This window comes from Danio aesculapii, chromosome 9 (assembly GCF_903798145.1).
Source record: "Danio aesculapii chromosome 9, fDanAes4.1, whole genome shotgun sequence".
NCBI lineage: Eukaryota > Metazoa > Chordata > Actinopteri > Cypriniformes > Danionidae > Danio > Danio aesculapii.
Genome location: NC_079443.1, coordinates 46,888,275 through 46,941,138, shown reverse-complemented (window position 1 = coordinate 46,941,138; position 52,864 = coordinate 46,888,275). Strand labels below are relative to the sequence as shown.

General features: G+C 35.2%; 1 protein-coding gene across 1 annotated transcript; it reads right to left on the bottom strand.

The window, feature by feature from the left end:
- Nucleotides 1-28,713: 28,713 nt before the first annotated feature.
- Nucleotides 28,714-32,482, bottom strand: twist2. The gene is made up of 2 exons (XM_056465928.1): nt 31,760-32,482; nt 28,714-29,222 (listed from the first exon to the last, which is right to left on the bottom strand). The coding sequence occupies exon 1, from the start codon at nt 32,280-32,282 to the stop codon at nt 31,791-31,793; it is 492 nt and encodes a 163-aa protein (XP_056321903.1). The 5' UTR covers nt 32,283-32,482; the 3' UTR covers nt 28,714-29,222; nt 31,760-31,790.
- Between the last annotated feature and the right edge of the window lie 20,382 nt (nt 32,483-52,864).

Below are 52,864 nucleotides of genomic sequence, written 5' to 3'. Positions count from 1 at the left end.
GCTTCACCCGCGGGGTGTGGACATCAGCCTGATGAATCCCCCATTTAGACTAGAAATCACAGATTGTCAAACATACTCCATTTTGATTGGAGGAGTGCAGTCAGAGCCACTGTATAGTAGTTGATAAACCATTTCATTGAATAATCTGTGTTAAACAATATTTGGGGGAAACATTGGATAAGGTACACTACATTATCTTAATACAGTACGCAAAAACCAACCCAGGCTCATTCTGAAAGCGTACCAATACATACATTTCTGGAGAGCGCCAAATACGTCCCAGAAGGTAAGTTTTTGTTTTCGCGAATCCACCAGAGGCAGCTGTGTACACTTTTTGAGATCTCAAATTTCTCTCGTGAGTGCCATTCCTGCCTGCTCATCTCATGTATATCCACAAGAGGCCGCTGTCGACTGACTGACTTACTGACCTACTGACTGACCTATCGACTGACCCACAACTCCTCTATCCCTAAACCCAACCAATAGTGTTTTCAAAAGCACAGATTGACCCGCCCAACCAGTACCCTAAACCCAACCGACAGTTTTAAAAAGCAATCCAGAAAAAGAAAAGCCCTTGCCCGATTTTTACCACTTTTTTAGATTTTACCCTGACCCTGATTTACTTGTTCATTTTATTTTTGGCTTCTGTTTTTGTCTTAAACAGCTTTTTGGAACCACTCTTTGCCGGACTCGAACCCTGTCGGCGTGGTTAACTCCCCTCTGCGTCTCAAGTCTGGTGACGTACATGGTGAGCTAACTGGAAAAACTGGTAACAGCGGGAAAGCCATACATACGGAGGTAAGCGGTCAGCTGGTAAGTGCAAAAAGGAACGGTGTTATACTGTCTCGTAGTGTTCTTTTTAAATTTGAAATGCAGTCATACGTAGCTCTGGCTACATAATTCGCGATCTCAAGAAACGTGTATATAGGGCTATGTTTTCAGAGTGAAACTGTGTTGACTACATTACAGTAAGAATCTACAGTAACTTGCTATAAATCAATTACAGCAAAAATACTGTATTTAAAATAGAATCAGTTAAATAAACTTAAGCATTCATTTAGTTGTTCAAGAGTCGAACGAGGTGAAAAACCGTTTAAAATCAAGCACCATTAAATAAATATCTATATTTTAAAGACATGGCGCTAAACAATGAACACTATGGTCTGAGACCCACTTTATATCGTATATCAATCAAGTAGGGAAGACCATTGATTTTTAAAGAAACCAGATCTTAACTGTGGCGATTTTGTACTTTTGTAATGACACATTGTAACAATTTCCTGGAGAATCTACAGTAACTTACTGGCAGCAGTTCGCTACTAACTTACTGTAAATCAATTACAGCAAAAATACTGCATTAACATTTACAGCACCATTTATCTTGCTCTATGTATTTACAGTATTGTATATCTTTACTGATTACAGATTACAGCTAAATACTGTGTAATATACAAAACCGTTTATAGTGCACTGTTAACAATGTCCTGTAGAATCTACAGTAACTTCGTCAATTACAGCAAGAATACTGTATTTACATATACAGCACCAATTTACATTCCTCTATTTGCATTTAGAGTATTGTAGATTTTTACTGTAAAATGTACAGTAATTTTAACAACCAAATACAGTTCACATTACAGTTAAATAATGTATAACTTACAATAAAAGGTTAACAGTGTATACCATTTATTCATTTTTAATTACTGTACATTACCAATGGATTAAGTTTGAGTTTTATGCGTTGAGAAAAGATATTTGTGATTATTTTGTCAGCTGAATAGTACAGATGCACTATAAAATACACAGTATTTAACTGCAATCTGAACCGTATTTTACTGTAGGACAGTTATGCAGTATGTTACTTTATTTTAATAATGCAATGTTAAAATCACTGTATATTTTACAGTAAATATATAGAATATGGTAAATACATAGAGGAAGATGCTGTAAATGCAAATACAGTATTTTTGTATTTTCGCCCGGTTGCATAGCCCTCACCATAGCTGACGTCGATGTGCACCTCTCAAAAAATTTAACTACACGTCACAACGACATGTAGCACAAGCTCTGTGATTGGTCAGCTTGGTAGCACTGATGAGTGTGGCGGTGCTGAGAGCCACATACCTGATGGAGCGAGTGTTTACAAGTGTTGAGTCGCGTGAAGGAGCTCTAGATGGAAACTTCTGTTTTGTGTTTACCTTATGATTAAAGTTCTTGCATGTCCGCCAGTTTCCACCTCTGAATAAGCAAGTTTTAGCTACGTACTTGTACATTTAAGGTAGCGTTCAGAAAAAACAAAACACCCACGAAGAAACTCAACACAGAGGAACATAAAAACCTGCTGCCAGCTAGTGTTACGGAAGTGTTATTCCCTTCACTTTCGTCAACTGGTGAAGTTTGTTCCTCGCCACTTGCTTGCTTGGTTTGGAGTTGCACATCGATGGATTTGCTCTTCAGTGTTTGGACTTTCAGCCGTGAAAATTAAAGCACACGGAACTGAACTAAACTAAACTTCGACTCTGAAAACTGGACTGACACGGTTTCAATTTACTAGGACTTCTATGTTAAGCTGCATTGACACAATCTACATTGTAAAAGCGATATAGAAATAAAGATGAATTGAATTGCAGAGCAAACAGCACACAGAAGTATAAATGCAAGACTACACGCAAGGCATGGGACGTAGGTCACGGTGATCGCTCGATGCAGAAGTATAAATCAGCCCTTATTTTTTTGTTTTTTTCTCCATACAACGAGTAACCAAATCTATTTAATGCAAATCTAGTTACCATCTTTCTTAAAGATATAATCTTGATGAAGTCATATACAAGTATGGTAAACAAAAAAGCCATGGATGAACTATTAAAACAACAATTAAAAATACATTTTTCATAGAATTTTGTGTTTTTTGAACCCTATTGCCACCCGTTTCTAAACAGGCCATCTGAGGGCATGGCGCTGCAGTGATTTCACCAAGTTTTGAGAAGACTTGTCTGCTTTGTGCCCTGTTCTGTAGCACTCTGCTTATTGTTTTATTTGCTCATCTGGTCAGCCATTCTGATAATATTTTGTCTGAAGACAGGATGTTGATGGCACTTGCAATGTGCCGAGTTTGTCTTCTGCTCAAATATTTTCAGAAACGGCACGCTTGTCCTCCAGCTTAACCGTCCGGTGTTTTGAGAGCTGTGTGCTGTTTGCTTGTCTTTACCGTGTTTAGTCTAAAATCCGCTGCCCACCCGAGAGAGAGACTGCAGGCCGGTCCCGAATCAGTGTACTGACCCATCACTGCAGGTGCTGGCGTCCTGGAGCAAACAAACACATTGAGGTAAATTTGGTTTTACATTTATTCTGACTTAAACACACAAAACTGGATGCAAAGCACTACACCCCCACCCCACCTCCAGCTAAACAACAAATGATTGACATCAGTTCACGTTCTCCAAGTAAAACAATTAATTTGACTAAACTCAAAAAAAGTGGTTATTGATTTTATTGTTATTGTTCATTGTACGATTTTTTCTCTTTTGGCAAACGGTTTACACATTTGTTAAGGCCATGTGAAGCAATTAATTCAATGTATAAAGCTCAAAGATTTATTTTGATTTGGGAATTTTTTTGTCTATCGTCTTACTGTTCATTTTGTTATTAAACATTTTAAAGGTTTAAAATCTGTTTTTGCTTTAATAAATTATTTAATGTTAGTACTCTAAGGCTTTATTGCAATCTTTATCTCAATGGACAGTGAGTTTGCTTAACTACTGTCACAAAATGTACAAAAGTAGCAAACACATTACTTTACATGCTTTCATTAATCTGTATATACAGCATGTATAGCTCTGGTTCAGAAATTTCTCAAAATATTATTTTATCCTACATTTTTTAAAGGAAAATGAGGGTGTAGGTTATTTAAATGGCTATTAAATGCAGAGCTTCTATATAAAAAAGGCGTAAAAAAACACCTGCAAGCAGGGCTGGATTACTGAAGGGCTAGGTGGAGCTGAAGCCACAGGGTCCATGGAAGAAGGGGGCCTAGGAGGTTGGCTAACCAAGCTCGTCATAAAACAAAAAATATAATTCAAACAGTCTTCATCGTAGGGCTGGACAATAATTCAAAATCAATAAATATAGCAATATATATATATTTTTTCAATTACGGTGATATGATTTTTAAACCCATTTCCGGTATTTTGATATAAATTTGCATATATATGTATATATTTTATTATATATATATAAAATCTTATACATTATCACTTGTCACTGAATGACGGTCAGTGCTCAGCCATCAGAAAGAGTGTGACTTGAGCGTCACTTGCTTGCACAGTCTTCATCATTGATACGCTTGTACATGTAGCAACAGAAGCTGGGATAGGTAGAATCATACTGAATGGACTCATAACTGAAGCGCTGTCTGGGCTGTGCGACAGTTACAGCTGGACTCAAACTGGCGCGCACCCGCACAATCCTCCCATCACATAATATAACAGAGACAGTGTGCGAACAAATTAAATAGTCTGCACAAGCAGTTGTTAAAATATCCATCGTTGCGGAGTATCTACTGTATCTCAAGTAAATACACTTGGTTATGCTTTACATTAAGTCTAACTGAACCAGTTAGAAAGCAAACTTTTTATGAATGTTTACTTTGCCCCTTTTATGAAAACAGCATAATAATATGGAGCAATTAAATATTGGCGCTGGCTTTCATTAGACAATATATCTGATGCAAAAAAATAAATAAACAAATAAATAAAATAGAAATGCTAGCCTTCTGTAACTCAGAAGAACACAATAAGCTATTTTGGATGTATGAAGCATGGATATTAAAGCTATTATATCATTATGGTCAGCTAAAGTTTTAAAAAACCTTTTTAAAAGGTAAACCACAATTTAAAGTATTAAATATAAAGCACTAATTTAGGAAGTATTGCTAATTTTTTTTTTTTTTTTTTTTTTTTTGCTGATTTTTGTAGCCTGTTTGAACTTTAAAGTTCATATTGTATCATTACTTAATTTTGTATACTTGCAGGCCTATTTTATTAAAACAGAAAAAATATATAATAATCAAATATAAATCAAATGGTAGAAAATTAGATAATATTATTAACAACAACAATATATATATATATATATATATATATATATATATATATATATATATATATATATATATATATATATATATATATATATATATATATATATATATATATATTGATTGTGAGATAAAAAAAAATAAAAGGGGGGCCCTTGGATTTGCTATAGCCCCAGGGCCCATTGCATTCTTAATCCGGCCCTGCCTGCATAATCTGAAAGAGATCAAACCTAAGCTTGATAAGGAATTTACTCAAAAGTGAGTAACTCAAAAGTAATATAACGAATTATTTTCCATACAAAGTAACTAAGTAACGCTATAAGTTGCTTTTTGGGGGGAGTAACTCGATATTTTAATGCACTACTTTCAGAAGTAACTTCCCCCAACACTGCTTGCATGAATATTCAGACCAAGGTAAGCAATATAGGGAGCATGTCACAAGTTGTCACTGAACGAATATGTGCGAATATAAAACCAACTTTACCTCAATAACAAACACAGATATTTCCCACTCCATCATCTTCAGCACCTTGCTGTTTGATTCCGCGTTTTGCCTGTACAAGACTGTCATAAATGTTTACCGTCACAGAATGGCGGCCATGTTTTTCTCATTACGTGCTCTTTTTAAGAGCGCGCGCAAACACAACCCACATCAATTTATGCCTGTTGTGTTAGTCCAAATTACACAGGTGACCTATCGCCTTCCGGGCTCTAAGAGATCAAAACTGGAGCGGGACGGGAGGGAATTCACCCCCTCGGAGCAAGTTTAATTTCTGCCCCCTTCAGCTGGTTCACACCGCAATTCCCCGCGGCTGCGCTAACTGTGTGAAGGGACTGTATGTTTTATCCCGCTGCCTTCACACGAGGAAGTCATTAACATCTCCGTGCATCTCTGCTCTGTAATCTCCCACAACCGGCGGTTTATTCAGCAACGAGAACACAACAACAAAATGCTGAGAATTATCCATTTACCTCAGGTAGATAATAAGCGCTGTTTGGGGATGCAAGTATTATTGCTATTGCTCATCATGGCCTAAAGTAAAAATACTATCATCATTTGTTTCATTAAATGTTCAAAAGGTTTTCTTTTTCTGTTGAACACAAGAGAAGATATTTCGAAGAATGTTGGAAGGCAACATCCTTTTATGTTTCTAAGCAGCAGCCACCTATTTTTATGCACATTTTGGAATATCACATAAAAAATGCTTAATGGAAATGGCAAGATGTGCATACATTTTAAATATGCACGTAAAATAATTTTTGCAGACAACTGAGTAGGATACATTTTTTGTGATAAGAAAAAATGTGCCTAAACTGCAATGGAAACGAAGCAATTATTTTGTTTTAACAAATCATGTGATGATAAAATAGGTGCGATGGGATAGCATTAATGGACAAACCAGCAGACTGACCATTCTAAAATATCTGACATGTTGATTTTGGTCATTCTAAAATGTCTTTGTCAAAGTTGTTTAGTATTATTACCACCTTTCTTGCTCCCAAAGATAGGTCTCGGGCCTCCAAAAGCCAGTTGTGACTGTTTTCATTCATTGTATTTCATCTTCTGAAATGCAAAGTAATTAAAAATTTAAAAAGGCTCATATGGCTTTTCCTACCACAGCAAATTCCATTTTTCTGTTTAATATTTGCCACCAGCTTATCAGGAAGTGACCATTTTATTGTCTTTGACTCATTTGATGGAAACTTTGCTTCATTCACAAAAGTTTTATGTAATATTCCAGTTTTGCGTATAAGTCTAATTTGCATCTTCGGATGGAAACATGATGTGCAAATCTGGAATATTATGTAACACTTTTGTGAATGAAGCAAAGTTTCCATCAAATGAGTCAAATGGCCCGTTTCCACTGAGTGGTACTGGTCGGTAAGGTACAGTTCATTTCAGTACGATTTTATGGCCATTTCCACTGTCAAAAGGTCCCGTACCAATTTTTAGGCACCCTGTGCAAAGGGTACCTAGCACCGCCAAAGAGTACTAAAAGGCGGAGCTAGACATGCAGCTGAACACTATTGGTTCTCACATTGGCTTTTGAGTATAAATAATCCATTAACTCTATAATATATGTTTCTTATATCTTCAGAAATGTGGCTTGAAGACATATGCTAGAGTAATTGACAGTCCATCCCTCTGTGGTGACCCCTGATAAATTGGACTAAGCCGAAGGATGGTGAGATATCTTCAGAATGGTGAGATGTTTGTATTGATGCATGACTGACAAAACTGCAACTCGAATCCTTACATGTTAGCCATTATAATGCAGAGTATGAACAGAAACCTCTCTTGTCATTTTGTGTATTTTTGTGCATTGCCAGCAGAGGGCTTTAATTCATCAGATGAGTGGGCTGCTTACACTTGTTACAGAGTTCAGTACTATAAACATATGGTCATAATAAAGGTACAGGTACTATATATAGCAGTGTTTCTCAACCACGTTCCTGGAGGACCACCAACACTGCATGTTTTGGATATCTACTATGTCTGTCACACCTATTACAGGTCTTTCTGTCTCTACTAATGAGCTGATGAACTGAATTAGGTGTGTTTGGTTAAGGACACATGGTAAATGTTCAGAGCTGGTGATCCTCCAGGAACGTGGTTGAGAAACTATGATATATACGCTTGTTAAGTGATGACGTATGAAATACTGTTTCCGGGTCCAAGCTAGGCCTGGGACGGTAACCGTTTTAAAGGTATACTGCGGTTTAGAAAAGTCAAGGTTTTAAAACCGCTAAAATTTTTTGTAATACTGTTCCCAAGGTATGTATAAGATTTTTTTATTTACATTTTGTTACATTTTTTTAGGACAGCAGCATCTCCAGCAGAAAAGATCTCCAAAGATGCCATTTTAAAATGTAAAGAAATTTGTGTTTTTGAAACAAAATGAAGACAGCAGAATTTAGTGATTCATTCATTCATGTTCACTGCTCCAAAATATATTAAATGTTTCTCAAAATAAAATATATTGTGTTAAATGGGGGGAAAAGATTATAGTTTTTTACCTGGACATTTAAAAAGAATATATTTTAGAGCAGTGATCACAATACCATGATTCCGGGAAACCGTGATAATTTTATCCAAGGTTATCATTCCGTCAGAATGTCCAAGCCGCTACTTGTTTGAATTGAGAAAATATTAGTTTATGACCTTTTTATAACACATAAAAGTGAATTCTATATAAAATTATGGTGTAAAAACAGTCTCTGGACTTGCTGAATAGCAAATATCATTATTTTAATAATTTATAAAAAGTGAATCATTTTCTGGCCCGCTGATATTAGGCATGGATATATATATTGGGATTGTGATTTTGAAAGGATTACATTGCTTTGTAAACGTTTATTATTACCATTTGATGAGTGTCCCGATACAGTTTGATAGAGCGCTTGGGCCCAGAAGGCATTTTGTGACGTCACATGTAACGAGCAGATAGAATTGTTATTTTTTATATCTTGCAGAGTGTTTTACTATAGTATGGTGTCCTAACTAGTTTTTGTTTTATCCAGCCATGGCAGGGACAAGCAAAAACATATTGTGAGTTGATTGCTTTCTAGGAAATGTGTTTTTTCACATTGAAAGTGAAAATGCTGCATCTGACAGCATTATAATTATGTGCATTCAGTCAAGGTACTCACTGATCCAAATGCTCCACTTAGATGTATAATAAACATTGCATATGTTCTGATCGGTGTAGTTATTGTATCAAGTTCTATATAAGTTCAATATCAGTTCAGCAAGTTCTATATACAGCTGAAGCCCGTGAATTTTTTTTTCAAATATTTACCAAATAATACTTAACAGAGCATGGAATTTTTCACTGTATTTCCTATAATATTTTTTCTTCTGGAGCAAGTCTTATTTGTTTTATTTTGGCTAGTTCAACTTCATTTATTTATTAAGCACATTTAAAAACAGCCGCAGGACTGACCAAAGTACTGTTCATAAGACAGAGTAGAATAAAGAGACAGATTATAAAAACATAAAAATAAACAAAGAGAAATGCCTGAATAAATAAAAAAAAAAACTATTAAACTATTAATAGTATAACTATTTTATACTAAATAAATACTAAATAAATAGTTTATAACTATATAAACTATTAAACTATTAAAATATTATTAAAAGGCCAAGCTGAACAGGTAAGTTTTTAGGAGTGATTTAAAAATAGACAGTGATGGAGCCATTCTAATCTCACAGGGCAAAGTGTTCCAAAACCGTGGACCCACCACAGAGAAAGCTCTGTCCCCTCTATGTTTCAGTCTGAACTGAGGAACTAATAAAAGGATGAAGATAGAATAAAGGCTTCACTCTCAGAAATAAAGGTACAGGAGCTGTCACTGGGGCAGTATCTTTTCAAAAGGTACATATTTGTATCTGAAGGTTCCATAATGGTACCTCAAAGTAATTTTTAGTTACATTTGGGTATGAATATGCACCTTTAAGGAACCACTGTGGACTATTTGGGTACAAATATGTATCTTTTAAAAAGGTACAGCCCCAGTGACAGCTCTCGTACCTTTATTTCTAAGAGTGTAGAATAAAAGCAGTTTTTAATTTTTTTTAGGGTCAATATTATAGACCCATTTAGCAATTTTTTTTCAGTTGTTTACAAAGCAAACCATCATTATACAATGGCCTAATAACCCTAACTTATACCTAATTAACCTAAATTGTACTTTAAGCTGAATACTAGTATCTTGAAAAATATCTAATAAAATATTATTTACTGTCATCATGGTAAAGATGTAATAAATCAGTGATTAGAAGTTCGTTATTAAAACTATTATGTTTAGAAATGTGTTGAAAACATCTCTCCGTTAAACAGAAATTGAGGGAAAATATACTAGGGGCTAATAATTCAGAAGGGCTAATAATTCGGACTTCAATGCTGCAAGTTCAGCATATTCACTTTCACTGTTGATAACCGAAATACATTAAGCTTGGTTAGAACACACAGTGTAATATAAGGCTAAACGCTGGTTTGTGTCATAATGAGTTGGAGAGAATAACAGCTCTTCACCTCAGTAGCCTTGTGTGACCTTTCTTCTAATGAAGAGGAAAGTGGTCTGGTGTGCTAGTATGTCGCGGAGTGAACCCACAGACGAGACGGGATCAGGTTTCTGCAGCCGGTGTTTGAGCGATCACACCTTATATTTTAACCACTGGGCGTTATTGCAAGTAGCCTGATCCTCTGAAGGTGATAAACTTCTGCTTGTTAAATTGTACAGGAACATTATTTCTGTGGTTTCACAGCAGCCCATGTTGTTGTTTTTAATATACAGTTGAAGTCTGAATTATTAGCCCTCCTGTATATTTTGTTCCCCAATTTCTGTTTAACGGAGAGAAGATTTTTTTCAGCACATTTCAAAACATAATAGTTTTAATAACTCATTTTTAATGACTGATTTCTTTTATCTTTGCCATGATGATAGTACATAATATTTTACTTGATAGTTTTCATGATACTAGTATTCAGATTTTTTTAAATGCCATTTAAACTTTCTCCATAAGAAAAAATATTATAGGAAATACTGTGAAAAATCCCTTGCTCCGTTAAACCATTTTTATTTATAACAATTTTCTGTTAGCACAAAACAAAAATGAGATGGTATACAAAAATATATTATTATATTACTATATTATAAGAAAAAAACAACAAAATAAATAAAAAAATAAAACTATTTACTCAAACGTGCACCAGATACAATATAAAAAATAGACCCTTAAGTCAAATTGTCCTTGCTTATGTTTTACACTCTAAGAAATGATGGGTTATTCAAAGTATAATATAAATATGGACAAACCCCAGAATCCTTTATTTGGTCGTATTAATTTAATTTAAAACATTAACCCAAAAGTTGGAGTAGTCCCTATTACACCAAGAATTGGCTTGAAATAACCCGGCATTTTTTTACAAGTGTATGAAAACTAGGTGTTAAAGTGTACTTTCTGTCCATCAAGATCACCCTTTTAACCACCAACATACCAAACATAGTAGACATTTGCTGATGCTCAATGCTAACACAGAGTCAGAGCATCCAAACATGAATGATTCAATATCTGGACTACACTACCTGACAAAAGCTTTGTCGTCTGTCTCAGTTGTAAGAGCAACAAATAATAACTTGACTTCTAGTTGATCACTTGGATAAGTGGCAGAAGGTAGATTTTTCTGATAAATCATCCCTTGAACTGCATCCCAATCATCACAAATACTGCAGAAGACCTATAGGAACATGCATGGACCCAAGATTCTCACAGAAATCAGTCAAGTTTGGTGAAGGAAAAATCATGGTTTGGGGTTACATTCATTATGGGGGTGTGTGAGAGATCTGCAGAGTGGATGGCAACATCAACAGCCTGAGGTATCAAGACATTTGTGCTGCCCATTACATTATAAACCACAGGAGAGGGCAAATTCTTCAGCAGGATAACACTCCTCATACTTCAGGCTCCACATCAAAGTTCCTGAAAGCAAAAAAGGTCAAGGTGCTCCAGGATTGGCCAGCCCAGTCACCAGAGATGAACATTATTCAGCATATCTGTGGTAAGATGAAGGAGGAGGTATTAAAGATGAATCTAAAGGATCTTGATGAACTCTGGGAGTCCTGCAAGAACGATTCCCTTGCTATTCCAGATGACTTTATTAATAAGTTATTTGAGTCATTGCAGTGATGCATCGATGCAGTCCTCCAAGCTTATGGGAGTCATTCACAATATTAAATCTTTTTCCACTGCACCATGAGGTTATATTCTATACTGTACATTATTTCTGTTAAGTGTCAAGCCTTGTCTAAGCAAAATCAGAGCTTACTGTCCTAATTAAATAATTAAAAATCAAGGCATGAACAGATTTTATTTTGGTAAATAAGCGTAATCTAGAGGCCTTTGCCTTTCATATTAGCCACTTCTGATACCAAATGATCAACCATAAGTCAAATTATTATTTGTTGCTCCTAAAACTTGAATAGGCAAGGTCAGGTAGTGTAAATGTTTCTCAAAAAAAATTTAATACCACTGAAAAATAACTCTCAGAAGAAGTCTCTCTGGGCAAACCCAAAAAGTGTGAGAATGCATTTCTTCTGAGCTCCTGCATCTATCGCATAATGGAAAAACTGAAGGGAAAATTTTATTGAGTTTAGTTTTGGTATAATGTAATCTGTTTAACACTTAAATCACAGCAGCCCATGTTATACATTGCTCAATCTGAGGCTGAATAGTGATGGCCGTGAATCATAATGCAGAATTATGCAAAGGAACGCTGAGTAAGAGAGGTAATTTCCATGGCCTGGTCTGCATTTGTACTCTACACCAGCTTTTACAGCCACTTTAGTGTTTTAAGCCATTTTCTTGTCCAGTTTGATTCTGCCTCCAAAGAGCAGCGGAAATCTCCCCAGCAGTGGAGAGACTGGAGGAATTTTCGGGAAGGGGGGCGATGGTGTTTTTGGAATGATTGTGGCTGAGAAGTGTTTTTTGGTGCTTCCCGGGATAAAAGGAGAGGTGGTGCTGCTGGCAGTGGAAAACCGAAAGTCTGTTCCCTCTCATGCTTAATGGATGATAATAATAATAATAAGGATAATTTGTATGCCGCTTTTTTCGAAGCTCGAGGTTATTTCGCTGTGAAATTACAGGCAGTTTCATTCAGAAATTCAGAAGTGACATTCGGAAATAGAAATTAATGAAAGTACAATACTTTTTTTGTAAACTTTGAGTAATTACTGAGAAAAATGGCTTGTCTTACTGGTTAAAATAGTAAAGAGTCCTTATATTATAAAGATTATTTAGGTTTAATGTATGTTACTTGTTTGTTAAGCTGTTGCTACACAAGGGTTTTTAAAATATCAGTCGTTAGTTAGTTAGTTAGTTAGTTAGTTAGTTAGTTAGTTAGTTAGTTATCATGATTTATTGTCTTTTGAAAAATTAAATAATTATGTTACAAGGTTTTTGAAAATATCATTCATTTTTTGCTTAGTTAGTTAGTTAGTTTAGCTAGTTAGTTAGTTAGTTAGTTAGTTAGTTAGTTAGTTATCATAATTTGTTGTCTTTTGAAAAAATAAATAATTATGTTAAAAGGTTTTTGAAAATATCATTCATTTTTTGCTTAGTTAGTTAGTTAGTTTAGCTAGTTAGTTAGTTAGTTAGTTAGTTAGTTAGTTAGTGAGTTAGTTAGTTATCATAATTTGTTGTCTTTTGAAAAAATAAATAATTATGTTAAAAGGTTTTTGAAAATATCAGTCATTTTTTGGTTAGTTAGTTAGTTAGTTAGTTAGTTAGTTAGTTTAGTTTAGTTAGTTAGTTAGTTAGTTATCATAATTTGTTGTCTTTTGAAAAAATAAATAATTATGTTAAAAGGTTTTTGAAAATATCAGTCATTTTTTTGGTTAGTTAGTTATTTAGTTAGTTTAGTTAGTTAGTTATCATAATTTGTTGTCCTGTTGAAAAAAAAAATAATTATGTTATAAGGGTTGTGAAAATATTGGTCATTAGTTAATTGTTTTTTAATTAGTTAGTTGCATCGTTTAGTGAGTCATTAGTTTGTTTGTTAGTTACTTATCATGATTTGTTGTTAGTTTAGTATTTTTGGTTGGTTAGTTAGTTAGTTATTTAGTTATTTTAGTTAGTCATTAGTTGACATGTTTGCTTGTTAGTTAGTTAGTTATCATAATTTGTTGTCTTTTGAAAAAATAAATAATTATGTTATAAGGTTTTTTTTAAATATCAGTTGTTAGTTAGTTAGTTAGTTAGTTAGTTAGCTATCATAATTTGAGGTCTTTGAAAAATTAGGTTTTTGAAAATATCAGTCATTTTTAGTTAGTTAGTTAGTTAGTTAGTTAGTTAGTTAGTTAGTTAGTTAGTTAGTTAGTTAGTTAGTTAGTTAGTTAGTTAGTTAGTTAGTTAGTTAGCAATCATAATTTGAGGTCTTTGAAAAATTTGGTTTTTGAAAATATCAGTCATTTTTGGTTAGTTAGATAGTTAGTTTAGTTAGTCATTAGTTTGTTTGTTTGTTATCATGATCTGTTGTCTTTTGAAAAGTAAATAATTATGTTATAAGGTCTTTGAAAATATCAGTCATTAGTTAATTGTTTAGTTAGTTAGTTAATTAGTTAGTTAGATAGTTAGTAATCATGATTTGATGTTTTAAAAAATTAAATATGTTATCATTTAGGTTTTTAAAAATATTAGTCAGTTAGAAAAATCTATTAGGGTTAGTTAATCTCAAAACATCAATCAATCATCTTAAATAGGAATCATCTATTACGGCTCTTGAAAATTTCAACAGGCCCTAAGATGCCCTGATCTTTCCTCGCAGTACTTTTTTTCATCTTCTTTCTTTTTTTTTTTTTTGTAGCTGAAGATCCAGAGTGCTGCTATTTTTGTCCACCATATCCCCTACTGGCATTCTGGATAGTTTATGCTGAATGTAAGCATCTCCACCTGTTGTTTCCAGATGAAACTCTCTCAGTGTCCAGCGCTCCACCTGTGCAGGAAAACACCTGCTCTGTATTTGTTCTGTCCCAGAACGCATGTCCTCAACACTGTCTGAATCCACTGTCCTTCAGCCTTGTCCTGATTTGATCTGCTGGTCGGTGATTCAGCACAGACGTTCATATGCGATCTAAGGCCAAATATGTGTTGCATAGCCACGTCATCTACACTTGAGCACGGATGCTGTCCTGCCGATTCTTATATTGTACACGTGGAGCTGTTTAAGAGCAAGAAGGCCAGTATACGTTTCTTATGCATGTTCAAATACTGTAGTTACCCATTTCGATCGAACATTTCTTTCATTCGGAAAGCTATGTGATTGACATTTTTATGATACATTTCAAGATATTATTTTAATATATTACTTTTAATTTATTTTATTGTGTTTTTTATTTTTAATGTATTTTAATATATTTAACTAGCTCGATAGAATTTTAATACATTTAATCATTTTTTTTTGTTCAGTCCACATAAATTTGTTAAAAGTTTTAAGTTAACTTAATCGATTTGTGTTTGGTCAACATGAATGAATTATGTAGAACCCTGTATTTTTTACAGTGTAGGCATATAGACATGGTCAGGATGATCTGCTGCAGTTTAAACCGAGCATCAGAATGGGGAAGAAAGGTGATTTAAGTGACTTTGAACGTGGCATGGTTGTTGATGTCAGGCAGGCTAGTCTGAGTATTTCAGAAACTGCTGATCTACTGAGATTTTCACGCACAACCATCTCTAGGGTTTACAGAAAATGGTCTGAAAAAGAGAAAATATCCACTAAGCAGCAGATCTGTGGGCACAAATGATTTGTTGAAGCCAGAGGTCAGATGGTCAGACATTCGGATGGTAGGGTCAGAATTTGGCATCAAAAACATGAAAGCGTGGATCCATTCTTTTGGCCCATTACTACCAATTAAGCACTGTGTCAACTCCACAGCCTAACTGAGTATTGTTGCTGACCATGTCCCTCTCTTTATGACCACAGTGTACCCATCTTCTGATGGCTACTTCCAGAAAGATAACAGACTGGTTTCTTGAAAATGACAATGAGTTCACTGTACTCAAGTGGCCTCCTCAGTCACCAGAACTCAATCCAATAGAGATTTGCATCATGGATGTGCTGCCAACTGCGTGATGCTATCATGTCAATATGGATCAAAATCTCTGAGGAATATTTCCAGTACCTTGTTGAATCTATGCCACGAAGGATTAAGGCAGTTCTGAAGGCAAAAGGGGGTCCAACCCGGTACTAGGTGTACCTAATAAAGTGGCCGGAGAGTGTATATTTGCACTCTGGTTTAGATATTAACTGCTTTTCCTTACCTATGTAATTTAATGTGTAATGACAATAAAGTTGAATCCAACTTAATCTAGTCTAATCTAATCTAGTGCAACAAGCTACTCAAAGACAGTGATTATTAGAATTTTAGGCCATTAAAAAAACATTGGACTTTAGGAAAAACTAAATTTATACAGCAAAACAAGAACATTGAAATATTTATATAAATGTTTTGGAATTATATAACCATAATGTAAAATGAAGATAATGTAAATTGACAATTTTCCTTTTTGAGTGAACTAAACCTGTACGTTTACACTAACTCTATTTGAAAAGAATCTAAAAATAAAGACTTCTTCCACCAAGAATGCTCATAAAATTAATTAGGCTCGCCATAGGCTGTTTATGGTGTAGCTTAGCACATTAATATCAATTAGAGGTCACAGGTGTGTTGCGTTTATCAGCCTCTTACAAGTGTTTTGAAGAGGCTCATCGAGTCAGACTCTTTTAATCGGGCGTTTAGTTGCTCGTGTTTCCTCTAAAACCTATAGTTTACTATGAGCGCGGAAGGTAAATGTAAGCCACTAGGGTGGTATAGCCTACAAACGTGATTCTAGGTTAAGCAGAAGGAAATGTGCGTCCTGCCAGGGCCCACCCCCACAGTGTAATGTAACCTTGGCATTAACTTGAACATGAAATCCTTTCTGCGGCGCATGCAGCGTAAACCTTTACTTTATCCGTTTTACTGCAAATTAAAATTTTGTTGCTTTTTCCGTCTGATTTTACGGGAAACATCTGGGGCTCGCACCACTCCGTAACTGTGGCCCGAGGCGTTCTGGCTCAGAAGGAAGGCGGGAATAATGAGACATTATCAAACACGCTGCTGGTGGATACACACAAGCTTTTTTTAAACCAAACACACTCACAAAAAAACTACTTTTAAATCCATGTGCCTCTCACATCACTTAGTCTGTTAATTACGGGAAGTTGACTCATTTCTGTGAATCAGTTAAATATGATTCAGCGAATCTTATGTCAGGTTGTATAATTATGATCATGGGGTATGAGTTTTCATATTGTAAGTTTTACAATATGTCAATAAAGCCTCATGTAAGCACATGCTGCCGTTTATTTTATGTTTTCCTAATAAATTTTTATAATAACCATGCTTATGATCATTTAATTCCTCCCTTTACTGTTTATAATTCAGCTCATAAAAGCAAAGTGATTTATAATCTACATATAATTTTCTTTTTTACATTAAACAATGTTTAGTGCAAAATCCCTTTTATATTCCTTGACAAAAAAAATGTGCATGTTTTATTTTTTTGCGGTCATGCGTTTTCAACATTGAACTTTGTGTGCTGATATGTCCACATAAAGTTCTTTTTGCCCCTACATCTTTTTGCCCCATCAGTGAATCACTGTTTAAATTAAATACAATATCACTTTGCTACGTTTTTTTAATTTCATTATGAGTTTTATTTTAATATTTCTGTTTCTCAAAATGCATTCTTCAGCGATCTTGAATCCTCGTGTTCTCGTGGAACGTCATCATCAATTGCCAAAGTTCAGTTCCAAAACTCAAGACCGCAAAAACGGAAGATGCATGAAAGTTCCCGGATGTGTTTTTGGTATCGAGGATGCACCGATGCAGACTTATGTGCAAAACTGGAGGTGGGAAGTGCAGCATTTTATATAGATTCATTATTAAATTATTATTATTATTTATTATTATTAGTTTAGAGATATAACTTATTTATCTTGGGAGTTTCCCTAAATGAGACAGTGAAAGTAAACATCACCATGAAAATCCTGGGCAACCACCTCATAGGGCATTGCTAGACATAATCGCCATGCCCCCACTACCAAAACAACATATTTTAATAATTTATTATAAATAAATATCAATCTATTTATTTTGTTATATTGTGTTATATATATACTTACTCCTATAAATATATTTTAATACAAATACATAAAATGATTATTATTATTATACAATTATTAGTCTAAATAAATAACAGAAATCAATCCTAAATGTAACTGGAAAATGCTAAGAATACCTAAGAAATCTTTTGCATGAATACTAATGACAATCCTATAGAATTCAAAAAATATGTTTTATGTAATTATCTGTTGTCTTAGACCCGACTCATGGCCGAGAATTATTAAGTCTTACCTCCCTGACTCATTATCCCTCCTTTCTGCTTCATAGCCATGCTTAGTCAAAATAAGATCATAGTCATATTATAACTTTAGTTTTGTCGACTACCAAAACTCGCTGTGTACCGACACCTCTGCATAAAAGTTACTTCGGTTTCACCTGCCTGATCTCACGAGAAAACGTAAGTATTTTACGTTTTGTCAGTTTAGTGGCTAATTCGTACGAGTTCAGTCGTACGAAATTGTACGATTTTAAAAAGGAGGCGGTGCACCTAACCTAACCCCACCCCTAAACCCAACCATCATTGGGGGATGAGCAAATCGTACGAAAATGTACGAATTAGATCGTACGAATTCACACGAATTAGCCACTAAATCAAAAAGTTACGAATTGCCATGAGATTGTGTTGGTTTCACAGCACATAATTGGCGCGCATTTTATCGGTGTGCATATAAGCAACTGGTATTCAGATCAGAGCAGTGAGGCGTGCGGGAATGGTTTTCTGTGCGCATGCGTCAGTTTGCTTTCACCGTCATTGTTTCGGTTGCACATAGAGAATAACAAACTTGCACATGCAAAAGAGGCCAAACGTGAATGTCCCCTAAAATCTTTATTCTGGGATTACAACTCTAAATTAATCGTTTTTTTCACCATCTCCCCGTGCTGCCCCTAGCAAGATGCCGCTCTAGGCGATCGATCGCTCATATTGCCCATGCTTAAATCTGCCACTGGCTGTATGAATGCTGTAATGTTTAAATCATTTTCCGTTAAAAATGAACGCAGCATCTCATTTCTCACAGGACACATTCTCTGTTCTCGCGGTCTTCCGAGTTCCTTCTTCCAAGGTAACCTGGCAAGAACGACCTTCATAAGAACACAAGTCCGTTGTCTGCGTTCTTGGAATTGAGAAACACACTGGTTGGGGTGACTCAGTTGAACAGAGAATCACTCTTAATTTTTTGAGTCAGATTCATCAAGTCTGATAAGCTGTGGACAATAAAGTATTTTAACTTTACTATTATACTATTAGCGACGCGGTGGCACAGTAGGTAGTGCTGTTGCCTCACAGCAAGAAGGTCGCTGGTTCGAGCCTCGGCTGGGTCAGTTGGCGTTTCTTTGTGAAGTTTGCATGTTCTCCCCGTGTTTGCGTGGGTTTCCTCCGGGTGCTCCGGTTTCCCCACAGTGCAAAGACATGCGGTACAGGTGAATTTGGTAGGCTAAATTGTCCCTAGTGTATGAGAGTGAATGATTGTGTATGGATTTCCCAGAGATGGGTTGCAGCTGGAAGGGCATCCGCTGCGTAAAACATGTGCTAGATAAGTTGGCGGTTCATTCCACTGTGGTGACCCCGGATTAATAAAGGGACTAAGCCAAAAAGAAAATGAATGAATGAATGAATATTTAACTTAAAATATCTGTACTTTCTTTAAATTTCATGTAACTTTTACTTCAGTACATTCCAAAACAAAACATCTGGGTAACAATTCGCTGATTCAAATGATCCAGTCACAGCGAGCCTCCAGATAATAGGTGCGTTCGACATGAAGCATGGCTGCAGCCGGCAGTCAACGAGGTTAGCCGAGCACAGGCTGTTGCAGAGTTGAATACAGACCAATCAAGCCAGACACTTCGGGGCTCAAGGTTGCGGCAGTCATGATGACCGATCACATGGCGTGATCATTAATTTATTTATTTATTTATGTATTTATTTATTTATTTATTGCAACAACAACAAAAGATTTACAGTACAATGAAAGCAGAATACAGTCTCTACAAACTATAGTTAAACAATAAGGGAATTATGAATTAAATATAAATAGCCTATATAACAAAGGCATGAGAAATAAGGGGAAAAGGAGAGGGCACATAAAAAGGATATAAATATTAATGAATAGGCCTATTAAACATAAAACAATAAGCACAAATTCTAGGTGTTGAAACATCAGTCTTTAGGCTACTAGATGTTGAATGGTATCTCAATACTGTTCCAGTTCTTGTTTAAATGTGATAAAAAGGGGTTTACATTTATTTACATTTATAGATATAAAAAATGTCTATATAAAAATCTAAAAAGATTGAACAAAAGGAGCAAAATAAATGAGCTACACTTAGTAGAAATTTCCCAGAAAGATCAAAGTACATCAGTGTCACTTTAAAAATTTCTGCATATAAACGGCTTGTCAGGAATAAAATATTTTATAATCATGTTTTTATATTTAATAAAATATATTTTTAACTTAATTTGTTAAGAAACTTTTAAAGTGGTGTCAGGATCAATGATGATAATTATTTTATTACAAGTCTGTAAGACCTATTCGAGTTAATATATAGGTTATTTACTGAAATATATCATTTAAATCGTTTATAGACCTGAACACAGCAGTCTGTATAAAAAAGGCAGAATAAAACTATGCAAACAATCTAGTCTTTATAAACAAATTATTTATCAAAAGATGATTACTGCAGTAAAATGTTTGTAGTCTTTTAATAAGCATGACGTGTACAAGATAGAGTATGAAAAGTTATTTGTTTGTTTTGAAATTTGTAAGACGGAATTTGTCCAATAATAAACCTAAAACACAACTTGTTGTTGGCATGCGGTGAACTCAGCCAATCGTGTAATATCGGTGTCGTCACCGCAGCTCCTGCAGTCACTCTTTAGATGCTGCACCGGCTGAATCAGTCGTCTGATCTCAGAGTGCTGTCTCAGAACTTTGATGCCACATGTGACAGTCACGTGGCATCAGCGCAGCATCAATCCGGACAAAATTTCTAACCGGCATGCACCACTTTAAAACAGATTTCGTTTGATCTGCGCAACGCTGCATGAAGTCGAATGCACCTAATGATTCATTCAAATAATCTAGTTGGGGCGAGCCATCAGTTAACAACGCACTATTGATCTAATTAGTCCAGTTGGAGAGTCTCAGTTTATAATTCACTGATTCAAATGATCCAGGCTGCATTCTAGTCCAATTTTTTTCTGCCCTTAACTTGCTAACTTGCATGCATCTCATTCTCTCAGATGTATTGATTACATTACACAAGTATGAATAGAAATGCCCTGAACCCTTGAGCACTTGGGAACTACACTGTTGTGATGTCACAATCACATTGCATTCTGGGACATATAGGTGCTGGAGTGGATGTATGAAGCCTACTCAATCTCTTAGTTAAACTTGAGATCAATGGTATGTCCATGTAAGCTTCCCTTGTTCACTTGTTCACCCAGAGTCTCTATTTAACAATTTACTGATTCAAATGATCCCGTTGAAGAGTCTCCATTTAACAGTTCACTGATTCAAGTGATCCAGTTGAAGAGTCTCCATTTAACAGTTCAGTGATTCAAATGATCCAGTTGGAGAGTCTACATTTAACAGTTCACTAATTCAAATGATCCAGTTGAAGAGTCTCCATTTAGCAGTTCACTGATTCAAATGATCCAGTTGGAGAGTCTACATTTAACAGTTCACTGATTCAGATGATCCAGTTGGAGAGTCTACATTTAACAGTTCACTGATTCAGATGATCCAGTTGGAGAGTCTACATTTAACAGTTCACTGATTCAGATGATCCAGTTGGAGAGTCTCTATTTAACAGTTCACTGATTCAAATGATCCAGTTGAAGAGTCTCCATTTAACAGTTCACTGATTCAAATGATCCAGTTGAAGAGTCTCCATTTAACAGTTCACTGATTCAGATGATCCAGTTGGAGAGTCTCTATTTAACAATTTACTGATTCAAATGATCCAGTTGAAGAGTCTCCATTTAACAGTTCACTGATTCAAATGATCCAGTTGGAGAGTCTCTATTTAACAGTTCACTGATTCAAATGATCCAGTTGAAGAGTCTCCATTTAACAGTTCACTGATTCAGATGATCCAGTTGGAGAGTCTCTATTTAACAATTTACTGATTCAAATGATCCAGTTGAAGAGTCTCCATTTAACAGTTCACTGATTCAAATGATCTAGTTGGAGAGTCTCTATTTAACAATTTACTGATTCAAATGATCCAGTTGAACAGTCTCCATTTAACAGTTCACTGATTCAAATGATCCAGTTGCAGAGTCTCCATTTAACAGTTCACTGATTTAAATGATCCAGTTGAAGAGTCTCCATTTAACAATTTACTGATTCAAATGATCCAGTCGAAGAGTCTCCATTTAGCAGTTCACTGATTCAAATGATCCAGTTGAAGAGTCTCCATTTAACAGTTCACTGATTCAGATGATCCAGTTGGAGAGTCTCCATTTAACAATTTACTGATTCAAACAACCCAGGCTCATTCTGAAAACGTAGTCCCGTGGACGTTTCTGGAGACCGCGAAATACATCCCAGGGGGTATGTATGGCTGCAGTTTTTGTTTTAGCGAATCCGAATAAGGCCGCTGTGTGCACTTTTTTGTATCTCGAATGTCTCTTGCGAGCGCCGTTCGCGCCCATGCTGTTCTCGTGTAAACCCACCAAGGGCCGCTGTCGGGCGACCGTCAGTCTTACTGACCAAATGATTGACGGGGCGACCTTCTTCCCCTCCTTCTTCCCTGAACCCAACCAATTTTACCGATTGACCTGCCCACCCACTTACTTCCCTAAACCCAACCGACGTTTTTACAAAAGCCGTCCAGAAAAAGAAAAGCCCTCGTCTGATTTTTACCACGTTTTCGGATTTTCACTGCTTTCTCAACCCTGTTTATTCACTCGCTCATTTTATTTTTTGGATTCTGTTTTTGTCTTACCTGATTCCTGGAACCGCTCTTCCCTGAACTCGAACCCAGTCGCCGTCGTCATGGTCAACTCCTCTCTGCGTCTCAAGTCCGCCGACATACACGACGAGCTAACTGAAAAATCTGATTGCGGAGGGAAAACCCTCCACACGGAGGTAAGCGGTCAGCTGGTTAGCGCCAAAAGGAATGGCGTCACACCGCCCTGCAGCGTTCGCTTAAACAAACTAAATGCAGCCATACATACCTCCTGGGACGTATTTCGCGGTCTCCAGAAATGTCCACAGGACTACGTTTTCAGAATAAGCCTGGGTTGGATTCAAATGATCCAGTTGGACAGTCTCCATTTAACAATTTACTGATTTAAGTAATCCACCTGGATATTCTCCATTTAACGATTCACTGATTCAAATGATTCAGTCAGTGCAGTCTAGTTAACAATTTAGAGAATTCATAAAATGATTCAGAATTAGACCGAAAATTGTGAGGCTGATGGTGCAAAATGTTTTAAATGTTTTCAAATGTTCCTAATGCTAAATGTTAGGATTTATTATTGTAAATAAAAATTAGATTTAGGTCACGACTGAACATGCATATTTTTATAGTAGTGCATCATTTTGGACACAACCATTGATTTTCGATTTTTAGTGTGAGACTGATCACTCCAAGATGACCGATGCAGCTAAGTTTGTTGAGCACTCTGATGCGGCATCTGTGTATGCATATCTATAGTTAATTTGACGCAAAAAAAAATTTAATTGTTACACCCTGTTGTTTCAAAACCGCATCTCATTTTTTTTTTCTTCGCATAGGGTGAATTAATCCTATTGAGTCCACTTTGTGAAGGTGAATAAATCATCCAAAGAAGCTTAAGACGTTTGTTTAAAAAAAATCAGCTGCATAAGAACAAGGTTTGCACACCGCATATTGTTAGGCTATTTAGAATTTGTTCAACGTTTTAGACTTGTGTTTTTGTCAAGAGACGAAGCTATTAGGAGTGTAAGACTGGCAGAGGTGCGAACTCGGTTTTGTTTCACCAAACTGTAGCCTAAACATTCTTGATTTTAGTTTACGGTGTTTATTGTTTATCTACGTGCAAGTGTCAGCAGGACGTGTTTCCCCTGCTGCGCCGCGTCACGACGTCAAGTAAACCCTGCGTTCAGCGCGTTTTCGCTGCGGTTACAGAGATTTGCGCAGGTGCACAGAATAAAGAGAGGTGTGTGCGTGTGTGTGCGTGCGCGCGTGTGTGTGTGTGTGTGTGTAACGGACTGCTTCTCACTCTTCACCGCACTTTTTTTCTTCTCTGGGTTTCCCCATCACCACAAGAGAATATTTACTTTTATTTTTAAACTGCAGCTGTGTTCTCGTAAGTTTATCTCTGTATTTGAGAGAGTGGAGAGACGCCAAATTGTTTATCAGAAAGATGACACATTCTCTACAATAAACCTGATGTATTTTTATTAATTTATTTTCTTATTAAAATTATTGCAAACATAATCTAGGTTAAAACATTTTGGTACTGAAACTGATAAGTAAAAATATGTTGACATATTTGTAGTCTGGCAGAATCTTTTATTATCATTGACTTAACAAATAAAGTAATGAGGCTTTTAAAAATGTACACATATATTAGTAATGAATGGGCTCTATACACAGCTAGAGTTTTAAAGCCAACAATAAACTTCCGGTGAAAGCTTAATGTGACTATTTTCAATTTCACAAGGTTGTTTTTTACAGCTTCGATGTTGTAATGAAATTACAATACATTCAGTAAACAGATTTAAGCATTGCTTTAGTTGTTCAAGAGTAAAATGAAATGAAAGTCAGTAGCAACAGGCTAGCGCAGAAATCCTGGGGTAATACTGGGGTAAAATAAAATGTCATGTTTTAAAGACATGGTGGGGGAAATGGAATTTAATACAGTGCTTCTTGTCCGATCTGAGACCCACGTTATATCATGCATCAATCAGGTATTGAAGATCGCTGATTTTTAAAGATATCAGATCTAAACGTGACAATTTTGTAATGAAAATAAAGCCCTTGGGCTGCCAGGCTGAAAATTAAAAGTCTGTGCATGTGGCCCATTGCTATTGTGTTCGAAACAAGACAACCATGTGTATGTAGCTTGTCCAACATGCAGAAAGATTCTTTTTTTTTTTTGTCAAGAAAAATGACAAGTGAGACATAAAACTGAAACTCTTGGAAACACTTTTGCACTTGATAGCCAGATTAAATGTTGTTAAAATGTTTTTTAATTAAATAATATAATAGAAATTAAATTAATGAAAATTTTAAATGTTTTTAAACACAATTTGTGGATTTTTTTAATTCATTTTAATCTGTTGTAGTTAACTACGCTGTAAAAAATGCTGGGTCCCTGTTCCACACAACACCTTAATCTCGTCTTAATGCAAATCATTGAAGTTAACTTAATGGTTGTTACAATATTAAGTTAATTGAACATAAAACAATTAAGTTGTCCATAAAAAATCAAGAACTGTGTTGTTTCAGCTAATTTTAAATAAGTAGTTTGAACAAGCAGCAAAAAAATATTTTTAATTGTATTTGTTATAAGTATTTTCAAAAAGATTTCTCTTTTTTATCATATCAAACATAATCAGTGGCATTTAAAACTGACCGACTTAAAGTTTCCATCCAAAGTTCATTAGCTGACTTCAAATATAAAAGATCTTTTATAAGCAATTAAAAAAATAATAAAAACAACATGAAAAAACTTAAATATGTGCCTAGGAACACTAGAAATTACACTAGAAATCATTTTGATACCATCAGCAAGCAGAAGTTTCATTATTCTTGAACAGGCCTACAGAACAACTGAGCCTTTATCAAACATTAATGCCTCGGCAGTAGATTTCTATCAAGCTAAGCCTGGGAAAATGAGATGTAAACAATTAAATGCTTTGTGAGCGTTGGTGTAGATTTAAAGTAGAAATGAAAAGGTCTGGTAGGGGTCCGGTATTTAAATGCTGTGGTTATCTGTGGTTGTTAAAGAGTTTGCCTCCAGCCGTCTGGATTCAGTGATTTCTTCTTATTAAAGCGGACAAGCTTTTTTTCATGGGCTTAGAAGTAAACTTGACTTTCTCTTCAGCTAATGAACCTGCACTGTTTGATAACAGTTGCTTTTTGTAACAAGAGTACGCTGTAAAGAAATCCTGGTTGCATTCATTTTTTAAGCTGAATCAAATTAGCCTTATGAGTCCATTGAACTTATATAATGTGCAATATCCCACCTTCGGTTTTAAAACCACTAATAAAAGGCTATTTTCTTAACAAATGGCAAGCAGAATGGGATCAGTGCTCAGAAAATAAATGTTTTGAAATTCAGCCAGACAAAGGAAGAAAATCCTATTTATTTTTTACCTCAAGATAGTTGCACGGTTTACTATGGTAGTATCGCGACACTATGGCTCCTAAATACTGGCGGTGCCTATGTAGTTTGTAAACGGTAGTATCGTCATTAACGTTTTTTAATGCTTTCGTTCAAACGCCCATCGGTTCATTTCTGTTCCTGTTAATATGAGTTATTAGCGACTGTGACAATCTCTTTAGAAGAATGACTCACAGAGTGAAATTTTGAAGTACTTTAGATTGTTCACTGAGAAGACTGAAAAAAAAATAGATGAAAAACCCAAAATAGCAACAGGGAACAATTTTGAGCACTTCATATACAGTTGAAGTCAGAATTATTAGCCCCCGTGAATTATTAGCTGTTTATTAGCCTGCACTGTTTTTTCTCCCAGTTTCTGTTTAACGGAGAGAAGATTTTTTTCAACACATTTCTAAACATAATAGTTTTAATAACTCATCTCTAATAACTCATTTCATTTATTTTTGCCATAATGACAGTAAATAATATTTACCTAGATATTTTTCAAGACACTTCTATACAGCTTAAAGTGACATTTAAAAGCTTAATTAGGTTAACTAGGCAGGTTAGGGTAATTAGGCAAGTTAGGCAAATTAGGATGGTTTGTTCTGTAGACTATCGAAACAATATATAGTTTAAAGGGGCTAATAATTTTGACCTTAAAATGGCTTTTAAAAAATTAAAAACTGATTTTATTCTAGCCGAAATAAAGCAAATAAGACTTTCTCCAGAAGAAAAAATATTATTAGACATACTGTGAAAATTTCCTTGCTCTGTTAAACATAATTTGTGAAATATTTTAAAAAAGGAAAAGAAATTCAAAGGGGGGCTAATAATTCTGACTTCAACTTTAACCTAAGTTTGTTGAAAAAAGTTTTTTTTGTAAAAAATTTCATTCTGTATAATTTGTATTATTTTATTGTATTTTTGTTGGTCAGTTATCTACATAACAAAAATAATGAATTTTAGGTGAAGTGAGGTACAGATAATACTTTTTGGCCTTAAGGGAATTATGAATTACATTCAAGTAGTCCTATTATAACATAGAATATAGTATTTCTCACAATTTTCTTTATAATTTGAGTTATGAATTACAGTATCACAATACTACTTATCATGATACTTTAGCTGGTTTAGTATCGTACACTCTCAGAAAAAAGTTACACGGTGGTTCTATATAGTTACATTAAATTCTATAAAACAAAACTGGTAAAACAAAACTCTAGGTATTGTAAACTAAACATTTAAGGCATTTTTAATAAACATTTTGGTAAGAATTTTCTAATAAATACATTTTCATTATTGATATCCACATCTTTTGGCATTTGCTTTCCACTACACACATGAGCCGGCAAAAGTCCTGCATATGCAAAGTGTTCATGCAGACATTTTACTATAGTAAAACTAATCAAACATTGTGCATATCTCATTACAATACTTTTGCATTATTCTATTTCTATTTTAAAATTAAGTCAATTCAATGAACTTTTAAGTTATTACAAAGGTATTGTGTGAAAACTGGAGCAAAAAAGTCTTATATTGTCTATTGTGAAAAGTGTTGTGAAATGTTTAGCAAAAAATAGATCTTTTCATTTATGTTACAGTGTTTTTATTCTTTATTGTAAATGGAAAAGGTGCTTTTACACAAAAATAAAACTTTTTAAAAACATAGTTTAAAAATATATTTGATGTTTTATATTTTTTATATTTTATACTTTTTAAATTGACACATTTTGGATAGAGCATAAGGCCTTTAAACAGTTCTTGAAGGAACACATTTGACACTGATAAGGTAAAAGTGTCTTGTCACTGTGGTACCTTCATGGATCAGATTTGTACCTTTGATGAAGCTACAATATTGTATCTGCAGGTTTTAAAAAACAAAAGGTGCATTTTGGTTTCCCACAGTACAAATCATGTCCTTAAAGGTATAAACTGCAATGGTACAAATTTGTTTCTTTGTCTTAAGGTACAATTCTGTTCCATAAAAAGGCACTGCCCCAGTGACAAGGGCTTGTACCTTCTTTGGTACAACATTGCACCATTTTTTATGAGAGTGTAAGACAAATTAGTGGTATCACGACAACCCCACCGACCCTATTTTTAATATTATCAGACAACGATTTTTATCTGGAGAGACTTTAAATTAAATAATTTTTATCTTATATATTATTATTATTATTATTATTATTATTATTATCATTATTATTATTATTTATGTATTTTATCTTGTGTATCGTTTATTGCTGTTGATGACTTTTAATTGTTAGAATATTTGTAGAATTATAGAAAAGTGGTATTTGTAAAATGTCGTAAACTTGATCTGTTTTTTTTACCATGACATATATGGTAATAAACTGAAAAATTCACTCTCAATTATATTAAACTGACTTAAAACAGCTTGCGTAACTTATAAAATTAAATTAGAACACGATTAACTTAGTTTAATAAGTTACAATGACCTAAAACATGTGCTGTCAGGTCTAATTGATCATTCATTTTTTACAGAAGTAGTACATTTCTAACATATGATGACGTGAACACATGGAAATCAGCCTAAATGTTCAAAAATATGTTTTAATAAATAAGCAAAATGTACAATAGATGGAAATTGAAAAATGTTGCATAGGAAAAATCAAATGTATGCATTTATCCATGCAGCGTACTTCAAGAAAGTATTGCTCATAATTGCATTGGTCCCTTTAAAAATGACAATACTCACAGGTAGCCTATGTACAATATTTTTTTTGTTCTTATATATATATATATATTTATAAACTCCTCTGTTTAGACACAGACATGAAATATAGTTTCCATACAGATAGCAGATGGCCTTCCTGTACTATCATCATGGCGACATTTAAGAATAACTTGTGAAAAAGATTAAATGTATTTGACGACACAGGAGACGTCATCTACTTTTTCCTCTAAGTATATAAAAAGTTCCCTTTATTGTGTCCTTCATGAGGATGCTCAAGTCCGTAGATGTATCCACTGAATGTCCTTTGGCCACGTCACTGAGGTTTAGAGGTTCATCGATTAATCCTTTGGCAATTAGTTGAAGTAAACAGTCTATGGAAGCAGGGAAAAAAAACAACATTTAGGTACAAAATCGGCTTTAAGTAAGGAATTTTCTATGAAGGTCTAAAACTTCAAGGTTTATCTGCGGTTGAATGCACAACCTTGGTTTAAAACGTAGCAAAATGGGAAGCTATTAATGATCCCATTATTTAATTTTGAGTGGGAGCACATGCTTATACAGGAAAAGGCTTGGTTCAAACATGCTGCACAAATCCCAGGTGGAATTACGTCACTGGAAAATAACTGTTTTAAGAGGTCACTTGGTCTGAAATTGGAAACCGTACACCTGACTTTCCTCTGAATTTTTTGGTAGCACTTATTTCTTTATTCAAATAAATGCACACCAATCAATACGACAGCTTTGTAATATAATTACAATTAACATTTTGATCATCTAGTCTGTAAAATGAGACCACAAGGAAATAAAGGGATTGTTATAATTATAAAAACAACTCACTTTCATTTCCGTTTATTATTATTGTATTGTTAATATACACTGTAAACAAATCTTGCTGTCTATTTTTTTTGTTGAATCAAATTAACTTTTCTATTAATCTCAACATATTGTAACTCAAAATATTAAGTTAAACTTTGTATAACGTAACAAAAACGTTATTAAAATATATTAGCGTATTAAAATAAAGCAACTCAAAATATTTGTTGTCTTGACTTTTTTTCATTACATTTTTTACAGTGCAGCAAATTAAAGCTTCTTTTCACCACACTGTATTGCTTTATTTTGTTTCACATATAAGACAAAAGTTGTAGGACCACATTGCAAAAATGTTAGCTTATTAAATAAAATACAAAACCAAATTTACATTGAAATCAAATGATCTCACGATTTTATATTGTAATGTTGTTAAAGAATGATCATTTAGTAGCACACATTTTAGCTTGTAATTGCAAGATGCCTTTGGTTTCAGTGGTTTCATCAGTTATTTAACAAGCATAAACACCCTAAACTATAACAAGCATAAATAAACCCTATACTATAAATTAATATTTTCGTTAAAAAGGAAGAGGACTACGTTTGTGATGTCTTATATATTATTTTAGCTACACTGCAGGTGCTTTATTAAACACCACAACATTGGTCTCCACAAAAAACTAAGCATATACACGGAAAAAGAAGAATGTTGATTCATGTTGATATCCCCCCGTATGCTGTTCAGCGTTTAGTAAAGTGCTTTGCATCTTCACAACCATTATAAATCACTTCACAAATCTCGATTTTATTCACGAAAGGGTAAATGTTTTACTCAATCTAAATGATCCTTGAGGAGCTTCTCACGGTTGACTCGTTATTCGTTTTCATGAGTTTGACGATATAATGTGAATAGCGGTGTGTTTATTTGTTCTGAATAACAGTCGGAAATGGTTTGATCCGGTGTGATAGAAAAAAACCACTATTCTAGAAAACACCATAGATTTTCTTATTACGGCTCCCGAAAAATACTTGTAATATATCTATATGTTTATTGTTTAAATATTACATTATGCACAAAAAATATTGTCTCGTTAGAAGTTTTAGCAGTCGATGAATCAACTAAATATTATAGTAATTACGATGCACGTTTTCTCCAACCAAATGCGCACGCCCGGTGTATTTTCCCTGATAAGTGGCATTTGCAATATTATGTTTGTCTAAAGAGCGTGATATATATTAAAATGTTTACTCATTAATTTAGTCAATATGGGATATCGTGAGGCCTATCTTTTCATAATATCATATAAATGTATGCCCTGGTGTAACCTACAGTACATTTCTGGCTGTAGGTGTGACCATATGCTAACTAACTACCACTATTAATAGTATTAATTTAAATGTGCGTTCATTACTTTATGCTTTGTCCTCTATAGTGAACATTTATGTAATATATGGCCTTTCCTATTTAATTTTTTTTTAACTTAATGCAACTTACATTGTATTGCCCTACGAATATCTTCTTGATTAACTGGAAAATAATTAAAATGCATTTTTGTTCTTATAGGCTCAGAAAGAGAATGCAATTTTTTAAGTGGAATTGTCCACTGTAGGTCATATCAATAATAATATGATAAAACTATGAATAATTACACATAGTTCCAAACCTGTTTAAGTTTATTTCTTCTGTTGAGATATTTTGAAGAAAGCTGAAAATGTAACCTCTGACTTTCATAGTATTTATTTTTTCTACAATGGAAGTCAATGGTTACAGATTTTCAGCTTTCTTCAAAATATCTTCGCTTGTGTTTAACAGAATAAAGAAACTCAATAAGTAAAAAATACTAACTAAACTTTAATTTTTGGGTGAACTATCCCTTGAATACAACTTTAACTGTAATTACCATCTAAACAAATGCGAATTTCTCGCTGCCAAGAGCAGATATAGTGTTGCATTCCAGCACTGAACTGTCAGTGTCAGCGGTGCACACAGCACAGCTGGAGTTTCTCTAATGCAGCTTACCGCACATCCACTTCTAAAAGAGCAGTAACTCTACTACAGTATACTTGCTGAAGTCTGGCATCTCTCTACAGTACCCACCCGTTCGGCATTATCAGGACGCGTCTCGCTGCTAGTGGGACGCAGACATCGACCACGCGCCCTCCATCCTCCACACCGAAAACGCGTAACTGAGTCTCTCGTGCGCGACGTAGCTGCAGCTGGACATCTTGTTGTCCATCTCGTCGCTTTGCAGCACCTGACAGAGGAAATCAATGTACCTGGAGGCGAGCTTGAGCGTCTGGATCTTGCTGAGTTTATCCGAGGGGAGCGTGGGGATGATTTTGCGCAAAGACGCGAAGGCTTCGTTCAGCGATTGAGTCCGTTGCCGCTCGCGTACGTTCGCCAGGACGCGCTGGTTCTGGAGCTCCTCGAAGGACTGGTTGCTGCTCGGGCTCGGCTTTTTGTTGCGTTTATTGACGGAGCTCGGGCTGCTGCTGTCCTCGCTCGACTTCCTCCCTTGCCTCCTCTTCCTCCCGAACCTTTTCTGCTGTCTGTCCAGCTCCTCCTCGCTGGTCACCAGGCTGTCCACTGGGGAGACGGGAGAGCTGGAACTCTCTTCCATTTCTTTTTTAAAGAAACGAGGAGAAAACACGATCTCCACTTTTGGATCCGTGGTTTAGACTCGTAATATCCGTTTTGTTGTTGGGGATTTTGTCTGTCCTCCTGAAGTCCTGACACTGCGCGCGTCCCCTACTTCCAGAAGTAGAGCTTGGCACGGTTTTCCTCCCGCAGGAAGTTTTTTCCTAATTTTTGGGAAACTTTATCCTGGACTCTGATGCTAAATACTAGAGTGACTGAAGGGGGAGGAAGCGCTGCTCTCTGATTGGTAGACTAATAAACGAGGAGGACCAGGCTAAAGTTACACTGCAGCTTAACTCTCAGATTATATACCATGAGTAGCCTACTTGTAGATGGATGCTCGCAGTTACAGACATCTGTCTCATCACTGTAAAAAATCACGTTAATTGGGAAACAGTGGAAATCGGAGTAACAACAGTGCTTTAAATGGTAAAACAAAATGTAATAAAATAGCTACCGGTCAAAAGTTTGGGGTCAGTAGGATTTGAAATGTTTTAAAATAAGCGTCTCCTGCATTTATTTAATCAAAAATGCAGTACAAACTGTAAAACTGTGAAATGTTATTGCACTAAAAAATAACTGTTCAAAATTAGATTATCATTTATTACAGTGATTTTAAAGATGAATTTTCAGCTTCACTCTTCAGAGTCACATGATCCTTCAGAAATCACTCTAATATTAATTATGATGATGATGATGATGATGATGATGATGATGATTATTATTATTATTATTATTATTATTATTTATGGTAACAGTCAAAGCAATAATGACTGGAGTAATAATTTCATTTGAAACTACATACAATAAGAAAGCAGTTATTTAAAAATGTAATAAATATTTAACAATTGTTTTTTACATTTAATAAATGCTGTCTTGATGAACAGAATAGTTTTAGAAAATGCTTTAAAAAAAAACATGAAAAATTTGACCCCAAACTTTTGACCAGTAGTGTACATTAATTTCAATGATTAGCATTTTTATATTAATAAAAAGTTAACTATATATTTTTTTTCTCAGATTTGTAAAATATTTTAAGAGTTAATTTGTAATGTATGAGGAAAGATTTAGAGAAATTACATTTTAAATAGGAAAAGTACATACAACATCAAATTATTATGATAAAAGGGGCGAAAAATGACATTTAAAATAAAACCTTATTATAAATAGTAAAATGCTATAGACATTGCATTGTACTGACAATTTTTTAATGTAAACATAATTGTCTTTAATATGACTACTACAGTTTTCCAATTTACTATAATAAAATAGTTTTTAATTATTAATTCATTCGTTCATTTTCCTTCTGCTTAGTCTCTATTTCAGGGGTCACCACAGCGGAATGAACCGCCAACTATTCCAGCATATGTTTGACATAGCGGATGCCCTTCCAACCGAAAGCCAGTATTGGGAAACACCAATACACACTCATTCACACACATAAACTACGGCCGATTTAGTTAATCCAATTCACCTATATAGCGAATGTCTTTGGGGGAAACCAGAGCACCCAAAGGAAACCCACACAAACACGCGAAGAACATGCAAACTCCACTCAGAAATGGCAACTAACCCAGCGACCTTCTTGCTATAGGCGACAGTGCGCCACCGTGCCACAAGTTTTAATTACTGATAATGTAAATATAAAGATTATATTACTTAACTTTTAATTATAAATATTGTAATATTACCATTACTATTTAATAAAACACACACAAATATGTGTGTTTGTGGGTGTGTGTTCGCACCATAAGTTAATTATTTTTCAAGCTCAATTTGCAAATTGCCCCATGTTCTACTAGGCAATAATGGTGGGTAAATATATTCACTCAAATAAAAACTGTTGGAACTAGCCTGGCACTTTCATGAGTGCAATATTTATATATGTTAAGTTAATATTTCTGACTACTATTGTTTACAATAATAATGCCTATGGAAAACGGGGCAGTTTGTCACAATGGACCCTACCACATAAAGAAATTTATAGCAGATCCAATTCATTCATCCTTTGACTTAGTCCCTATATTCATCAAGGGTCACCACAACGGAATGAACAGCCAACTTATCCAGCATATGTTTTATACAGCGCATGCCCTTCCAGCCGGACCCCAGCACTGGGAAAACACCCATACACTCCCATTCACGGCCAATTTAGTTTATTCAATTCACCTACACTGCATGTCTTTGGACTTGTGGGGGAAACCGGAGCACCCAGAGAAAACCCACGTGAACACGGGGAGAACAAACTCCACACAGAAATGCCAACTGACCCAGCCGGGACTCAAATCAGCGACCATTTTCCTTTTAGTATTCCCCTTATCCCAAAATGTCCCTGTTAATGTTTAACGGTCATTTGTTTTTGTTTTCTTGACTATTACGATGCACAAAAGGTCTCTCACCTCTTTCGTACCGTGGCACACAGTAGATGGATCTCTGTGCAGACATTTCTTCATCCTTTCAAGTCAGATGAAAGACCTCTCCCTATTGTTTTCCAGAATAAGTCCAAGGTTTCACAATACCCCTAAACACATGTAGGAGTCAGTCTGTTGTGAGGAACTTTTGGCAAAGCCTCACACGATTTTTTTTCTTCTCTTACACGGCCATTTGAATGCCGGGCCTGGACTGTCTCTTCGAATAAGACAATAATAATGGATGTCAGATTTCTTTTACCAGTGTCCAGTGTTCAAAAGCAGCATTGGGATGTTTCGTATAAGGCAGCAGTTCGGTCGCATTTGTAAGGTTTTCAACTGTAAATTATGCCTTATTTCAGAAAGAAGATTTGTTTCCCTTTGATTTATGTATGTAGTCCACATGTGAACGGATGACTGACGTTTGGGAAGAGTCCAGCGAGAATAGCCTTGAGGACGATCAGATGATCTCCATGTCCATTCTGGTTAAAACCTGGACGCTCTGAAAGGGTTTTTCAGTGAGGGATGTTTATGGTTTAGGAGCTTCAAGATAATCTAACATGAATGCTTCTTAATCAAAGAGCTTGAAGCAATTATAGTTTTACATGCTAGGGCATCTATAATATAAAGAAAAGAGAAAATTGTTGAACGTGTCAACCTGATTATGTGCACTTTCTTAATAGAAAATGATGTAAAATCAAGCTGCAGCGATGTTAATACTCAAGAACATCCTAATTATAGATCAGATCTCAAATCCCAAATGGAATTTTCTGCCCCATCTCCTCTGTTCTACGCCGTCAGGCTGAACTCATTTAAAGGAGTAGTTAATCCAAAAATGAAAATTCATCTTGACCGAAACCATATGCCAGAACCATTTTATTTATTCTGTACACGCTTAAAAAAAGAAACTGGCAAGAAATCTTTCGGTGAACAATATGGAAAGGTGATCAGATAAAGGTTCTTTCCTGGTACTGATGGTTCCATGAAGAGGCTTTAACATCCTCACACTCAAAAAACAATACTGCTGCTTGTTCAAATTCCTTTTTTTTGTTGTTAAAATGAGCTGAAACAACACAATTCTTGTAATTTATTTGGCCAATTTATTTGTTTTACATTCTGTCCACTTAAATTTGTAAGTTAACTTAAGCATTTTGTGTTAGGACAGCATGAGGGAATTGTGTTGGTCCAATTACCTGGTTAGGGCATTTGTAGTTCTCAGCATGCTTTGCGTGGGAAATGCTGACAATAAAAGTAACCTTAGGTGTTTAACGTTAATAGAAACACTTGTTAGAGTTTAATCTTCACTTTGGTTTGAAGATTTAGAAGATTTTCATGTAATGCTTTGAGTTTTGAGATCACCTTGCAGATGCACCCATGCTTTGGGTGTTGGCAGCTTAATTAGTAAAAATGCAGTTTGTTGCTTTGCTCAGGGAGCAATAACTATCCTAAAATGAGTTCTGAGATCAGTCTCAATCAACTGTATATTAAACTCGTGAAACATGCTTTAAATATCTCTTAGTTAATTTAGGATAGCGCCAAATAAAACTAAGAAAATTCTAAATGTACCACACATAATGGACATACATGATATTATCAGACCTATGAGTTTAAGTTAAATAAAAATACAAATGTATTTAAACTCTTAATTGATAAGATCATGTTTGACCATTTCAATTGCATTTACAGTGCTCAGCATATATAAGTACACCCCTCACAAATCTATCTTTTAAATTTATATTTTAAGCTATACAATATTATATTTGACCACATACATTAGATTAGTCAGTACTAAAGCCAAATTTGGAGCTTATCTAACAAAATAACTTACGATAACGGTCCAAAAGCTAGTCCACCCAAATTTATATGTTAGAGATAAATATTAAACAATCTAAAAAAGAGGAAAAATCAAGAGAAGCAAAAAATTGAAAAATTTAGTTGAAATTTTGTAGGTTGTAATATTTTTCGCAATGTTTTGCTTGAGTTTAATTGTATTATCTTTCAATTTCTACATATGTTTGATGACTAAAATATTATTTTAATAAATATTTCTGTTTAATAAATCTTATTTTTAAATGCAATAAAAATACTTTGCCTATATTCACTTAGAAATGGATAAAAATGTTCATTTTCAAAATGGGCTGTACTCAATTATGCTGAGCACTGTAATTGTTTTACTTGTTTTTTTTTTTTAGTTGGTGCTAAATAAATGTATTGGATGGAAATCCTGCCCTCAATTAAATTGAGTTCATCCAATGAGTTATTTTTAAAAGTTTTTTTAGATTATTAAAATTTTCTTTAAAAAATAGTCTTTTTAAGAACTGTTCTTTGAAAGTTTCCAAAATGGAGCTGTTATTTTTAAGATTTCTTAATTCTTAGTGTTAAGAACATTGTAATCATCTACAGAATATCGGAACCTTGAAGGTGGAAAGGATGCTTGGATGTTTATTCATGGAAGCATCCGAAAATGTTTCCCCAAAAAACCTTTGAGTGAACATTTCTTAAAAGAAACATTTGTTTGGAGTACACTGTTTTGCAGCAATGCCATAGAACCAAGAACCATGTTTGGTTCCCCAAAGAACGTCTCAGACAACTGTTTAAAATATTTTTTTAAAGTCTGAAGACCATTTTAATGATTGCTTTTTTTGTATAACGAAAGTAAATGAGAAATGGGGATGCGAACACTTTTTAAGAAAGGTTCCAAATTATGGAAGCAATGCCATATACAGTATAAGAACTGTTTTTCTTTTTTTTAGTGTGAAGGCCATTTGAATTATTTCAGGAACATTTTTCTCACTACACTGTAAATAAAAATTTGTTAATTAACAGTTTCAGTATTTTGTGATTCACAATTGTTTTCTGTTTATTTACAGTTGTGAACTGCATTATGAGACCCTGATCTCTTCTCTGTCGACTTCTGATGTTGAAAATTCAACCCTACAGTTTAATAAAGTTACTTTTATTGACATTTTAGTAGTTTGAAATAATATAACTTATTAGAAACAATATATAGAGAAATAAGTCTGTAAAATAACAGAAATGGTACTGGCAGTTTATTAAAAAGGTTTTTGTAGCATAACACCAAACATACAATAAATCACTTTAAACTATTAAAAATGTTCATAAAAGTCACTTTTTCAAACTAAAAGATCAAAGTTCCATAATGCGATTCAAATGCATAAATAAATGAAAAACTAAACAAAATAAATACATGAATCACAAAATACGGAAAATTGTTATATTTTACAGAACAATTTTGTGTAAATGAAATCTAATAAATGCTCCTTCATGAAAGCAATAAAGAATCTTTATTTAAAAAAAAAACGTAAAACCCCAAAAAAGGTAACTCAACCATTTGAGGAAACCGATTGCAACAAACCATTTAAGTTCAAAAACTAATCCTAATGAGTTCTGTGAACTTACTCCATTTAAGTTGAAGTAATGAGGTATTTAATTAACTCTGAGTTCAAAACTCTTTTCAAATGAGTAGAATTAACTTTCAGTACATTTTGAGCTAACTACACTCATTTCATTTGATTAAGTTGACTGTTGGTTTTTACAGTGAAGTATACATGAACAAAAATTGACCTTTGCTGCTTCATATAGATTTGGAACGACATGAAGGTGAGTAAATATGAGCACATTTTTATTTTCGGGCGAGCCATCCTGCCTTTGATAAACACTTTTTGGATTTCTCCAGCAGCATGAAGGATCAGGCGGTTGAGAAGAATGAAAATCCTCCGTCCTGTAATTCATAGTGAAAGGATAAGAGAGACATTGACATGTGCCCAACTTTGAAGCCTGTTTCCCCCTGGCCTGACCCGCTCCATCAACTCCACAGCTTCAGATAGACTCCATATGGCCCAGCGGCACAGCACAGCCTCTCCGGACCGCAAGCTCATGACTTACAGGTATAGATATCCCGTAATACCATATAGATTTCTGCGAAGGCCTCAGCAGGGGCAGGTCTGGTACCATCTGACCCAGCCGGCAGGTTTTGGAGATGACCCACATCAGATCAAAGATACGCCGTGCCGTATTTCACTCCGCTAAGATGACGTGTTTATATCTCTTTGACACTTCGAAATCAGCTCCACATGGGCTGGAACTCTTTAATAAGCTGAAATCCTTTCTGTCACATCAACCTGCAGATGTTTGCAGGCCGATTTTAGATTCAGAAACAAATAGAAAATAGATGAAGAGGACAGGCTGGCGTCTTTTTAGGGAATGAATAATAGAAATGTCACCAAGTGTGACGTGTGCGGTGTTAATTGGTTATAGATGTTCTGGGAAGATTTTTAGACTGCGTTTACACTGTAAGTGTTTGGAAATGACGACAACCATGTTTACTTGTAGCTGTCTTAAAATAGCAGCAGTCCTGTTCACATTGCAGCTTATGATAGAGAATTCAATGTGGATGTCTGTTTCTGAAAGAGGATTTACAGGAATTTGATGAAGTTTATATCTCACAATTTAGAGATAAAACTGTCAGAACCACAAGCTAAACTCACAATTCTGAGATAAAAATAGTCGAAGCAAAAGCTAAACTCACAATTTTGAAAAAAAAGTTAAATATGAAATCCTAAGCTCAGAATTGTAAGGAAATGTCTGAATTTCTACCTAACAATCAGGGTGTGGATCACCCCAATTAATGCTTGAACCACTCTAAAAGACATCAAAACAACATATATGGGGCAGGGGTCAGCCCTTTAAACAGAGAGAAATAATTTGCTCTGATGGGTCGACGCAGTGGGTCCGCTGTGTAAAACATATGCTGGATAAGTTGGCAGTTCATTCTGCTGTGATGACCCCCGATTAATAAAGGGACTAAGCCGAAAAAAATGAATGAATTTGCTCTGATCTGTATCCTAAATTATAATTAATTCATTCATTCATTTTCTTGTCGGCTTAATCCCTTTATTAATCTGGGGTCTCCACAGTGCAATGAACCGGCAACTTATGCAGCGGGTGCCCTTCCAGCTGCAACCCATCACTAGGAAACACCCATACACACTCATTCACACACATACACTATGGTCAATTTAGCTTACCCAATTCACCTAAAGCGAATGTCTTTGGACTTGTGGGGGAAACCGGAGCACCCGGAGGAGACCCATGCCAACACGGGGAGAACATGCAAACTCCACACAGAAATGCCAACTAACTCAGCTGAGGTTGAACCAGTGACCTTCTTGCTGTGAGGCGACAGCACTACCCACTGCGCCACCACGTCGTCCTTAAATAATTATATTAATAATTAAAATAATAGATAATGTAAACATATAAGACCACCCCTATAATGCCATATAATACCATTGTAAATCCATAATCACGCCAATCAGTCTGATCAATCATTCAAAACAACAGTCTGAAACCGGCAGATCTAGAGTACAGATGGAAACCGCAAGTGTTCACAAGACACTTTTCTTGTAAAACAGGTGTTTGTTTCTACACATAGCCTAAAAGTAAAGTAAAATTAGCTGCAATTTGTATAGTTTGACCTACAGTAACTTTGAAATAGCTAATCAGAGGATTCTGTAGGTCAAAATTCACTACATATCCCACAAAACACTGAAAACTTAAATGTGTTTAATTAATAAATTAGATCCGATTTAAATAAATACATACATTTGATACACTGAAGCATTACACAAACTAATATTACCGAAAAAATAGACCCCCCGATCGTCAGTGTATAATTCGTACCCTGCTAACAATTATTAGTTTTATCTCTCCAGATTTATCCTATCTCATTGTGCCTTTCTCTGGGAGTAAACAGGCTTTCTCAGAATTATGACTTTAAACTCCAAGTTCTGACTTTTTTTTTCTTTGACATTAACTTTCAGTTCTAAGAAACACGAAAGAAAAACAATGATGACATGTAATCTATACTCACATTCCCAAGAGAGAAAATCAGAAATTGTGTAAAATTTTTTTTGTGGAACCAAAATGTCTTCTCACATGGTATCCAACCAGGCTCATTCTGAAAACGTACCCCTATATAAAGCGCTAAATACATCCCAGGAGGTACGTGTTTTTTGTGTTTTTTGTTTTCTTTGTTTTCGCAAACCCACCAGAGGTGCTGTACTCTTTTTGAGATCTCAAATTGCTCTCACGTGTGCCATCCACGCCTGCTCTTCTCGCATAATTCCAACAGAGGCCGCTGTCGACTGACTGACTGACTGGTCAACTTTCCAATCACCTCACCCACCCCCTTCCCTAAACCCAACTGATAGTGTTTTAAAAAACACTATTGACCAGCGGCCACCCATTTCTGCAAACCCAACCAACAGTGTTTTTAAAAGCAATCCAAACAAAGAAAAGCCCCCCATTTTCTTCCACATTTTTGGATTTTACCATATTCTTACCCTGTTATTTACTTGTTTATTTCATTTTTTAGCTTTTGGTTTTGTCTTACCTGCTTTCTGGAACCGTTCTTCACCGGACTTGAACCCCGTCATCGCAGTCAACTCCTCTCTGTGTCTCAAGTCCGCCAACGTATGCTGCGAGTCACTGGACAAACTGGTAACAGCGGGAAAGCTGTCCATACGGAGGTAAGCGAGCAGCTGGTAACGGTATGGTGTCATACCACCCCGTAGCGTTCGTTTTATAGACAAAATGCAACTAGCTGCATTTTCAGAATGAACCTAGGTTGATGGTATCACTGCAATAATTCTCTTTGAGGACCTTTATTATCTGCTCAATTGGATCGACTAAATTGGCCATAATGTATGAGTGTGTCAATGCAAGTGTGCATAGGTGTTTCCCAGTACTGGGTTGCGACTAGAAGGGTATCATAAAACATATGCTGGAATAGTTAGCAGTTCATTCTGCTCTGGTGACCTCTGATAAGGGACTAAGCTGAAGGAAAATGAATGAATAAATGAATAATCTGCTCAGTCCTTAATAATTAGTTTTATATATATAGAAAAAGCTTAATATGCCCGTCATTTTCCAAAATAGATTTTTTAGTCTGCTTTTTAAAACAAAGAAAAAGTAGAAGTATATTGGCTAGAACATCCTGAAACACTGGGAAATGTTATATTTAATGTGAAATGTGCGCATGTTAGAAGATCAAGTCCAATTTGAAGCTTGTGACACATACTGTAAATACACACATCAACTCAATCAGTGATTTAGCGTTCATGTAAACACAACATTCTGATTCATTAATCAAAATGATTTCAATCAGACTACAGCAAAAAATGTCCAAGTAAACAATACTGAAGTACAAAAGATGGCAACACCCAAAACTGCACTTTTCACATTTGCCAAAACTGAAGTTTATAATCATTAAAAATTGTATGCCTTGATAGGGGACCTGTTATGCAAAAATCCTTTTTATAAGGGGTTTAAACAGTTGTGTGATAACAGTCTGTGAACTTAACCAGCTTCTAAGGGTTAAAAATTAATAAAATCTATTTTTTTATAATCTCACTTCAAATAAACAGACAGCAGAAACACTTTGATTGACATTCTCCCTTAGTACGTGCCATCAGATGGGGAAAGCCCCGCCCATTAGTGAAGATGTCTCCCTCATTAGTATAGAGCATTAAACTTGTTTTGAATCTGCCACTATACTGACACATAGGCATTTGTAGCCCCGCCCTCTTTTGAAAGACCAAAATGGCACAATTAGTTTTGCATGAAACTTATCTGCATGGTAGATTAAAGTTTTGCATGGAAACATCACTGCCAATAAAAAATATTTATTGTTAGGAGTGAATTCTTGAATAAGAGTGAATATACAGATGTTAACACTTCAATATGTTTCCTCTACTGCCGTGCTCGCCTTCGCCGCGGCGGCAGTAAATAATATAATTATTATTTACCATAACCATAGACTTTGTTACCATTGTTCATCCGCATCCCATCTCTTTGAGCCCCCTGGTGGCATAGTTGCAAATTGCTGTTACACCTAAAAACACGTTCTTAATCCCTAGTCTTTGTAATTGTCATTTTGAAGTGTCATTCACTGTACTTCAATTTAAAAAAAGCATTTGAGCTACACACGGACCTCAAATTTTTCGATTATAGACAACAGTGACTGAATGTTTCAAAGTTAAACAACATAAACATAAGGGGATGTAAACGTAAACAACAACGCTAATAAATAAATCTTTATTTATTAATTCTGTTAATTCTGTCGTCAATCCCATAAGTGACTAAAATGTGTTAAAATTACAATTCTGTCATTATTTGCGCATCCTCTACTTGTTCAAAACCTGTTTGAGTTGATTTGCTTCTGTTGAACACAAAAGAAGGTATTTCGAAGAATGCTGAAAACCTTCTATAGTAGGAAAAACAAATACTGTGGGACTCAATGGTTACAGATTTCTTTAAAATATCTTATTTTGTGTTTTAACATGAGAAGGAAACCCATAAAAGTTTGGAACCACTTGAGGATGAGTAAACAGTGAGAGTATTTTCATTTTTGGATGAACTATCCCTTTAAAGGGCACCAATTTTACCCATTTTACAAGATGTAAGATAACCCTTTGGTGTTTCCAGAATGTGTCTATAAAGCTTCAGCTCAAAATACCCATCAGATAACTTATTATAGCCTCCAGAATCTGCCCATTTTGGTGTCTGAGTACAGTGTAGCTGTTTTTGTAGCCTGTGGCTTTAAATGCAAATGAGCTGCTTCTCCCCGACCATCATGCTTCTCATTATGCGTTAGGTCAGATAAACAGCAGTCAGTGATAGAGACAGACACTGATGAAGCTAAAATACAGCTCATTAGTCAAAAACACCAAGTAAGTTTATTTAATGTATTTTTGGTGTTTATTCAAGCCTCTGAAATGATGAGTCACACAAAAATGGATTTGCAGTACACACACACACACACACACACACACACACACACACATATATGCACATTTACTGACACCATGCAGCCGTGGTGATTATAGTGGTTAAGAATTACATAGCGATTTTACTGTCTTTATTACAAACATGCTCTACTTTAAAAATGTTTTAAACTTCACTGAGAGTCGGAACATATGTTTTAATCCTAGTTTATTAGCATAAAAATGTTCTGTGGACACATGTATACATGTTATTATGGAAACATGGCGCCTGTCAATCAAATTGGTGGGCGGGTAAAACTGCACTCCTACGTCACGTTGCAGTGGGCCTCAAAATCACTGGGATTTGGATCCTATTTTAAGAAATTTAAAAAGAGACTTGTGTTTCTATCACTCCAATATGACTGTGGACACACTATACCTACACACAGTTCTGTCCAAACAGCTTACAAAAGTTGATTTTCAGCGTAGGTGCCCTTTAAACAAATACAAATGACAATGTATTCTGCCATTGTGAACAAAGGCTTACATACTCTAGGCCTCTTCATAAAGGTGATAAAGTTCAATCTAAATGAATCCCAACACACATGATCCCAATATGTGACTGGGATTTCTTTCTCTGTTCAGTAAGGGCACACATATATCAAATGCACATATATCCGTCTTTATGAGGCAATGCATCCAAAATGTGTGCAATGCCAAGATGAACAAAAGATGGGAAACACACACAGCTGCTTTTCATTGATATCAGTGCAACGTCTTTTACAGAAAGTGCAGTCAGTGTTGATGTGCCTGCTGTTACTGCTGCTACTGGAAATGACACAGCACTTGTGTAAAATGTAATCCCCAAAATGTGTGATTCTCTTTATCTTTTCAGCAAGTAGCTGAGGATCAACAGATGCCTTGTTCCTCACTCTGTGGATGTGGTGTGAAGATGGCATGCCTCGGTGGACCAACAGTGCAAACACGTTCGTACAAACATTGATGTTTGAATTGATTATCACTTCATTTACACTATAGGATCCTTACGATTGTAGGTTATCTTTATTCATGTTCTCAATTAAACTACACTGTTAACAATTTCCTGTAGAATATGCAGTAACCACAGTACAGTATCATTATACCAGGGCTGTTACAATAATGAATGAACATTAAATTGTATATGCCTTTATGGCCAACATTTTTTTTTACTTGAAAGCTGCTAAAATGCACTTTTTATGCACATTTTATTACTATTATTACTATAGTTTTAGTCTTTTTACTTTTTTAAAAATCTCTTTTTGCTGCTATTGTTGTTTTAGACAATGAGCACTTGCACTGAAAGGAAGGGCAAATGCAAATTTCGTTGTATTTGAACAATAAAGATTCTGAACTTGCAGCAGCTTGCCAGTAACATACTGCAAATCAATTACAGCAAGAATACTGTATTTACATTTACAGCACTATTTATCTTGCTCTATATGTATTTATAATATTATATGCAGTATATATATTGTATTGTGTATATATACAGTAAAATATGCAGTATTTTTTACAATGCAACTTTAAAATACAGTAACATACTGTATAACTGTCCTACAGTAAAATACAGTTTATAATACAATTAAATGCTGTGTAATTTACAACAATTGTTAACGTTTAAAGGATAGTTCACGCGAAAATTTTATTTCTACCATCATTTAGGATCCTTAAGATTAAAGGATATACGAATTTCCTATTCTCAGTTTAAAATACAGTAATGCTTAACTACAGGTAACAATTAGTAAGCAATGTGTATTAATATACCGCATTTATCGTGTATGAGCATACACCCAAAGCGCTTCACAATCATGAGGGGGGGTCGCTGCACAAATTTGGCCAGGACACTGGGATTACAATCCTACTCTTCACGAGAAGTGTAATGGGATTTTTATTGACCACAGAGAGTCAGGACCTTGGTTTAACGTCTCATTTGAAAAACGGCGCTCACTGACAGTTTAGTGTCCCCTTCACTTTACTGGGGCATTAGGACTCGCATAGACCGCAGGTTGAGCGCCCCCTGCTGGCCTCACTAACACCACTTCCAACAGCGACCTAGTTTTCCCATGTGGTCTCTCATCCAGGTACTGACCAGGCTCAGCCCTGCTTAGCTTTAGTGAGTAACCGGTTTTGGGATGCAGGGTGATATGGCTGTAGAATCTACAGTAACTTGCAGCAGTTCACCTGGAACTTACTGCAACTATATTACAGCAAAAATACTGTATTTACATTTACAGCACTGTTTATCTTGCTCTATATGTACAGTATTATATATCTTTGCTGTAAAATATACTGGAATTTTCACAATGCAACTTTAAAATACAGTAACATACTGTGTAACTGTAAAATACAGTTAAGATTACAGTTAAATGCTGTACTGCACAATAACAGTGTATAGCGTACCTGTTAACACTCCTGTTTTTCCCGGAAGTCACCCATATTTCAGACCCATCTCTCATTTTGTAATTTCTCCCCCGGTCCTTAGTTGTTTGGTACAATCTATAAACTTTTTAACACTTTTAACACTATAATACACCCCCACTTTTTGGTTTTTCCAGCCTTTGTAAAGTACTGGACACAAACACATCCTCTTCCTCAACCATACACCCCCCCCAAATGTCGGCAGGTATGGTGTACAGTAACTGCACACTTACTGTAAGCTACTGGTTTAAATGTAGGAGTAATTAAAAAATAATTTGTACAAATAAAATCAAAGAAAAATCTATTTCTACCATCATTTATTCACCCTTCACTTGTTCAAAACCTATTTGAGTTTCTTTTGTTTTCTAGATATTTTGAATGGTTGGCTGATGGTATCCATTCACTTCCATAGTCTTTTTTTTCTACTATGGAAGCCGATGGGTGCCAGCAACAAGCATTCTTCAAAATATCTACTTTTATGTTCAACAGAAGAATGAAACCCATAAAGGTTTAAAACACATGAGGGAGACTAAATATTGAGGTAATGTCCATTTTTGGGTGAACTATCCTCTTAAGGCCCAATGCCAATTCTACCCCTTAGCCCTTCCCCTTACCCCTCATTTTGCGCATTCCCATGAAGGGGTTGGGGTGTCCCAATTCTCTTTAGCTTGAAGGCGTAGGGCTAAAGGAAGGGGTGAATACCCCTTCGAACAAAGATTTTTCAGGACCACACTCGAAACCAAGGGGTAGAAAAATTTCCCAGAATACACCAGCCACAACGGCAGATAGTTACACCCGGAAGTAAGGAGATCCACAAATTAGTATTTTTTGTCATTATTATGAATTTTTACAACAAACAAACATATGTTTTAATATATTCATAACCGCATTTATGTTTTATCATCATGCTTCTTTTTAAAAACCATCGAATACCCTGTCAGAAAAGTCCAGTGGCTAGGAATGAGCTTTTACAGTGTCTGCTATAAAGTTAATGTTGTTTTTGGGTGTGTTAAAATAGATGAATATGGCCACTGTGTAAATGCACTGCATAGTTACGATCTTATTGCCACATTATATCGTTATGATAACATAATATATGCCTTCAGTGATTTCCTGAAGATAAATACTAAAAATAAAGCAACTAGAATAACTACAGCAGTCGGGATCGTCTGATCTCATATGAAGCAAGAGATCTTGATGATATTTGATGGCGTGTGCAGGTGGTGTAGTGCTGTCCCAATTCTTAGGGGTAAATTTTGAAGCCCCTGCTCTTCACATTTGGTCTTAAGGGCCAAGTGGAAGGGGTAGGGGTACAAAAATAGAATTGGGATTGGGCCTAAGTCTCTTATGTTTACCAAAGCTGCATTTAGGTGCTAAATATAAAACACAAATGTTAATCTTGCTGAATAATATTACATAAGGGCAGCATGGTGGCTCAGTGGTTAGCACTGTCGCCTCACAGCAAGAAGGTCACTGGTTTGAGTCCCAGCTGAGCCAGTTGGCATTTCTGTGTGGAGTTTGCATGTTCTCCCTGTGTTGTTGTGGGTTTCCTCCGGGTGCTCTGGTTTCTCCCACAGTCCAAACACATGCGCTCTGGGTGGATTGGATGAACTAAATTAGCTTTAGTTTATGTGTGTGTGTGTGAATGTGAGAGTGTATGGGTGTTTCCGAGTACTGGATTGCAGCTGGAAGGGCATTCGCTGCATAAAACATATGCTGGAATAGTTGGCGGTTCATTCCACTGTAGTGACCCCTGGACTAAACTGAAGGAAAATGTATGAATAAATGTTAAAAAACACAGAAATTATTATATTAATTATTATTATAATAAGAATTATAATTAAAAATGTCTAAAAGCCATCATTCAAAAGTTTAGGTTACTTATTGTTTAACACGGAAACAACAAACTGATCAAAAATGACAGTGAAGAGAGAAGATATAATGTTACAAAAGGAATCTATTTATAAAATATATTGTTCTTTTTGAACAGTGAAGGACTTTTAAGGGATTATGTGATACAAGACTATAGAGAAATCAATAGAAATAAAAGGAATAATGGTAGCACGGTGGTGCAGTGGGTAACATGATCACCTCACAGCTAGAAGGTCGCTGGTTCGAGTCCTGGCTGGGTCAGTTGGCATTTCTGTGTGGAGTTTGCATGTTCTCCCCTTGTTCACATCGGTTTCCTCCGGGTGCTCCGGTTTCCCCACAGTCCAAAACACATGCGCTCTAGTTGAATTGAATAAGCTAAATACTGTAGGCCGTATGTGTGTGTGTGTGTTTGAATGCAAGAGTGTGTGGGTGTTTCCCAGTGATGTGTTGCGGCTGGAGGGGCATCCGCTACATAAAACAAATGCTGCATAAGTTGGCAGTTTATTCCACTGTGGCGACCCCTGATTAATAAAAGAAATCAGGATGAAAAGAAAATGAATAAAAGGAATTACAAAAATGGTTCTTTAAAACTGTAATCAAATATCATATTAATGTACACAGATTGTACTGAATTGGCTTGGTGAGCAGAAGAAACTTCTTTTAAATAATTGAAAAGGATTTTTAATAATTCCAATATGTTCACTGGTAGTGTAAGACACGTAAAAATGCATATAAATGTCTTTAAGTTGCAAATGCAAGTTCTTACATTTTTTATCATTTTTTTCTGGGTTTTCACCTTTAATTGATAGGACAGTAGAGATTGTTGACAGGAAAGCATGGGGAGCAGAGAGAGGGGAAAGATCAGCATAGGACCGCAAGGCGGGAATTGAACTCAGGTCGCCGTGAGCACTGGAGCGCATGTGTCGACGCACTAACCATTACACCACTACACCACTGTCACTGACCAAGTTCTTAAATTTTATTGAGAATTTTTTATTTAATTAATTTTTTTATAGAAATATAGCAAGTTTCAATCAAAACATTTCACCTAAACTAACATTAAGACAGATTTTAAGTGCTAAAACAACATATAAAATAAGTTCACATAAATTATTAACTATGAACATGATCCACTAATGTGTTGCTACAAAAAGCCACAATGCTTAATTTTATATTACATTTATATATTTGTTTTATATTTTCATTTGTTGTTTCTAATTCAAATAAGATCCAGCAATTTTAAGTGTGATTAAATAATCAAACTCTCTGCGTGTTTAATCCATTATTCACCTAGTAGTAGTAGTGAACTTTATTGTCCTTGAGCAAAATTTGTTTTGGGCATCGCCATATGGCTGCAGACATACAATAAAAAATACAGAAAATACACAATAATTCATTCATTCATTCATTTTCTTTTTGGCTTAATGCCTTTAACAATCAGGGCTCGCCACAGCGGAATGAACCGCTAACTTATCCAGCATATGTTTTACGCAGCGGATGCCCTTCCAGCCACAACCCAACACTGGGAAACACTCACACACTCTTGCATTCACACACATACACTACGGCCAATTTAGCTTATTCAATTCACCTATACCGCATGTCATTGGACGGGAAACCGGAGGAAACCCACGCCAACACGGGGAGAACATGCAAACTCCACACAGATATGCCAAATGACCCACCCGGGGCTTGAACCAGTGACCTTCTTGCTGTGAGGCGATCGTGCTACCCACTGCGTCACCGTGATGCCCATACACAATATTAATGATAATTAATATAAACTCTTGTTAAGTAAACCCACGGGGACAAAGGATTTCTTGTATCAGTTCAACCTACACTGAGGTTGGATCATTTAGAATCCTTTCCACCTGATTGAGGACACAATTCTCCTACAAAATTTGATGATTAAAATATTCATTGTGCCCAACAATTAGTGTAAATGTACAGTTTCAAAGGTGGCACTATATGCTGAGGTCATTTAAATAAATAAATTGTAAAGGCAGAAATAATATTGTAAGATATTCACAGCACGATCTCCACCACGAGGTTTAAACTGTCCTTGTTAAATGCAAATGCTTTCCTATCGCAGAATGAGCACTGAACTCCTGCAGAGCAAACTCACACTCAAAAGCAGTTTGGCCTCCCATTCATCCACAGATGCTGGAGTGTTCTAGCAGGTTACAAGGTGTTTCTAAAATTGCATTAGAGGTCCTTCATAAATGTTTCATTAGGGAGAGGGTAGCAGCTTGGAGCATTTAGATTTGTTTAATATGAGTCAGATAGTTTAACTCTCTCCCCCTGCTTTCAGGATGGGCCCGTGCTGTTGAATGGCCTTTGATTTCATGGAGCGATGCTTGACAATCTATACACCCACAGGCAGTGTTTAGTGCAATTAGTTACAGTAATTAAATTATGTTACACTTAAAAAGTAAAGTTTCTGATGCCTCTAATTTGATTTCCCATTTTATAGACGTTTTTAATGATCAGTTTGACACCGTGTGTTTAAAAGATTCCTGGGAGAAAGATTTAGGCATTCAAATTACCAATGAAGACTGGGAAAAGTCTATCAAGGTCATAAATACATGTTCTATTAACTCCAGACATCAACTAATCCAATATAAAGTAGTACATCGGCTTAATTATTCTAGGGTTAAGCTTAATAAATTCTACCCCTTCATCTCCTCTAAATGTAATAAATGTGAATCTGTGGAAGGCTCTTTAGGACATCTTTTTTTGGTCATGCCCAAAATTGTTTGAGTTTTGGAGTGAAATTTTCAACTTCTACTCTGAGGCTTGTTCGTGTGACCTCGCCTTTGATTCTGCAATCGCGTTTTTTGTTTGGTCTGACTCACTTCGTGGGTTCAGTCATCAATTTTAAAAAGCTGTTCAATATGGAATGGTGATAGCTAAAAAAATTATTCTTTGTTTATGGAAAAAGGCATCAAAACCACTTCTTAAATTCTGGTTTTCTGAATTCTCTACCAACTTACATTTAGAGAGACTTAGACACAATCTTTCTGAAAACATTGTTGGCTTTGAAGCCACCTGAAAACCTTTTTAATTATTTGTCAAATACCCCCGATAACAGTTTAAAGGTATAACCCTGTCATCGTCTGCAAGATCACCATATTGCCTGCACCCACTGGCCTATATTTATATACGTAATAGTGCTGACCCATGAATAATACTGGAGGAACTGATGTAATAATGGTTTTAAAATAATTTTTTTTCTTTCTTTCTTTTGTTCTTTTTTTTTTTGCCTTTGCTTTTTTTGTCTTTATAATTGTTGTTGCTTTGTGTATTGCTCTGTGTTACTTTAAGAAAATAAAAATATAATATATAAAAAAAGGAAACTTATGAATTACTTTAAATTTTATTGTCATTTAATTACGGTTACTCATAATGTACTTGACTTAAATACTGTACATAAATACAACAGGAATTAATTAATTGAATAAAAGATAATAGATATTTTGTAGAATAATTATATTTTTCAACTTACAGTTTTTTACAATCGCCATGACAGTTTTTTTCAATACATTTAACAAGTTTCCTAAACTCTTAACACGGTTAGCACAACATCCGTCTTTGTAGGCTACACTATTACAGTTTTTTTTACAATAGCTATGACAGTTTTTTCAATTAATTTAACAAGTTTGCTAAACTCTTAACGCACTAACACATCTAAAACACACAATCGGCAAAACGGTTAACTTCATACTTAAAATCACACATTGTAAACTAAACCCCAAAACTAATGTTCAAAATACAATAATAAACAAACACAATACACCATGTCTAACAAAACACTGCAAACATGTTTCAAAATCAAATAATTCTTCAAAACACTAACACATTTTCCCTTCATACAGGAACATTTAGTCAATCATAACACATTGACAAAAACACTATCATCAGCTGAAATGACAGAGACTGCATTATTTATGTGTCAGCTCTCTTATGTTTGAAGACTCTCTACATTTCTGTTTTGTTGGGTTTAGTAAATGCTTGAATTGTATTTCTTTTGCTGCAGAAATTCAATACAAAGCATGAATGACCATCTCAGAGTAGCTTTATAAAATGTAGAGTTTATGTAAAAAAAAAATCAACCTTACAGAGAATTGCTGCAGTACAGACTTTATTGGCAAAAAGACATACAAGATATACAAACAGAAAAAGCACCGCAATTATAATAAAAAAAAAACAAAAACAAAATAATCTTCTGCATTTGGCCACATGTTCTCATCCACATCGCATGTTCCCACACCAACATTGGAAGAACTTGCAAACTCCACACAGAAATGCCAACTGGCCCAGCCGGGGCTCGAACCAGCGATCTTCTTGCTATGAGACGACAGTGCTAACCACTGTGCGACTGTCCATGTATGAAGTATGGTGTCATAAATTTGAAATGTTTTGATTCATATACAGTTGAAGTCAGAATTATTAGCCCCCCCTGTTTATTTGTTTTTTCTCAATTTCTGTTTAACGGAGAGCAGATTTCTTCAACACAATTCTAAACATAATAGTTTTAATAACTCATTTTTAATAACTGATTTATTTTATCTTTGTCATGATGACAGTAAATAATATTTGACTAGATATTTTTCAAGACTTTTCTATACAGCTTAAAGTGACATTTAAAGGCTTAACTAGGTTAATTAGGTTAACTAGGCAGGTTAGGGTAATTAGGCAAGTTATTGTATAATGATGGTTTGTTCTGTAGACTATCGAAAACATATATAGCTTAAAGGGGATATTAATATTGACCTTAAAATGGTTTTTAAAAAATTAAAAGCTGCTTTTATTCTTGACGAAATAAAACAAATAAGACTTTCTCCAGAAGAAAAAATATTATCAGACATACTGTAAAAATTTCCTTGCTCTGTTAAACATCATTTGGGAAATATTTAAAAAGGAAAAAAAAAATCAAAGAGGAGGCTAATAACTGTATGCTTTTTGTGTAACAAAATAAAGGTCCTGTTTGACTCCAAATGAAAGAGTTAAGAGTTTTAGACTTTTGTTTTAAGAGTATTGAG

Coding starts and splice junctions, on each gene's coding strand:
- twist2 (XM_056465928.1), bottom strand. CDS start 32,282: ATGGAAGAGAGTTCCAGCTCTCCCGTCTCCCCAGTGGACAGCCTGGTG.